The sequence below is a fragment of the Benincasa hispida genome, chromosome 11 (genome assembly GCF_027475165.1).
Source record: "Benincasa hispida cultivar pf3 chromosome 11, pf3_genome.v1.1, whole genome shotgun sequence".
Taxonomy (NCBI): Eukaryota; Viridiplantae; Streptophyta; class Magnoliopsida; order Cucurbitales; family Cucurbitaceae; genus Benincasa; species Benincasa hispida.
The window spans coordinates 54722661-54794749 of NC_143488.1; the positions used below are offsets into that span (position 1 = coordinate 54722661).

At 36.1% G+C, this 72089-nt stretch overlaps 4 protein-coding genes across 5 annotated transcripts; 2 read left to right on the top strand and 2 right to left on the bottom strand.

Annotated features, from left to right (window-relative positions):
- Window positions 1-10091: 10091 nt before the first annotated feature.
- On the bottom strand, window positions 10092-11691 carry PDE329 (calcium homeostasis regulator). Its single transcript, XM_039049153.2, has 3 exons — window positions 11162-11691; window positions 10655-10819; window positions 10092-10536 (listed from the first exon to the last, which is right to left on the bottom strand). Exons 1-3 carry the CDS (start codon window positions 11528-11530, stop codon window positions 10216-10218), a joined length of 855 nt encoding a protein of 284 aa, XP_038905081.1. The 5' UTR covers window positions 11531-11691; the 3' UTR covers window positions 10092-10215.
- A 12848-nt stretch (window positions 11692-24539) lies between these two features.
- Window positions 24540-33376, top strand: LOC120090956 (uncharacterized). Its single transcript, XM_039048684.2, has 19 exons — window positions 24540-24934; window positions 25065-25102; window positions 25350-25372; window positions 25861-25967; window positions 26075-26126; window positions 26347-26431; window positions 26628-26718; window positions 26932-26970; window positions 27088-27155; window positions 27231-27293; window positions 27406-27461; window positions 27543-27616; window positions 27899-27991; window positions 28081-28182; window positions 28307-28387; window positions 28481-28572; window positions 28687-28702; window positions 32637-32747; window positions 32833-33376. The coding sequence occupies exons 1-19, from the start codon at window positions 24812-24814 to the stop codon at window positions 32932-32934; spliced, it is 1416 nt and encodes a 471-aa protein (XP_038904612.1). The 5' UTR covers window positions 24540-24811; the 3' UTR covers window positions 32935-33376.
- A 271-nt stretch (window positions 33377-33647) lies between these two features.
- Window positions 33648-41061, top strand: LOC120090958 (serine/threonine-protein kinase 54). 2 transcript variants are annotated; one of them, XM_039048686.2, is made up of 8 exons: window positions 33648-33796; window positions 36695-36946; window positions 37079-37496; window positions 38469-38590; window positions 39051-39247; window positions 39387-39561; window positions 40208-40342; window positions 40501-41061. In XM_039048686.2, the coding sequence occupies exons 3-8, from the start codon at window positions 37193-37195 to the stop codon at window positions 40705-40707; spliced, it is 1140 nt and encodes a 379-aa protein (XP_038904614.1). In that variant the 5' UTR covers window positions 33648-33796; window positions 36695-36946; window positions 37079-37192; the 3' UTR covers window positions 40708-41061. The 2 variants fall into 2 exon arrangements, with proteins under 2 accessions (XP_038904614.1, XP_090162724.1); XM_090306598.1 differs by having other exon boundaries at window positions 36695-37496.
- A 961-nt stretch (window positions 41062-42022) lies between these two features.
- On the bottom strand, window positions 42023-46113 carry CYP38 (cyclophilin 38). The gene is made up of 7 exons (XM_039048685.2): window positions 45761-46113; window positions 44801-45094; window positions 44397-44596; window positions 43224-43459; window positions 42869-43011; window positions 42569-42640; window positions 42023-42492 (listed from the first exon to the last, which is right to left on the bottom strand). The coding sequence occupies exons 1-7, from the start codon at window positions 45929-45931 to the stop codon at window positions 42265-42267; spliced, it is 1344 nt and encodes a 447-aa protein (XP_038904613.1). The 5' UTR covers window positions 45932-46113; the 3' UTR covers window positions 42023-42264.
- Between the last annotated feature and the right edge of the window lie 25976 nt (window positions 46114-72089).

The following is a 72089-nucleotide window of genomic DNA, read 5'->3' on the forward strand; positions in this document are numbered from 1 at the left end:
AATGTATCAAATACATTATGACAATTATATCACATATAATTGAAATAATTTAATTATATCATATATAATTAAATCCTTCTATTAATTTGAACAACTCAAATTAACCTAAAAACTGATTCTCAACTAAATCCTTTTGAGCTACTAAAGGGACCTTATGGACCTGTAGTTTGAAGCTCCAATGGTACATGAATAATTAATTAAACTCTTTAATTACATTATTCTAATTAATTATTCACCATCTGTTAACTGTTAGGCACTCCACTAAAGACCGACAGTTGCACTCTTCGCACTACAGATATATTTTGGTGTCCATTGGATATAACTAATGAACAGTATGATGACCCTTCATAAATTACTCGTAAGTACAACTGGGCCAAATTAATATTTTGCCTCTGTAGTTACATCTAACTCCTTAAGTACTACTGATCCCTCAATGAATAATAGATCATAGTCCTACTATGACTAAACCCCTCTCGGGCCAAGAGAGGGTGCGGCGCCACATTGTTCAAGACCCGGAATCAGCCCTTAAGGGAGCAATTTATCTACTTATCCCTACTTTGGGGAAGGAGTGAATTCCATCTTGTGTAGTTGTGTTCCCAGCTCCACAATCAAACGAACACCCAAAATGGTAGGCTTGTTGAGTCTATTGGGATTGGTGTCCAAATTCTCCCAGAGTCTCGTTGTTTGTAATGATACACATTGTTTTATGAATAAACTAACTGTTATTTCATTCTAGCATTTACTCATATCCAATAAACAAAGCTCCATGGTTATCTTATGTAAACTTAAGCATGTATATCTGATATACAAGTGGATCTTACCTTAAGTGATAATCTAAATAGGTCTGTAGTAAGGATTAAGGTGGGATGCCTGATCCTGGTGACACTACAAATATGACCCGCTTTGTAGAGGTTTGCAAGTGTTGTAAACTACTACAGATGGTAGATCTTGACCTTTCACGTGGAGACGTGCAAGCAGGGGTGTCCTACACAAAGAGTTTGTATAAGATCGAACCACGAGATGACTAGACTCTATATATAACGCCATTGATACTAGAGACTTACATCTCACCTAAACGACCATAGGTGACACGACCTCAATCCTGAGTGTTTTGGGAACTCCTGCCTTTGAGGGTTGCCATTTGATTAGTATGGGTGAGAGTGGCCAGATTGTCAACTCAACATGCCTACCATTTTTAGGACTTGTCTGATCTGGGAGCTGGGAACTCAATACACAAGATGGAATTCACTCCTTTCCCGAAGCAGGGATAAGTAGAGAGATTACTCCCTTAAGGGCTGATTCTGAGGCTTGCACATAGTGGACACAGCTTCTCTTTGGAAGAGAGGACTCAGTCATAATAGGACTATGACTTATGTTCATTAGAGGGATCAGTGGTACTTAAGGAGTTAGATGTAACTACAGGGACATAACAGTTTTTGGCCGAGCTGTACTTACGAGCGATCTGTAAAGGATTGTCGCACTGTTGATTGGTTAAGATGTACACATAATATATCTCTAGTAAGGAGAGTTCAACTGTCGGTCTTTAGTGGAGTGCTTGGTAGTTAAAAGATGATGGATCCTGTGACTAAAGAGTTTAGTCAGTTATTCACGTACCGTTGGAGCTTCGAGCTACTGGTCCATAAGATCCCCTTGGTAGCTCAATGGATTCAGTCGAGGATCAGTTCTTGGTGTTGATTTGAAATGTTCAAATTGACAAGAGGTAATTGGATTATATATGATATGATCGGTATGATGTATGAGATACATCTCATGGACGATTAATGTAAATGAAATTTACATTAAGCACCATGGAATAGAAAAAGAGTTATGGTTTATATGTTTCATGAGATGAAATATTAAAACTATAAGTTATAAATATAGTATGATAAGTTAGTTATCGTTTATATTTATAATAATATTAATTGTTGGATAATTAACTCTTTTTCTCTAATAACCAATTGAGTGAGAGGTTATTGGTGGTTTCATGATAACCGTGAGATAAAAGGAAAGTGTTTTCCTAATTTTAGTAAGATTTTGTAATGTTGAATTTTGTGAATTAGAGATTTCCTCTCTTTGAAATATTCTTACAAAAGTTGTCAAGTAAATTGGATTTACTAAGTGATAGCTTGGATGAAGGTAAACGATCGTGTAGTGTTTGTAGGCAACAGACACTTAGCTAAGTGATGAGCTAAACGATCGCATAGCTTTTGCTAGACGATCGCTTAGCTTTTCCTAAACGAATGGGCATCGACCTATACGATAGGTTCAACCATCTCCCACTTGCTCAATTGTTTACACGATTGTGTTTCCTCCATTTTTTGCCTCAAACCAAGTCAATATAGAGCCCACCTTCTGAATTCCCACACCGAGAATATCAAGGTAGCCTTCTTGATGGTGTCATACTTAACTCAACACCGTCGAGGTTCTATGGAGGCGTTCATATGTGTTCGGGGTGTTCGTGACCTAGGCGATTGCTGAGTTCAAGTGTGTGATGTTCGTGCAGTGTAGTGGTCGTGTTGGATGAATGTTTGTGGTTGCTGTGTTGCTGTGATTGAGATTCGTGATCAAGGAGCTTGGTGATGAGTCTACAAAAGCGTGTAGCTTTTGTACTTGATCTTTTGTATTATCATGCTGTAAGTCATTTTTATGAATGGTGTTATATAAGAAGACTAAATATTTCGTGGTCCGGTCTTATACAAACTCCTTTGTATAGAATATCCCCGCTCGCATGTCTAATACATGAATGATCAGGATCAAATCATTTGTAGCACTTTAAAACAATTTTAACACCTACAAAACGGGTCGTACTCGTAGTGTCACCAGGATAAGGTACCCAATCTTATCCATCTATTACATACCATTTAGGTTATCACTTAAACGTGATCCTGAAGGAACTCTTATAAAAAAGTACCTCTTAGTGGAAGCAAGATCATTTCAAACTCATTGTGACAGAATTACCACATTCATAATCAAATAGACTAGTTATGCATTTAACAATAAATTACGGCATGCTTTGAACTTTAAACAACAAAGAGAACAAGATATGTATCAGTTGAAGAACCCTTCTTCGCCTAGAAAACTTGCTCTCGTCAAAAGAAGCAAATCTTGATGTCGCTGAGATCGTCCAAGCTATCGTCCACCAAATCTTGCTCTCTTCTACCTACAAACGAACTCCTCATGAGTAAGGCAACAGGGAAGACACCACCAATCGGAACCCTCGGTATTCTCGGAGTGAGAATCTAGGAGGTGTGGGCTCTGTTGGATTTGGTAGAGGGAAGGAGGAAGGAACGATCGTTTACCACGACCATGCAAGTGGGAGAAATCTGAGGTCTATCGTATAGACAGATGCTTGATGTTCATGTTACTTATGCTCATGTTACTTATGGTCATCCTAATGAAGTGAAGTCTCTATCATGAACGGCGTTATATAGCGAGACTATAACACTTCGTAGTCCGGTCTATACAAACTCCTTTGTATAGGACACCTTCGCTCGCCTGTCTGTACATGAATGATCAGGATCAGACCATCTGTATCAAATCATAACACTTGTAACTATTCTACAAAGTGGGCCGCATCCATAGTATTACCAGGATAAGGTATCCCTCATATATCCATATACTACAGACCAATTTGGTTATCACTTAAGGCATGATCCACCTGTATGTCTCCACATACATGTTAAGTTACAACGACAACCAGGGATCTTATTTTATTGGTTTTGTGGTAAAGCAATTAAAACATCCAATGTTCCGTAGATAATAGTAAAGAAAATATCATATATTATTATATCACAAACGTTTGTTCAATACAATGTTTACAAACGACCCAATGAGAGTTTAGACCATCATCCCCAACATATCCACCCATATGTCACCACATACATGTTTAAGTTACAATGATAATTTTGGATGCTGGTTTATTGGTTTATGGTTAATGGAACTAAAATATCACATATTTTATAGACAAAGTGAATAAAATATCATATATTTTATTAATCACATAAAGAGTTTGTTCATACAATGTTTACAAACTATAGGACCCTACGAGATTTAGGACATCAACCGCAACAGGGGCAACATTGCAATGTTGCCCTGTGTTTGGCTAAAGAAGAAACGCGCACGCGGAAAACAATCGAAGCATTGCAACACTGCCCTACACACCAATATTAAATCTTTTGGCAACAGGCAAGCGTTGGACTTAGGCAAGGGATGAGCATTGCGATCTGAAGTAGGGACATTTTAGTCTTTTTGTTTCTTTGAAGCCCAGATGCTCAAATCAACCCCAATTTGTTTCAAATTAACCATGTTTAGCTCCAAATCGCCAATTCTACCTCATGATTGCTCGGTATCTACAAAATAACATAATAAACACATAAAATCCAATAATAAACCCAGTTAAGCCAAAAAATATAGCTCTTTTTGGGAACTATCACAGTGTGTTATATCCTAAATAGAATACAAAAGTCTAAAAGCACAACTTCACCTTACAAAGTCTGCAAGAATAAGAAAACAAACTTGTCATAATTTAGAACATGGGGATGTCTGGCCTTTGTAAGGATTCTAGACTCTAAAAGAAGAAAGCTAACTAGTAGAGCCTATGAGTGTGTATTTATAGGTTATGCCATAAATAATAAAGCCTATAGGTTCTATGAACTAGTAAACCTAGTGATTATTGAGTCAAACGATGACTTCTTTGAGGATAAATTTCCCTTTAAATTTAAAAATAGTGGGGGCTCAGGGTACAGTAGTCTAACCCTAGTTAGAAATCCTACCTCCAAAGAGAAAGCTGACCCAAAACCTAGAAGAAGCAAGAGAACTAGAATCATCAAGGATTTTGGGGATGACTTCCAGACCTATAATGTACAAGAAGATTTAAAGACCTTAAAGCTGCCCTGTCCTCTGTAGATGCCAACTTATGACAAGAAGCCATAAATGATGAGATCGACTCTCTTGAGTCAAATAGGACTTGGCACTTAGTAGACCTACCCCCAGGTTGTACGGTAATAGGGCGCAAATGGGTCCTAAGGAAGAAGCTTATACCTGACAGAACAGTTGACAAGTTTAAAGCCAGGTTGGTGGCAAAATGCTTTAGACAAAGAGAAAACGTTGACTTCTTTGACATTTTATCCTCTGTCACTAAAATTATCTCAATTCGTGTTTAGTTTTCTCTTGCTATCCTTTATAACCTCGTAGTACATCAGATGAATGTAAAGACTGCTTTCCTAAATGATGAACTTGAAGAAGAGATTTTTATAGAACAACCCAAGGGCTTTATAGTCCATGGTTAAGAAAATAAGGTTTATAAGCTAGATAAATCTCTATATGCCTGAAACAAGCTCCTGAGCAATGACATGAAAAGTTTGATAACCTAATCCTATCTAAAGGTTTCAAGGTTAATGAATGTGACAAATGTATCTACTATAAGTTTGAAAATAATCTTTGAACTATCCTGTATCTGTATATAGATGCTTTGTCAATCTTTAGGTCGAACTTGCACGTCATAAATGATGTGAAATCTATATTGATTGCAAACTTCGACATGAAAGACGTAGGAGAAGCGATTGCAATCTTAGACATAAAAGTGATTAGGTCTAAAAAGGGAATTTCTTTGGATCAATCTCACTATGTAGAAAAGATTTTAAAGAAATATAATTACTTTGAATGTAAACCAACATGTACTCCTTATGACCCTAGTGTTAAGTTGCTTAAGAACACTAGTGTTAGTGTTAATCAATCTGAGCATACGAGCATCATAAGCGGTCTTAGATATGTTACTGATTGCATTGGGCCTGATATAGCTTATGTTGTAGGATTACTTTATAGGTTTACAAGCACCTAGTATAGAGCATTGGAATGCTATAGAAAGGGTTATGAGGTACTTGAAGAAAACCCAAAACCTAGGGTTACATTATCAAAATTTTCCCGCTATCTTGGAAGGATTCAGCGATACTAACTGGAACTCCCTCTCGGATGATTCGAAGGTTACAAATGACTATATATTTAATATAGTAAGCAGAGTTGTCTCTTGGGAGTCCAAGAAACATACTACTTTAGCCCAATCTACAATGAAGTCAGAAATGATAGCACTAGCAACAACTATTGAATAAGTTGGTTGGCTTAAAAGTCTGCTATCAAATATTCCCCTATGGAAAAAGTTAGTACCAGTCACATTGATCCATTGCAATAGTATTGTAGCAATCGCAAAAGTTCAAAACCGTTACTACAATGGAAAAAGATAAAAAAATACATTGTAAGCACAGTACCATTAGAAAATTCCTCACTACTGGTGCAGTTAGAGTGGATCATATACGGACTGATGAAAACTTGGCAAATCCTTTGATGAAAGGACTGGCCAGAGAGAAGGTTTTCAAAACCTCAGAAAGGATGGAACTCATGCCTATAGATAGATGAATCGCTGTAAGGAAAATCCAATTTGTAGACTAGAGATCCCAAGAAATAGGTTCAACGAGTAATAACTTATCACAAGTGATATATAGTGAATCATGCTAAAATGAATATAGGGTTCCCTTCCTATGACCTAGAGTTTGAGCATGATATCCTGAAGCGTAAGAAAGGCTGAACTTAGTTCTTAATGAGATGTATACTTTATGTCAAATGGGGTACTAGTTACATGAGTACTCTTGATAGACTCATCTATGTGAATGTAGAAGTGCGGGCCACTTCTTATGAAGTAGTTTTGGCAAACTCTGTTGAGCGTTCACTAAACCGAGATACATGTGCTAGGCCGTAGAGCACAGATTTTCGAACTACACCCTAATGATACTGTGTGTGAGATATTGTTAGAGATAGAGTTCAAAACCAAGGGTTAGTCTAGTATATTCTGAATCATCTACACTACGTAAAGGTTCAAGTCATAAGACACATTTGCTTATGCACAGTATTGTATAGACTGATATTGCTCGATAAAAAAATGCTTTTCTTATGTTTTAAATTTTCAAGTGGGGGATTGTTGGGTGATAATTTAAGTTTTTAAAAGAAAAGGAAAAGAAACTTTTTGATTATTTTTTAAAGAGAAGTCTCATCCTTATACTCCCATCTTGGACTTTGGGTTTGGGCCCCAAGGGGTACCCATATTTTAGAGGGAGTGAGGAGATAGACAAATGTGGGTTGCTGCCATCATCCATCCGATCTGTCAGGCAAGCATGTATGTGATTATTTTTCAATAAAAAGTGTATTTATTTTTTTTATTATTTAATTATTTATTTATAAAACTAATAACAGATTTAGTCTCATTCTGCGTGTGTCGCTCACGTCGACTTCCAACAGAAAGGCGTTAACCTTCTATCATTCCAAATAACTCATTTTTCTCTCGCAACTCCAATCCCTCTCGATTTCTTCCTCATTTTTCGTTATTGTTTACATTTTCCGAGCATATCGTATCAAAGGGTGTGAGTTTTTCGGTCGGGTGGGTCGAGTACTGTGCATCTCCGATCGAGACAGTTCTATACATTCTGGACTGATTTATCCTTGGGACGACTTGGAAATTCAGTAGAACTGCTTGCACACTTGGGCAGAACCACAAAACGTCTTAAAGAGAGTAAGATCTGCGACTCAGCCTGTAACAAATTTTTGTTTTGATAGGTTCCATATTTCTGATGACTGACATTCATGACTGTTCAGTGCTGTCAAATTTGACCATAGGAGGGTAGCCGGTTCCAACACCTTTCAGTTGCAACCTCCTCTACCACGACCAACTCGAGATCAATCCTGAACTTGAAAATTAGATTGGAGGACAATCTGAGGAGAATCTAGATGCAATGCTACCAAAATGTGATGTGCTTGTAGAAAAGACGAGGTATTGATTTTATTAATTTGGAGTGTAAAGCTAGATGATGAACCACAAAGAAAATCGTGAATAATACTTTAAATTGGAAGCTTTGACACTCGTGTTAAAAAATAACTTAAATTTTGATACTACTTCTCTGCGGGGGACTATTTAACAAAGAGAGGATTGCCAAGTGCAAGAAAGGAGTACTGATTGTTAACCATGGTCGAGGAGCAATTATGGATACTCAAGTGGTTGTTGACACTTGTAACAGTGGACACATTGGTGGTAATTGCAGCATATAATTCTTTATCAGTGCGGTAGCATATATCAATAAATCAATACATTGCAGTACCGTTGAGCTTGTTGTCCTCTTTAGAGGGCTTTGATTTCCCCTCTCTCTCCCGCTTAGTCAACTATTAGTAAATTCCCAAAATAAATTGGCTTTAAATTAAGTGTCTTTGTGAGTCTTTTTTCACTATGTATCTCATCATAATGTAATTCCATCTAAAATGGACATGTATCAGGATGGATGTTTTCTTCCTTCTTCTTTTCCTTTTTCTTTTTTCCTGCCAAAAAGAAGTTGAATTGATTGAACTAGTTGCTCAACTAAACATATTGAAACCAACAAAATTGAACAAAATCGAACTGAAGCTACGTTTACCGATCCGTAGTAAAAATTGTTGTAATTATAATAGGATTCCATTGAGAAATCAATTGTAATGAGTCACAATCGCAAACGTAACTAGATTGGTTTTGATCATGTTTACTTAGAATTATGAATTTGTTACATTTACTTTTCGTTACCGTTAAGGTTTAGGTCCAAATGGTAATGATAACGGTAACAAACGATAATGATAACAGTAAATGTGACAGATTCATAATTATCATGATGTGACAGTAACAATAATAGTAATCGTAATTGTAATGGTAGCAATATTGGCTAGTAGGATGAAGGATCAAATTGTTGACCTTTGAGATGATAATTAGTATTTTATCTACTAAATTAGGTTGGTTTGATCATTTGGGATGATAATTAGTATTTTATCTACTAAATTATGTTGGTTTGATCACTTGAGATGATATAATTAGTATTTTATTTACTAAATTATGTTTAGATGGATGAATTCAACCAAATGTGTTGTTTTTAGGTTTTGCTAGTATTCTTAGTTTTCAATTTGCACCCCTACTTGAAGCAAAAATTCAAACTATAAATATTGACTTAGGTTTGTATCATTTAACATCTTTATGTTATACTTGATTTGAATGATTCCCATTCTTTCTTTTCATACTTGTGATCTTCTTAATTAAGGAATCTTCGTATTTACATTTTTGATTCATTGTTTGTACCATATATTCTTGTAACTAATTCTTAAGAATTATTTTTCTCCCAAAAACTACAATTAGAACAAAACTATTTCTCATTAGTCCTTAGATTCACTGCATAAAATTTATCTCAAATACATAGATTAATTGAAGAATGTTTTAGATTTATGAACTCTTGTAGTTTTTGCTAGCTTAATACATTTGGACCCTTCATTAAATTCAGTGGACCCGTCTTCTTTTAACACATTAATTTGGCTTCTTATTGAGTTTGATATACTCTTTGTAGTCTGCAAGGAAATAGTATTGTTATTGTTTCTTTTGAGCCCATCTTAAAGTTATTTATGAATGAGCTAGAAGAAGGAATATTCCTCCACAAATCGTTGATTGGTTGAGTTATGTCACTTGGATTCGTTTCTCCTCCCATGGATTTTTTCATGCGTAAAGTGGTCCCAACTGAAGTGTTTCCCCTGATGTCATTAAATGACTGGTTGAGCAAGCATTCAGGGGAGCATCGAGGAAGCGAGTAAACATGCATCGAGCCATCGAGTAAGCAAGTAAGCTTGTAAACGAGTAAGCTTTTAGGTGAGCAATGAGCAGCGAGTAAGCAAGCAATCGAACGTCGAGTAAGATGCTAGTGAGGATGAGTATGAGTATGCAAACTTTGAAGCACTAGTTATTTAAGTGTTTTCTTCTTGTTGCTATCATGATGGACTTTGTAATACCTCTTATGAAAAGAATTCATTTGTTTCCTATTATGAATATCAGTAAAGAAGATTGAGAGACCTTTCACAGTAGATGTAAATCTCACCTTGAGGTTGAACTACTATAATTTATGTGTTGTTTGTTCTTTCTCCTCTTCTTCTTTTATTTTCATTCGAGTACTTCTGTTGTTACAACATTGAGCTGAAAGGTTAGTAAGTATAGTTCAGGTCAACATGAACAAATTATATTAATTGGACTTTAATCAAACACATTACTCTAATCTAAAATATTAATATCATAATTAACCGCCAATATTTTTCTAAATTAAGAGAATTGTGGAGCAGAAGATTCAAATCTTACAAACTTTAAGAGTTCAAAGTTACAAACAAACTAAACTATGGCTAAGTCTCAGTCTTCTCTTGGAGGAATTGAAGGTCCTTCATTTGAGCTAAAATAGCTTCTTTTGACAAAGGCTGTGGCTCAGGAACAATGGCAATGTCCTTGCCTTCAGCAATTCTAATTGCCTTCTCTTTCACAATCCTTTGAATCTCAGTTTCCCTAACAGATGCAAAAACAGCACTCAACATGATAACCAGAAGTTTCTCATCATCTTCCTCTATTGGATCTCTCCCAAAGGAACAAACATAAATGGCATCAAGTGCTTTCTCAACTCGAACCTCCATTGGTATGTTCGGAACAGCAACTTTTAGTTTCTCTCGTTTCTAAATAGGTGAACGTCAAATCCATAGAGTAACAATTGTATTAAGAACAAAAAACGAATGAACCGAAAAGTTAAGAGGCTAAAATGATATTTAAACCGAAAATATATAATCTACAAACCTCTCTAGCCTCATTCATCATAGCAAGGAAAGTCTCCTCTTCAAATTCAATATCATTTGAAATACGAAGCCTTGCTACTCCTTCCAAAATTTCCTCCGATTTAAGCAAACCAGCTCCAACAGCTGCCAGCCAACAACATAATAGAACATACAAAGGTTCTCCTGCCTACCACAACCAAATATTCTACTTTAAACAAAACATTATGATTTGCGTTTTTTCCTAAAATTATTGAGTTGTATCAATTTTTATCATAAACTTTCACTTTTATAAAAAAAAAAAAAAAAAAAAAAAAAATAATAGCATACATTGATGTTAGTTGAGCTAAACTCTTTTTAGGCAAATTAATTTACGTTTAAGCTCAACTTTATTTTAACGAAATTAATGAAGATTTCACACAATTTTCTATTGAAAATGAGTGGAAATTAACTGGGTAAAGATTACAGCACTTGTTTAAATTTAGTCATAAAATTGAAAATTTACCATCGATGCAATCAAGAGACGCATTACCTTGCCTTTTCTTTCTTGAAATTCATAAAAGGCTTTAGATTCCATAATCGTACATTTCTTCCCAACTCGTCTCCGGAACTCCGCAAAATCAATAATGTCGCTGCCGACGCCGCCTTCGTCACTCAGAATCCTCGCGATCAGTCCGACCACCGGCAGAGATCCGATCACCTTATTCGCAAATCCGGACAGAGAGTTCGGATTCTCCATGTAAGCTTTAACGGACAACACGCCGGCCGAATTCGACTGCCGGCGGCGGCCATAGATTTGCCGGAGAAAGAGCCGAGAAGGCGAAATGGGCTTAGAGAGGAAGAAGGATTTGAGATTGGAGTGGAGAGAAGATGAAGTACTGGAAGTTGAGGTCACGGACATGGCTGCGAGTTGGGATTCTCAACAATTATTCTCACCCTCTCGTTTATATATGTTATCCGATTTGGGATTTTATTTCTGGATTTTTTTTTTAAAAAAAAAATGAGTTTTTGTAAAAATCTGAATAGTGAATTTTTATTGGACCTGGATAGGCCATTTGGCTGGAAAATTAACAGATACAAAAATTTCTGTATTGTTAAAAAACGACGGAGAAGGGAAAAAAAATTCTTTTCAAATATTAAAAAAGAACAAATAAACTATAATATTTTATTCTTATTTATAAATATTTTGAATAGTTTTATCGTTTAAAATAATTTTCTAAAAAATAGGAGAATTAAAAATAAATATATTATTTATCGAGATAAATTTAAAATTGTTCCATACAACTATTTATAAGATTAAGTTGGACATTGAGTTGTGAAAATAAAAGATATAAAGCATTTAAATTATATATATGTTCAAACAATTTAGAAGTGTTTAAATAGACATTTAATGTTTGGAGCAATTAGTTTCGAAAGCTATGATAAAATAGATTTTGCAAATCAAAAAATTCAAAACTAATTTTATGTAAATTTTTTTAAAGAAAATTAAGGGGAAATTGTAAAAAAACCACACATAAAGTATGATGGTAATTACATTTACACTCCCATACTTTCAATTATAAAAATTGAGTCTCCAAACTTCTAGAAGTGTTAAGATTGGACTCTTGAGCATGAGCTTACAATATTTGTAGAAATTAGACCCACAAATGTAAAAATTGAACTCTTAAACTTATACAATTATACAATTACATATGTTTAAGGGTTCAATTTTAACACTAGTATAACTTAGAGGGTTCAATTTTTAAAATTGAAAGTTTAAGGATATAATTGCAATTATTACTATACTTTAGGTGTGATTTTTGCAATTTATCCAAAAAATTAATTTATCAAACACAGGTTAAATTAGAGATGATCATCTCATGTGGAGATTTCCTATTTAGACAAAGAACAATGGGAGGGAGGAGAGGAAATTTTTTTTTTCCCTCTAAGCCAAATGAGGACAGGGTTCCCCGTCCTCCGGCTCTTTTTTAATTTATTATAATAATAGTTATTATGTTATGATTATATTTAAATTTCAAAATTTATTTTTTAATAATCAAGATAATGGATATGCTTGAATTGAACATTTAAATTTATATAATTTTGATGGATTGATTATTTCATTTTGTTGGAAACTATGTGTAATTTCTTTTTCAATTCATATGGCCTAGTAGGATTAATCATATAAAAAATTAGTTATAAATTTAACTCTGTAATTAAAATTTAAGGTCCGTTAGGTTATTATTTTATTTTTTGTTTTTGGTTTTATTTTTAAAAATTAAGCCTATGGACACTACTTTCACCACCAAATTTCTTTTTTTATCATCTACTTTTCACTAATTTTTTTTGAAAAACTAAGCCAAATTTTGAGAACTAAAAAAATAGCTTTCAAAAAATTGTTTTTGGAATTTGGAATTTGGCTAGGAATTCAATCATTGTACTTAAGAAAGATGCAAATCATTGTAAGAAATGTGGATGATATATGCTTAATTTTCAAAACCAAAAACCAAATGGTTATCAAATGGGACCTAATTTATTTATTTAAAAGAACAAAACAAGAACAATTGAGATTTAAATTAATGATTTTCTATTGTTTTAAAAATTAAATTAAATTTGAGATTTTAATAATGGTTATTTTTAAATATAGGAAAATGAGCCAACTTATTTACAAATATAGCAAAATATCATTGATAGATGTTCATTAGTGTTCACCACTGTCTATCAGTGATAGACAATAATATTTTTCTATGTTTTAAAATATTTTCAGCAGATTTTTTAAAGAAATTTCCAATAGTTTTGTCATTTAAAATAATTACCCTTTAAATAATTTGATTTTTGTTGTTTGAGATTTAAAATATCCATTTGTGATTTGGATATTTTAGGGGTTGTTTGGTAGGTAATCTGAAAACAAAATTTTGAAAATAACGGATTCAAAGAAAACATAGTTGTATTTCATGTTTTCATATTTGGGTTTGGTAGTAGATTCGGAAATTAAATTCTAATTTAAACGATTTTTTCAAAATGTGTTTGAAAATATATTTAGTTATTGTGGCATTGAATATTTGATAAAGAATAATGTGCTCTACTTCCTAGAAGTTTTCCTAAATTAAGCCCAAGTATAAACTTAATAAAGGTATCTTGGTGAGAACCAAGGTCGAACACAGGGACTTTGTACTGAAAATAAATGTTGTACTAAAAGATTGAAATGGGCGTAGACATAGGTTGATCAATTGAATGCATGTAGTAAGTATATGTACAATTAAATTAATGAATTAATTGTTGGGGTTGATGCCCTAAAATCTTGTGTCCTGTAGTTTGTAAACATTTTTTTATAGGAACGCTTGTGATATATAATAAATGATATTTACTTCACTTCTTAACTTTGCACATTTAGATGTTTTATTTGCTTTACCACGAACCAATAAATCTAATATCTCTAATTGTCTTTATGTAAGCATGTATGTAGTGACATACAAGTGGATCATGTCTTAAGTGATAACCAAAATGGTCTGTAATATATGGATATGGGAGGGAAACCTTATTTTGGTAACACTACGGACGCGGCCCGCTTTATGGAATAGTTACAAGTGTTGTGACTTGTCACAGGTGGTCTGATCTTGATCATTCGTGTAGGAGATATGCGAGCAGGGACGTCCTATACAAAGAATTTGTATAAGACCTGATCACGAAGTGTTAACGTCTCGTCATATAACTCCGTTCATGACAGAGACTTCACTTCACTGGGATGACCATAGGTAACATGACCTCAATCCTGAGTGAGTTAGGAACTCCTGCCATTGAGGGTGGTCCTTTGATTTGCAGGGTGCGAGTGGCCAGAGCACCGACTCAAACCTACTACTTTGGGGATTCGTCTGATTTGAGAGCTGGGAACTCAACTTCACAAGATGGAGTTCACTCCTTCCCCGAAGCAGAGGTAAGTAGATAGATTGCTCCTTTAAAGGTTGATCCTGGGGCTTGAACTATGTGGCGCCACCCACCTTCTCATGGCCCGAGAGGTGTTCACACATAGTAGGACTATGTTGTATTGTTTATTAAAGGGACCAGTGGTAATTTAGGAGTAAGATGTAACTACAGGGATAAAATGGTAAATTGGCCCAACTGTACTTACGAGCATCTGTGAAGGGTCATCGTCTAGGGAGCATAGATACTTCTAATTTTGTAGAGAATTGGTATCAGGTACGGATACATCTAGATACGTGGCAGATACGTGATTTGAAGTATCTTATCTTTTTATTTTTATTTTTAATTTTAATTTTTAGATATGCGTACCTGCTTCTAGATACGTGAAGGGGATACATGGATCAATTTTTTGTTTCAAATTTAAGCCAAACCATTTAAAAAGCCCAACCTACCACCCATTTTATTTTAGTGCATATTTAGGAATGATTTTAAAATCATCAAAAATCACTTTTTTCATATTTAAAATCACTTGAAAACACAATTTTAATTACTCAAAATTAACTTAATTTTCAATTTTACACTTTTAAATGCAATTTTCATATTATCAAAATTAGTTTTGAAGAATTAAACATGTTTCACGATGATTTTGAAAATGACAAAAGTGATTTCAACCATTTTAAAATTACTTTCAAACATAAAAGTCCACTTAAATTAAGAAGTTCAAAACAAAATAAATTAAAAATGATAAAACATAGCAAATTAAAAAAAAAATCCAAAATGTAATTAAATCTTCATTTTTCCCTTTTCTCTCACTATTTAAATCATGGTTCACACCTCCTTCATTCTCAACTTCATTATTCAATCTTCATCTTCTACTTCTTTCCTACCGTCTACTTTAATCACTCAACAATCACTCGATGTTACTAGATTTTTTTTTATTAAGTTTTCACTCTTTTCTTGAATCTATTCTAATCTAACTTAAAATATGTATTATAGCAATTAATTAGACATTATATGTATATATAATACGTATCTTCAACGTATCCGTATATTAGTTTTTTAGAAATTAACGTATCGTCGTATCGTATCGTATCCGTATCATGTATCCATAGTTGTGTCTATGCTTCTTAGGTCATCGTACTGATGATTGGTTATATCCCATGGACATAGAAATATATCTATGGTAAGAAGAATTCAGTTGTCAGTCTTTAGTGGAATGTCTGGCAGTTAACGAATGGTGGATATCGTGGTTAAAGAGTTTGGTCAGTTACTCACGTACTCTTGGAGCTTTGAGCCATAGGTCCATAATGTCCCCTTGGTAGCTTGGATACAAGTTGAGAATCAGTTTTTGGGTCCATTTGAAATGTTCAAATTGATAAGAGTGAGTTCGATTATATATGATATAATTAAACTAGTTAATTATATATGAAATAATTGACTTTATGTATGAGATACATTAATTTAAAGGAAATTAGATATAAATATGATTTATATCTAGTGGAGAAAAAATACTATGGTTAATATATGATATTAAAACATAGGTTATGAATATAATGTGATTATATTTATTATTTATTAATTGGACAGTTATAGGATAATTGGTCGGCATCTTTTCTGTTTTCGTAACGGATGAGTAAGATGAAGAATGCTTTGAGACGCTTAAATAGCTGAAGGTGTGTTAAGCATTGGATGAGATAGCGTTTTATGTGTGTCATTGCTTGCTAAAATCAGAGTCTATACGATAGTGCAAAATGATCGCTTAACATTTACACCCGCGCGTGCCTTGTACTAAACAATCGCTTATCTTTTACTAAACGATCATTTAGCGCCCGAGCTTTACTAAACGATCGTATAGATGATCACTTAGTTTTTTTCTACATGATCGTTTACCTTTTCCTACACGATCGTATACTGCACCTAAACGATCAAACATTTTGTCTATATGATAGACGAAGTCTTTCTCCCACTTGCTTGATCGTTGTATACGATCTCTTTACCTTATCCCCTCTACCAAATCCGAACAAAGCCCATCATTTAGATTCTCACTCCGAGAATACTGAGGGTTTCGAGTGGTGGTGTCATCCTTGTTTCCTTCTGTTCGTGCGAAGATTGTTCGTGGTAGACGATTGGGTGTTGCTAAACGATAGCTTGGCGTTCCAGCAAAAGCGAGATTTGTTATGAAGAAAAGTCTTCAACTGGTATGATCTCTCGGTCTCTTATTTATTGATCATTTAAGCATGTCAATAATTCAGCATTGTGAATACATATCTATATGCTTGAATGAATATGTGGAAATTCTGTCATAATGAATTGGAAAGATCCGCTTTCGCTCATAGGGACTCCTGTATAAAAGTTCCTTCATTAATTACAAGAGATGGTAAGAGTGAATGAAGGTGAATAGTGAAAGTGATAGTGGGGATATGATGCATTGAATGTGAGTGTGTGAAGGTGATGCGTTGAGTTATGGGAATGGTGATGGAGTGACAGAAATACAACACAAATGAAGCAGTGTGCTTTGTTCCAGAGGTCCTCTATGGAATTTCTTGGACGAAGTGGCAACATTTGTCCACCCCTTCTATTTCTTGACTTTCATCAAAGATTGATAAGTTTGTAGTTCATTGAGGAGGGTGGTCAGGTTGTAGTAGCATGATCATAACAGTGTTACTATGGAATTAGAGGAAACTCTCTGGCAGAATCTCCAAAATAAAGCTAACCTGACTGGCCTTATCGATGACGGCCCTGTTCATTCCACCTATGTTAAAATGGACCATCATGTTGAAAACGTGTCCTCTAACAAATGTCTCCTCTTTCATATGAGCATTGAAGATGAACTTCAAAGCATCATGTTTGAACTGTGAGGATGGTTGTCCAAACATCACTTGCAGTGAATCCATAATCTCGCATGCAGTAACCATGGATTCATGATTATTTGCCAAAAATTTAGACAAGTAGGCAAGAATGTACACTTCGGCCTTCTCATTTGCCTTTACCCATATTTCGTATGCATCAAGAATATTTCGATCTGCATTTTGAGATGGGGCCTAAGGACACTCCCCAAGTAGAAGAACTCTTAGGTCATCAATGGTAGCACAGTATTGATCGTGTTTTTTTCAAATCATGTAGTTATCATCAGTTAACTTATTAGCACTTAAAAGGTTAATTGTAGCGCTAGCCATAATGAAGTTTGTTGAAAATAATACAAATTATTTATATTAGTTATACGTATTACCCATTAAAAACCAATCAAATTCAACAAAATTTTAATGTAACCTATCTGACATCTAATTTTGCAATGATGTTTCAGTGAGTTAAGATAAAAGTCACCGTAAGGTGGATAGACACCCCTTCACTGAATTGAGACATTCTCAACCAATCATTATACTAAAATAACTCTTATTCCTATAATGAGTAGTCATCATTGTTCGGTCAAGAAATCATTAACTTGCTTAATAATTTCTTGAAAGTATAACCTTTCATTTTAGATTCTAGAATTTCGCCCAATGAGCCAACCATAGGAAAAAACTAATCAGGACAAGAGCTAAAGCAATCCTATCCATTACTGGAGTTTGAGTAAAATTTCATGCAAATACTTTCTTTAAGGGGACACAAGCAAATGGTGCCACGAGGCCAAACATGAAATTGTACTACAAACTAATGAAGGATACCATGGGATATAGGGTTGGCAAAATTTCCCGTGGGGCCCTGCCCCGATCGGGGCAGGGAATCCTCGGTTTGACTAGGGATGGGGTCAAATCGGGGAATTTTTTTTGGGACTCCTTCTAGGGATGGGGCAGGGACGGGGATGGTATCCTCGCCCTGACCCCGACCCCGATTTTATATAGTTATATTTTTAATATTTTATAAATATATATTTATAATATATAAAATAACTTATTTATATATATGTTTATAAGGTATACTATAGACTTAAAGTGTTGTGAGCCCAATATTGAATATATAAATTTTAAATTTAAGCCCAAAAGTCAAGCCCAAACTTAAAAAATTAAAAGAAAAAAAAATGGGGAATCCCTACGGGGATCTAATATGGGATTCTCCATGGGGAATTAGTAGGGGAATCCCCGCGGGGACCCCATTTCCCCAATAAGGAATCCCCGCCCCCGTCCCTGTCTTCAAATGGTGGAGACGGTGGCAGGGATGGGGGAATTTTTCCCCACGAGGCCGAGGCCAGGGGACTTTCCCCCGCCTTGGCCCGACCCCGTTGCCAACCCTAATGGCATGTGTTGACACACGTCCCTCTCTCACTTACTATAAACACTTTCTTCATTCACATTGATATTGAAGAAACTCTTATTCAAGAGTACCTACGAGTGGAAGCGGATCTTTCAAATTCCTTGTGAAAGAATTACCACATATACATTCAAAACATACTAATATGCATTCATAATGCTAAAGAGATCAAGAGATCATACCAGATGAAGATTTCTTCTTCACAGCGAGTCTAAAACCTAACCGTCTACCTCGAACAATCACCACTCGAACAGAAGGAAACAGAGAAGACACCACCACTTAGAACCCTCAGTATTCTTGGAGTGAGAATCCAAAGTGTGGGCTTTGTTCGGATTTGGTAGAAGGAAAGAGGAAGAGAGACCGCACACAACGATCAAGCAGGTGGGAGATAAGGTCGTTTATCGTATAGACAAGATGCTTGATCGTTTAGGTGAAGTATACGATCGTGTAGGAAAAAGTAAGCGATTGTCTAAACGACTGCGTAGGAAAAACTAAGCAATCGTCTATACAATTGTTTAGTAAATATTGGGAGCTAAACGATCGCTTAGGAAAAGGTAGACAATTGTTTAGTTAATAGTGCACGAAAGTGTAATCGGTAAGCGATCGCTTAGCAATATCGTATATGTAAGCGATCGTGCAGACACTATTGTATAGACACTGATTTTCTAAACGATGACACTCACTTTAATACATGTCCGCGCCTCCATGCTCAATACATCATCAACTATTTATGCATCTCAATGTGATCTTTCAATACACTCATCCGTTATTTAAAACAGAAGAGACGTCGTCTCATTTCCTTTATAACCGTCGAATGAATGTGATCTCATCATATTCATAACATATAAATTAATATCATACATTAATTACAATATTTTCCTCTACTAGATATAAATCATATTTATATTCAATTTCCTCCAAATTAATATATCTCATACATAAAGTTAATTATATCATATTTAATTAACTCGTTCAATTATATCATATATAATCGAACTCCCTCTTGTCAATTTAAACATTTCAAACTGATCCAAAAACTGACTCTCAACTTGTATCCAAGCTACCAATGTGACCTTATGGACCTATGGCTCGAAGCTCCAATGGTACGTGAATAACTGACTAAACTCTTTAGTCACGATATCTACCATCCGTTAACTACCAGGCATTCTACTAAAAACCGACAGTTGAGCTTTTCTTGCTATAGATATATTTCTATGTCCATTGGATATAACCAATCATCAGTACGATGACCCTTCACAGATGCTTGTAATTATAACAGGCCAATTTACCATTTTTTCCCTGTAATTACATCTTCCTTCTTAAGTACCACTGATCTCTCTAATGAACAATACAACATACTCCTACTATGTGTAAACACCTCCCGGGCCATGAGAAGGTGTGTGGCGCCACATTGTTCAAGCCCCAGGATTAGCCCTTAAGAGAGCAATCTATCTACTTACCCTTACTTTAGGGAAGGAGTGAACTCTATCTTGTGAAGCTGATTTCCCAGCTCCCAACTCGCACTTATACAAATCAAAGAACCGCCCTCAATGGCAGGAGTTCCCAACTCACTCAGGATTGAGGTCATGTTACCTATGGTCATCCTAGTGAAGTGAAGTCTCAGTCATGAACGGAGTTATATGACAATACATTAACACTTCGAGGTCAAGTCTTATACAAACTCTTTGTATAGGACGCCCCTGCTCGCATGTCCACCACACGAATGATCAGGATCAGACCATCTGTGACAAGTCACAACATTTGCAACAATTCCACAAAACAGACCACGTCCGTAGTGTTATCAGGATAAGGTTTTCCTCCTATATCCATATACTACAGACTATTTTTGTTGTCACTTAAGACATGATCCACTTGTATGTCACTACATACATGCTTAAGTTACATAAAGACAACCAGAGATATTAAGTTTATTGGTTTGTGGTAAAATAAAAAACATTTAAATGTGCAAAGTCAAGTAGTGAAGTAAATATCATTTATATTATACATCACAAATGTTCGTACAAAGTTGTTTACAAACTACAGGACACAAAACTTTAGGGTACAAACACCAATAATTGACCTATGCAAACACCTTCCTTAGGGGGACACAAGCAAACAACGTCATGAAAACGGGCATAGATCTCACGGTGTGAACTTTTAGGGAGAATGTGAAAGAAAATTGACTTATTATATACATCATTTTCCTCCCACTAAGTGTTTTAAATCTAGGGTTCGTTACTTAGGTAAATCTGGCTAATAATTTATCTAAGTGTATTGTTAATTTGGCCCAATATAACTTTTATATTAGATAGTTTAACAGTATATAATTTTGTTCATTACACACTTTAATAAACTAAATCATTTATTGCATGCTTATAAAATACTTGTCTAATTCACCTTCTAGGTTGATTCCCATGTAGGGGTCTTCCGTTCCCGTTAGCTTAAATACCCCAACCTTAGATAGAATCTTCCTTAGACAAAGGTCTATAAACAATTATTTTATAAATTTAATATGTTATTATTTCTAATTTAATCCTATTAAAAAGAAAATAAAAGATTAACCTATTTCTAATCATATTAGAAATATTTTAACATAAGTCTATGGGAATTAATTTTAAACTATTTAAAATTAATTGAAACCTATGTTTGCATGCAACTCTTGATTATAAATTTTAATTCTAATCATCAAACTTGTAACACTTAAAAATTAATGAAATAAATAAAACCTATAATCATGTACCTAACGACATTAATTAAATATAACATTTATATTTACTAAGTAATGTCCTGCTCATTGTAATTTCATTTTCATACATAATATGATACTTCTATTATAAGATAATGGAAATAAAACACATCCATCATTCAACCATATAATATAACTTTTATACTATAGTATGATGCATGGATATGTTAATGATGTATGCAATCATATAATATAACACTAACATTCAATATGATGCATGTGTATGCTTATAATATCGTGCACCTTATAATATAACAATTATATTAAATATGATGTATGATAAATGTTTATCCTAGTGTTAGGTGGAATCTAATGTCACTCTTAAATCCCTAACCTAAGCAAATAAAATTTGTAATTCATCAAACTTACTTCTCATACTAACTAGTAGCATAAGCGATAAATCCGGGGTCGAACCTTAGGGAACCTAATGACTAATTATCTCAATTTAAGAATTCCTTGAATAAAGGAGAGAGGTTGTTGGTTTGTTAAGAAATTAAAAGAAAGAAACATGCAAGATTTGATTAATGTGAGACGGGCACAATTGAGCACAAGATTAAATTTGAAATTCTCTATGTAAAAGTTCTTGGGAAATGGGTTCATTAGGGTAAATTTATCATTGAATTAAAAAAGATTATGAAAATTACATAATTCTATAACCTATTAGGCTAAAGACCAAATAGCCCAATTAGCTAACAAAAATTACGATATTTATTAGTCCTAAATTATTCAAAATCACTTCTTTAACAACAATTTTCATGATTTATCCCAATTTGCATTAAGATCTAGGGTTTTCTTTGTTGTGACATTCTTTAAGTCGGAAAGCCTAGACTAAGGTAACTAATGAAAAGTTTATATTGTAATAAGTAAGGGAGTAATGTAATAAAAATAAACAATGATGGATGAATGGGGGCAAACAATGATTCAGCCTTTTGAATGTTATGCCTTAAGTGATGTAGTCGGATCATACTAGAGCAGCGAGTTACGCATGGATAAAAATTGACTCCTATTCGATCTTGTGCCAAATTCCTTTAGGAGATCTAAGCAACTAATGCCTAATGTTTCCATGGTTAGCTGGGTCTTAGATTAATTCAAGTTCAGTTTCTTTATCCTATGGTGCCCCTTATTTCTAAAGGGGGGTGACAATTCTATTTCTAGACTCGTAGTCCTATATCCTTTTGTGACATTCTTTTACACTCTAACCTTCTCAGAATTAAAGTTTCACTAGATTGCTAAATTAAATGATCAGTTTAACTTACCAATTTTATCTTTAAAATCAACAAAGAGAATGCATTAAACAAAGTGATATAAAGTACAATATTACTTAAGTCATCGTAGGGCTTCCATATTGTTGAACCCTTAGGAGGATTTAGCTCATGACTAATGATAAAATAATAAACTTTATCAAATAAAAAACCATAACTGCACGATAGTGTTTGATAGGTGAAGAAAATAAAGAAGATTACAAGCAATAAGTGAAAGAATAATGGTGGTAAATACAATTCTAATATGCCTTGGGATAAATCCTCAAATTCCTAGTCTTTCCCTAGGTTGGTTCTCCTTTCTCAAGGATGAACCTTCTCTCACCGCACGGTTTCATGGGATGAGATGACCTAGAGTGATTACACCTCAGAGGAACTATTGTTTTTAAGACCACTACTTGAGAAGTTGAGAAAACACCCAAAGGGGCTGACTAAAATGGCAGAATTATGGAAAAAAACGTGGTGGAGTCGTCGTTGAAGAGTTGTTCGAAATGAAGAGCCTCCACTCCTTCTATAGGCCCTAAATCGATTGAGGAGAGTTGAAATCCAAGCTCCGTGGGGTTTCGAGAAAATTGCAATCACCCCTAATTGGGTTGAATTATAGAAAATTAGGGTTTAGTGATGCAGCCCATGTGAAGTTTGGCAATGCGGCCACATTAAACAAAAATCTCCAATCTCGTTAAAATCACTTGTCAAAGTTCACAAAATCACCCCAAAATTAGTAAATAACAACTTTTAACCTTATTTTAACTAAATAAGACTAAATTTAGGGGAAAATACTAAGAGTCTATTTTTCTGAGTAAAAGTATAAAAAAAAAGCCTAAAAACGTGCCTTTTATGGCATGCATCAATACCTTTGATCTCAAAGTAAAAGGTAAATAACAATTACTGGTAAGATATGATGACTTTATTTAGAGGAATCTATGACATTCACTAACTTAATAATAAAAGCGACCCATTTGTTAGAGGATAGAAAAGAAAGAAAGTGACCTATGTGTTTTAGTCAATTATCTTAATAAATTATTGTTCAATCTAATTAATTGGACATGTTTTTTTTTTCATTGAGTTTGATTTAACTTTTTTAATGCAAATTGTAGGATGTGAGATTGAGTTTTCGACTTCAATTATTTTTGAGCTAAACTTACTTTGACATAATTGGAGGTAATCTAATTCATTTTTTGTTTTTTTTTCTTTCGACTTATCCGATTAATATTTTATTTAAATTAGGTTAGATTCTTTTATATCATACCAACATGTTGTCAAAGTAAGCTTAATACTACAAATTAGGAGATGCGACAAATATAAAATTAAACTTGAAAACAAAATAATATTCCTTATTCATATAAAATTTAAATAATTATCTAAAAGTATAGATTCCTAAAAGTTTAAATTTAAATATTCCCTTTTAAAGTCAAATACACCAAAATATAAGTTAAAAAATAACATTAAATTTAAATAGGAAAAATGCATTTTAGATCTTAGGATTTATATTAGATTTATGGATAAAAGTATATCACGTTGAAATTTAGGGACCTAAAGAAATCTAGAGACTACTTAAAAAAATATTAAATCCGTCAAAATAAAAATAACTCAACTGGCATAATATTTATTATCAACTTTAAAACCATTGGAAATTAAACAACATCCCTCAACGAAAAAGCGCCTGAAATGCGTGTAGCGTGTGGGTCTTTTAATTATTATTTTTTAAAAAATAAAAAAAAAAACAAAAAACAAAAAAATGCTCTCCCTTTGGCTTTGATTGTAAATTACACCATTTAATCGCCACGTCTTTTGGCGGCACTTTCTCTCCACTACTCCCTTTCTGGACTTCATTTCTCTGCTAACACCCAAAAATCAAATGTCTCCCTCTTCCTCTTCTTCTTCCTCTTCTTCGTAACGAACAAGAACGCCATTCATTTCATCTTCCATCTCTCTCTCTCCAATTTTCGTCGTATATATTTCTATCTCGCTTCGTTTTCTCAATCTCTTTCGTCGGTTGAAGTTCGAGGAATTCCTTTTTGCCGGCGGTATGGGTGCCTCTTTCAACGACGAACTGTTGCTCGCTCCGGTTCGCAACTTTAATTCCTCTCAGGATATCCGCTGCTCTAAACACGTCCATGACAACGTTCACGGCAACATTTATCTTGATCCGGTAGCGTATTTTTGGATTTCATACGTAATCTGGAAAAAAAAAAAAATTCTAGTGTTTTTGTTTTCTTGTGAAAATGTTGCGGTTCTCGGATTTTGAATTTGATTTGCGGAGCTTCGTTCTGTTTTTGCAGCTCTCTTTGAAATTTATTGATACCGAGCAGTTTCAGAGGTGAGTTCATGTTTTTTGTTGTTGTTGTTGTTGTGAGACGATGGAATGGAGATGTTTCTTTAGCTATGGAGGAGGATATCGAGTGGCTTGTGTGTATTATGATTCGTTATTTTATTCTTTAATTGAATGTGTGTATTCTTTTCTAAAGGAATATGAAAAAAACCGTTCAGACATGGCTTGTTTGATAGTTCTGAAGATAAACTCTATAAGCTGTAGTCTGATTATTTGACTTATTCTTGTATTGCAGGCTTCGTGAATTGAAGCAGCTTGGTGAGTACTCTTCCTCGTTTATTCATTTTCGTGAATGATGTTTCGTATTTGTTAATCCTGGAATTTGAGGTCGTTATATTCGCGAGCGTGAATGTGTATTTAAGAGGTTTGCATATGGTATTGTCGGCCAATTAAGTGTGGCTAGCTGTTTCAGATCAGAAATTTGAACACATTTGGCGTTTAGTCAAATATTGCTGATGAGAGCACGTGCTTCGCTCGTTTTCTGGTTTGGACTATATATTGACATGTCTACGATAATTATATCATGGAACTTTTATACTTGTTGATTGCTACCACTGAATCACCGAGAAACTTTGACTTCGTGTCTCTGTGACATGGTGAGGAATGAAGAGTTTGTTTTTAAGATTTTTCTTGACTGTTTCACCACAAGCTCCTGCTCAAGTATTTTAGGGATAAATTTTAGTGCTATTCAATGTATACTATTAATTTCATTTCATGTGCTTACAATCAAGTTTGTACACGTTCAGGTGTGACACATATGGTCTATCCGGGAGCTGTTCATTCTAGATTTGAACACTCGTTAGGAGTGTATTGGCTAGCTGGAGAAGCTGTTCAAAAGCTTAAAAATTACCAAGTATGAATCAATTATTTGATATTGTGTTACTTGTTCAGTAGTTTATTTATGGAGCAGTTTCAAAGGCGATCATCTCTTATTGATGCCTTATGCCTTTAATCTTATAGGGAGCAGAGCTTGATATTGATCGCAATGATATCCAAACGGTGAAACTTGCTGGTAGTTATTTGTCTTACCTTTTCAAATTTATTTAACTTCTCATCTGGAATATTTGTTGGTTTGTTTTCACTTCTTTGTTAGTTTCTACTTCTGAGTTATCTAACTTCTCATATGTGATATCTGTTGGTTTGTTTTCACTTATCTATTGATTTCTACTTCTAATTTATTTGTCATTTGTGATGTCTGTTGGTTTATTTATTACTTATTTGTTAATTTGTAGGCCTTCTGCATGATGTGGGCCATGGGCCTTTCAGTCACCTGTTTGAGCGTGAGTTCCTCCCCAAGGTTTTGAGTGACTATGACTGGTAATTGACATCTTCATAATGTATCGCCTTTGGTTATGAATCTGTTTTTTGTTGTTATTATTGTTGTTGTTATTTTTTTTGGGAAAAATACATTCCTTGAGTGGCATTTTATTTTATCTACATAGTTTTGTGGTAATTATATTTGCTTGTTATGTAATTGATTGTTTTTTTTTTTTTATTTATTATTTCATTATAGGTCTCATGAACTTATGTCAGTTAAGATGGTTGACCATATTGTTGATGAACACCACATAGATATTGATTCTGGAATGATAAAAAGAATCAAGGTATACTTATGTAGTTATGTTTTTACCAACTATTATATAGTTCTTTCTCTTATTCAGTGGATATCATTCTTACATCGGTTACTAAGATGCTTAAATTAAAAAAGAAAAGAAGAAGGAAAAAAAATTCCGGCCTACCTTTATGATGCTTAATATTTTGGAAACTCGGAAGTTTATGATTTAAAGTTTAATACTTGTACTTATGGACCTTGTCAGGAGATGATACTATCTAGCTCTGAGTTTACTCGGCCGAAGGTAGGAATTTTGTTTTTATATTCGGCGAATTCTTTTCTGGGATAAAGTTCAGATGAATTTGGGGTAATGAATATTATGGTCTGCACGTACATTTTATGTGTGATGTGTGATAAATAGGGTTCGAGGGAGAAGCGTTTCTTGTACGACATTGTTGCAAATGGACGAAATGGAATTGATGTGGACAAGTAATTGGTTGTTTGTTTTTCAAATTTAATTTCCAATTTTTGAGTCTTCCAGTTTAAACATTACATCTACTTTAGGTTTGATTATATCGTGCGTGATTGCCGGGCTTGTGGTTTAGGATGCAACTTTCTGTTTGAGAGGTATGGCTGTCTTATCTTTACATTTAATTTTTAAATTTTCGTTATTTTGGGATGGGGGTTGTGGAGTTTGCTGTTAGGTGGCTGTTATGTGTAGTCTGTGCTTGCCATGCAGGTTAATGGAGACTATGCGAGTTATAGATGATGAAATTTGCTATAAAGCTACGGACTGTCAGTATCATCAGCTTATATCTGTTTATTTCAATTATAGTCATACTTTAAAGTTTGAGCTTATGAGTTGTGATTTTCCAGATCTTACCATTCACAAATTGTTTACTACTCGGGCTGATTTGTATCGAACAGTTTATGTGCACCCGAAAGTTAAGGTAGGAATGTAAGAATATGCCCTTTCTTTTCCTTCCGCGAGTTCAATTGAGAATAATACTTCAATCAAATTAATTATTCGTCTTTATGCTAATTCCTCTCTCTGTTTCCAATATTTATCCTCTACTTCCTGCCTCTAATTTCTATTTTTGATAAACTTTTTTTTTGAAATACTATTTTTGATAAACTTGTAAGAACTAGTTTATATAGGATAAGAATTAACAGTAGAATTAAATTCTGAAAAACTAGTAATATATATATATATATTTCTTCTGCATATGCAGGCTATTGAGCTTATGGTAATTGATGCTCTGTTGAAGGCAAATGATTATCTTGAGCTTTCATCTTACATACATGATCCATCCCAGTATTGGAAGGTTTTGAATACTACTTATCAGAGTTCTCATGCGCACGATAGTTTTTCTGTGTTCATTGTTTACCGTGTCCCTTATTCTCTAAAATGCAGTTAGATGATTCTGTTGTTAAAACAATTGAGACAGCCTCCAACGAAGAACTAAAGGAATCTAGAGATCTGATTTTGCGAATCCGCAGAAGAAATCTCTACCAGGTTCCAATCATTTCTTTTTCACCATTTCTTCAGTGCTTCAATGTTGATAAATGCAAAACACTGTAGATTTGTGCAAATGTGTTCAAATTGAAGCTAACACTGTTGAATTTTGCCGCTTTTCCAGTTCTGTAATGAATATGCTGTCCCGAAAGACAAACTGGAATACTTCAAGGATGTAACAGCTAAAGATATTGTTTGTTCTCAGGTTTTTTCTCATACATGTTTTTAGTGTACACACGTTTGTTGGGTTAACAAAGTAGAGTCTGAATTATAGCTTGTTTATGATATCGTTGTTTAGAAAAATGGTGGAGTGCTGCTACAAGAGGAGGACGTTGCTGTCAGCAATGTTAGGATTGACTTGACGCGTGGTAGAAATAATCCTCTTGAAAGGTTGAGAAAGAATAATTTTTTTTTTCGGGGGGTTGGAATCATTCTCACGTGGTAATTGTGATACATTGGTTGTTGCTAATCTGTTCTCTCTTCTTGTGCATGTTTAATTTCCAGGATTCATTTCTTCAAGGTACACTACTCACTCATTAACCCTTTGAACCTTCTTACCTGTCAAATTAGATATTTTCAGAGCTTATTATTATAGGCTTTTTATGTGAATCCTTGTTACTCAATATTCAAATATTAATATTATAGGTGAGATAACATGATATCTATACCTTGGACCTTTAATATTGGTGTCAAACCAAATCTAAATTTTTTATTAAAATGAATCTCTTCCTCCATTGAGGGGAGGGAAACCTTTATTTATAGGAAAACAGAGTATAGGTTCTATTTACATAACATAATTACAAACAAAACTAACAAATTTAACACAACAATCAATTCATAACAAACAATTATTAAACTAACTATCCTTCAAAGATAAAGCTTCTAATTATACCATATTTCACTCCTCTAAAATCAGACTCATCCTTGAGGATGACAATTAGGATGCCAATTGGAAGTCATCAGGAGCAAAATAAGGTTTGAGATCACCAACGTTGAATATTGGATTAATATGTAGGTCACAAAGAAACTCAATGCGGTAACTTGGTTTGGCCGTCGGTCTGTGAATGAGAAGTAGGGCTTAAATGCATTATTCCATTAATCCCTCGGCCTTATTCGAATCTGGTGGTATTCACTCTTCATGTCCACTTTTGAGAATATTAAGGCTCCTCGAAGTTGGTCAAGCAAATCACTTATTCGAGGCATCGGGAAGCGATATTTCACTATGATTCAATTGATAGCTCTACTATTCATGTACATCCTCCAACTACCATTCTTTTTTGGTGTAAGTAGGGTTGGCACTGCACAAGGGCTCAAGCTTGGTTGAATATGCCCTTTTTTGAGTAACTCCTCAATGTGTTGATGAAGGATTTCATACTCCTTAGGACTCATCCTATAATGAGGTAAATTTAGTAGTATAGCTCCTGGAATTAGATCAATATGATGTTAGATGTCTCGTGATGGATGTAGTCCCTTAGGCTCCTCTCTAAGTTGAGGGAATTCCTCAAACAATCTTTGCACTTCTGGAGGAACTTCATTTTCTTGAGTTTCTTTGGACTTCTCGCCAAGAAGTCCTAGAATATCAGCCTCCCTTTCCTCCATCAAAATCTGACCATTGACTGTAGTAAACAAATGGCTGCTGTCTTTTTTCTTTGAATTTACTCTTCCTTATTCTTGAGTAACACCACTTGCTTGCCCATCCAATGGAATTTGTAAGTATTTTATATTGCCATGGTCTTCCCAGCAAAATGTGACATACATTCATTTCTAACACATCACATACTATTTGGTATTGGTCTTTATAACTACTGCCCCCATCCAATGGAATTTGTAAGTATTTTATATTGCCATGGTCTTCCTAGCAATATGTGACATACATTCATTTCTAACACATCGCATATTATTTGGTATTGGTCTTTATAACTGCTGCCAATTGACAAAGGAATGGTGCAAATTTCACTAGTGCCTCGCCACTTTTCTTCACCCAACCGATCTTGTAAGGGCTTGGATGAACTTCTACCTTGAGGTTCAAGGCTGTCACTAGTTTCTTGGAGACGAAGTTCTTACTATTTCCTGGTCTATAATTACGTTGCACACCTTCCCATTGATTGTACATCTTGTTTTGAAAAAACAATGTCGTTGAGGGTTGGGGTTTCCTTTAGGAGCAATTAGCACCCTTTGGAGAACACAAAATACCCTCTCACCATCATCAGGTTCAATGAATTCAGCTTCTTCAACTTCGTCACTATTTTTAGTTAGGATTTCTTCTTCATCTTCCATGTAAGCTACCCTCTTCCTTTGAGGGCACTCATTGGACAAATGGTCAGCTTGGCCACATTGAAAGCATTTGCCCAGTGAAGGCCGGTTGTAAGGGTTTGGGACTTCTTTTTGTTTGCTGCTTCGATGTTCTTCTCCATGGTTCCTTCAGGGTTTTCTTTTTCCTTTTCTTTAGGGTGGTGCTAATGCTGGTTGGTTCATGATTTTATTTGAAGAATTCACTCTCCTACTTGTGGATGCATCCCACAAGGTATTTCTTGAAGCTTTCTTGGAGTGAATTTTATTGAGTTCCTCCACCGTTTCAGCGAAAGAAATCACATCAGCTAATAAATGGAATTGTTGAAGCTTTATTTTATCTTTGATGTCCATTCTCAACCCTCCAATGAACCGTGCAATTAGGTGTTGCTCGTTCTCGACCATATTAGTTCTCGCTCCGTAGTGATGAAACTCTTCTACAAAATCTACTACTGTCCATGGGCCTTGTTTGCAATTTTGATATTGATCATACAATGTTTGCTCGTAATTAGGAGGAAGGAACCTTTCTTTCATCAGTCTCTTCATTTTTTCCCACGTTCTGATAGGCCTCTTGCCTTGTCTTTGCTGATTGACTTTCAATTGATCCCACCAAGCGGAAGCTCCCCCTTTCAACTTGAATGCTATTAGTTGTGCCTTCTTGTGATTCGGTGTGCCCATGTAATCGAAAAAATTCTCGATGTTCTTGATCTAATCAAGAAACGTTTCGATGCACGCTTACCATTATAAAAGGATAAGTCAATCTTCATTTTGTAATCATGCTGTTCACCTCTAGCTTCATATCTTCCGTCTCTCTCTTCTTGGAGCATAAAACTCTTCTCTTTGGTCACTCTCACGCGAAGAATCCCAATCTTGGAATTTTTGCTGCCTTTCTTGCCTATTCAAACGTCTTTTTAGATTTTCTTGGAGCTGACTATTCAATCTTGGAGGCTCTTCTTGATGAATTTCTTGCTGAAATTGAATATTTCTTGGCTGTCCAGCACCACATCTACCCCTTCTCTCCCACACTTGATTGAATGTCAGGGTATCTTCCTCATGTTAATTTGGTGCCGTCAAAGCATCCAACTTTCTCACAATCGTGGCCACCGTTTCTTGAAGATATTCAATGATTCGTAAATTCCCTCTAACGAATCTTCAACAGACAGCAAGCGTACTGTTGTCTTTCTTGGAGAGAGGGTGGGGGTTTCTTCCACCTCTTGGTCTTGTGCTTGAATGTCTCCTTCTCTTGGGTAAGCAGCCCCTTTTCCCATCATCAGTCTGGATTCTTGGAGTGCTTTGATACCACTTTTGAATCTGATTTTTTTGTATCAAAATGAATCTTTTCCCCCATTGTGGGAGAGAAACTTTATTTATAGGAAGACAAAGGATATGGTTTAGGGTTTACATAATAGAGTATAGGTTTTGTTTACGTAACAGAATTGCAAACAAAACTAGCAAATTTAAAACAACAATCAATTCACAACAAACAACTATTAAATTAACTATCCTTCAAAGATAAAGCTTCTAATTACACCAAATATAGTCGATGATGAACATTGATTGGGGAGGATTATTGTTCACTAGTAGCAAAATTTCTTGCTTCGAAATCTTTGTCATGCCATATTACATGCAACTGGACTTGTCCTTGTTCTTTTGTGTTTTAAACTCAAATTAATCTGTAAATGTTGCCCTTTTTAAGCGCGTGCCCCAATTATATTACTGAATTCAAGTAATTCTTACAAAGTTTTGCTGTTTGACTCTTTGTAACTTAAAAAAATTCAAACAACATTCATATATCCAATTCACATCTCAACTCCTGTCAACCTCAACATCATGAAAGCAACTTCGACACCCAATTAGTTATTCGTATTGGTTAGCGGAATGTGAACATAGCAGAGGGGAGAAACCAAAGAAAATTTGTAAAATAGAGAGGAGTTAGAAATAAGTATGTGCAGTAGCTATTTAGTTGAGGCATGAGATTTTCTTAATCCCACTATACAAATCATACATTATTTCGTGCGTAATATTGTTCAAGAAATTTTATTTAGTTGAAATTGCATCTTCACAGAAAAACATGTTTTCTCATAAGAAAAATCTATTTGCCATGGTCTTTTGTTTTGTCATCTATCTATTTGCAGTATTATGTTAGGTTCAGTTCTGTTTTTCAGGATTATGAAAGCAATGATAAATTCAAGATTTCGGATGATCGCATAAGCCATTTACTGCCAACATCATATGAAGATATGATTGTGAGGGTGTATTCCAAGAAACCTGAGCTGGTCTGTATACTTCGATGCAAGATTATTGCGATCATGTTTTTGCTTCTGTTTCCAAACTGCAATACTTTTCCATGTAATTTTACAGGTAGAAGCCATCTCAGAAGCATTTGAAAACTTTCAGTTGAAGACGTATGGGATTAAAACACAAGTACATGCAACTCCAGATAAGAAGAAACGGCGCATTTGATGTTCCTGTTGTTGATATTACTTATATTCTTTCACAGAATGGGACAATGTTTCAATATAACATCACACAGACGTACCATTATAGATTTATGATTTTGACTTCTCCTGGAAGCTAGATTCATGAGGAATTTTTGTACATGACATGCCTTACTGATTTCGAGCTGGTTTAGCTGGAGGATCCCGCCACAAAAAGATTTTTGGTCAGCAAGTTTTGTTAAACCTTTTGCGACAAATGCTGAAGATTTTGAGCCTGCGTAATTCCTAATGTTGCCCGGCAGCTTTTAGTTTGTGATGATTCGTTTTACCTTTGACAAGGTTTTATTTGCATATCTGTCTTTCTGAATTCAGTATTGTACATCTTATCATACTTTGACCTGTTTCTATTGTCAAATACAGTTCTATAACGTCATGTCAATACAGATCCATATTAGCATTCTACACAATGGTTCGGAATTGTGAGCCTTAAAGTTTGAACAGTTTTAGTACTTGGGCTTTGTGACACCACTTGAATTTGTTTTATATTCTAGATTCTCAGACTTTGTTTTAATATTTAATGGGAAAGTGTGAAAGAAGTAATAGAATAGAAAATGCATCTTAGATAATCGTGTAGCGCTGAGTTTGATCAGTTACTTTTGTTATTAGATTGTCAAATTGTATAGTTTCCCCATAGAAAAGCTATCGATATAAAATCTGACTTTGCTTCCATTTTGTACTGTTGTAATGTAATGTAAAGACTAAGGTATTTGGAGTTTGAAGAACTTGCAGGTTTGTGGAAAAGGGTGAATCTGAATCTGGATGCTTGGGAAATTCATGAGGCACCTAAAATCTCAACCATCCATCAAAGTCCAACCCACAGAAAACAGGTAAGCCCCGTGACTCTCCCCATCCCCTTTAATTTTCTTCTCTTTCAGTGCCCTCTTGAAGTCAAAAAAGGTTAGGCTTCACGGGTCTTTTTCCTTCCTTAGCTTCATTTAAACATGACTTAGGGCTGGGTGGAATGACTTTAATGCTTAAAATTTCTTAAAAATACTTTTTTAAGCACTTGAAAAATCATTCCAAACTGGGGCTTCTGGTAATTTTTGTGCAGTGATTGCTAATTTCTTTTTATTACTGTTCAGTGTCCAGACCCCTCAGTTGTGGTGACAGGATTTAGGTGGTTTGAAATTAAAAGATTATGATGTGAATATATCCTAATTGATTAGGTGAAAGGCAACTAAATACTTTTTTTTCTAAGTTTAGAGAAGGTTGAGTTACAAATTTAGTTGACGAGAACTTTACTGGTATTTACTTAGGCTTGTTTGGAAGGATTTTCAATAAGAACACATTTTTTTTCACTCGAAAACATATTTTTAAGTATTTGAAAAGTCATTCCAAATAAGTTTTAATCTATTTACCATTCAATATTGACATGACATGCTAATTGGATTATTAATTGATGTGATGATGAAGTACAAGGGAGGAGATCTATCGGATGAAATGAAGTAAAATAAATAAATAAAATTTTGACTGCATTTTAAATTGAACTTCTTTTTGGTCTGCCTACCCTTTCTATATGCCACATTGTATTTAATAATTGATTATTAGTCCAATTAGTGTAAATTGATGGTATTAACTGCAGTTATTTACTGAATCAAAATAGAAGATTAGATGGAAAAAAAAAAAATTCAAGGTTCAAAGATTGAATATCACTATTCCATTTGTTTATCCTTTTAAAGTAGCAAAAATGTTTTGGAATCAAGGTTAAATTACAAGATTGGTTTTTGAACTTCAAGGTTTGTTTTGTTTTTGTCCTTGGACTCAAAAGTTTTTAATAGGTTTCTAACAAATTCAAAATATCAATTAGGTATAAATTTAAATTTTGTCTAATGAAACTACTTTCAATTGTGTTAATAAATTTGTGGATTTATTAAAAAAAATATGAGAATTTAGAAACTACATTTATACCTTAATAATTTTGAAAGTTTAAGAATTAAATAAATACAAAACTACAAGTTTTTGTATTTGGAATAAATGATAGAAAGATACTTAGAACTTCTGTACGGTGGAGAGGAAGTGGGAACTGGGAAGTTGAATAGAGAGTATATTGAAGGGTGCAGATTCTAAGTTTGTGTGTGTATATATTAATTGAAGAGCATCATATTGCTCCCCACTGGAACAGCATCTTTCTTATTCATTGTTTTAAATTTCGATTTCAATGTCCTGTTATTCTTTGAATGAAAATTCATAGGTCACTCAAGTCATTACAATAACATTCTTTTGTTCCTTTTCTCAAAAAGGTACTAGACAAAATACTAATTTTCGTTTGAAGATATGTTATAACATTTCTCCTTTTCATTATTATTGGAGGCTTAGAGCCAGTGGGACTGTGTCTCACCACAAACATTGGAAGCTATAGATTCTTAAATCATTAATAGGAAATTGATAGTATAATATGCATTGATTGTTTGGCCACCTAACTAAAGTTTTATAAATGGAATTTAAAGGGGACACCAGAAACTGACAGAAGATTTATTCTTACATAAATCAACAATTGTACTAAAAAAAAAAAATCAACAATGTAATTATATTAATATATTGGTTATCTTTTCGTTATTAGAATATATGTTAAAAAGCCCTTTTTATCTTTTTACTTTGGTTTAGTCTATATGTTTTAAAATGTCTAGTTTAAATTTAGTCAATGTAATTCCAGTACATATTAAAATTAGTTCTTATTTATTGTTTGATGTTAATTTCTATCAAATTCGTTAAAATAATTATTTATTGTTTGATGTTAATTTCTATCAAATTCGTTAAAATAATAATAATATTTTTTTTATTCAAAAACATGTTTTCAAAATTTATAACTAACGGGAATTGTTTTGTAATCCTTCTCTTTAGATATAGTTGTAGGTTAAAATTCCTATACCCAACTCTTTATACTAACTTTTACCAAAAAAATAGGAAGGAGATTGTGTGCATGTGTGTTTTTCTTTTTGGAAAATTTAATAATAGAGTAACATAGGAACTAACTTTTGGGATTTATTAAACTAAATTTGGATATTTAAAAGTATGTGAATTAAAATAAAACAACCAAAAATTATATTTTAACTTGTAATAAAAGGGTCTAGCTATTTTGTTTGTATCACTTTAATACTATAAAGGTTATTTGTGATATTAATTAGTTTAATAGACACTCTAATCGAAAGTATAGGAATAGAAACTAAAGTCATAACTTTAACTCTCTTAAAAGATATTATAATCTAAACTTGACTTTTCTCTAAAAAATTATTATAATATAAACTTTCAAAAGTTACAATATTATTCTTATTTTGAAAGGATATTTTTGGGTGAAATGACAAAATTTAATGGACTGTTTTTAAATATAAAAAATAAATCAAAATATTTATAAAATTATAGTAAAATTTTAGAACTATCAATGATAGACGTTGATATTTATCATTAATAGTTCTAAAATTTTATTATATCTTGTAAATATTTTCAACAGTTTTATCATTTGAAATAATTTTTTAAATTTAAAAGTGCATTTATAATTTAATCTATAATTTCTAACCAACGTAACAAAGACTGATAAGAGATCAAAACGAATATGAATTAAAAAAATGAAGATTTTTACGGTTCATTCTCGTACACAAACCCAAAATTAAAACAAGTCAAACACATCCTTAATTATTATTATTTTTTTCTCCTTCCCTCGTAAATCTACACAACCAAATTAAAAAAAATCATCAATTCCATAACTTCCATTTTAACTGTTTTTGCAGGTGCAGGTGCGCTTCTAGAAAACAGAGCTAAAAAGAAAAGAAAAAGGGAACCATAGAAGAAGACAGAAAAAAGCTATAATATTTGACTGTTTCCCCAGAAGAAGAAGAAGAAGAGGAGGAGGAGAAAGAATCGAGTGTGTATATAAGCGTTTCTGAAGGCAAAGAGAGACATAGATGTGGGATTGAAAAAACACACGTCTTCTTCAGGCAAAATCCATGTGCCCACATGGATGATGGAGAGAGGAAAACAGAGTAGAAACCAATCACACTCCTCTCTCTCTACTTGTACTTTTCTTGTGCACACTATTATTAATTTTCTCTTTCTTTTTTCCTTCTCCCTCCCCCCCTCTCTCTCTCACTCTCTCTCTCTCTCATCGAACCCAGTAATAATCCACAGACACAACGAACAAACCCATCATTCCAGTAACCCAAAACAGGAACCATAGCCTCTCTGTCTTTGAATTCTGTCATTGATTTTGTCGAAATTGGTGAGAAAATATGAAAGGAAAGACTGAAAGTGGAGGTGGGTATGTGAGAGCAGATCAGATAGATCTGAAGAGCTTAGACGAGCAGTTACAGAGACATTTGAGCAAAGCATGGACTATGGAGAAGAACAAGAAGAGGGAAGATGAGGAAGACGTCGGCGTCGGCGGCGGTGGAGGAGGCGTCGGCGGAGGGAGACCGGGAATCACTAGACAGGAGTGGGAGATTGACCCTTCTAAACTCATCATCAAATCCGTCATAGCTCGTGGCACTTTTGGAACTGTTCATCGTGGGATTTATGATGGTCAAGATGTTGCTGGTACGAGCTTTTTCCCTCTAATTTGTTGTTGAAGTAATGGAATGCCCCCATTTCTCCAAATGGCTAGTTGTTAATTCTGAGAAAGTCTGTTTATTATTAGTGCATGGTTAAAGAACACTCAATCGGTTCTGTTTTCTTTGGGTTTTTTGTTATTGCATTGATCATGGAGGGTTCTTAATTCTGTGGAACACCCAGATTTTGAATTTGGGTGTTCCTTCTTAATGGCGGAACATTAGATAAGCTCATTAGTATTTTTTTTTTTTTCAATTTCTGTGGAAGTTTGTTCATAAATGAAATGGGGTTTTGAGTTTTTACTGAGTTGTACTTTAATAGCTGATAATTTGATGACTTCTGAGAAAAGATTTGCCTTAAACCTGTTTGAGATTATGACTAAATGAGAATAAACTCTTTTCTGCTACATTAATTTTTTTGCCCAACTAGAGAGAGAGAGAGAGAGTAGATGGAAAATGATATTGTTTGGAATTGAATAGAAGTAGCAGAGTTCTGTTTTAGCTTTCTTTCTTTCTTTCTTTGATTCTTTCATTTTTCTTTTTCCTTTTTTAGAGCTATGGCCACTTTGTAGATATTATCCTCAACAAAACCGTGATTCACGAGATTGGCTTGAGCAGACAGTTACTTGCATTAACTGTCGCACTGTTCTTTTTTTGGAACTTTTGTGTGTCTCCATTAATTGTTGATATGCACCCCTTTTAAAGACACAGTTGTACATGAAATTGAAAATTGAAGAAACCAAAAGGAATCAAGTTAACTAAAAATGGGGATTTTTCTTTTTGTTACACACTGGCTAGTCATCTAAATCTATTAGTTGCCAAAATAAATAGTTTAAGCTTTGTTTTTACTGGGACATTTTGCCTTGTGCTTAATGAACTTCTGGTGTATTTGTTTAAAATGCATTAAAGTCTATTTGACTACCTTTCTCTAAGAGATTAAATGTTAATTAATTTTCCCCAGTTAAACTTCTTGACTGGGGAGAAGAGGGTCATAGGTCAGAGGCAGAAATCGCATCGCTTAGAGCGGCTTTTACACAAGAAGTTGCTGTTTGGCACAAGCTTGACCATCCCAACGTTACAAAGGTAAAATTTTATGGTGTGCTTTCCTGACTCGTCTTTCAACATGACCTACTCCAAAGTTTATTTATAATTTTATATGCTTGAAGTTTACATTACCTATTTTTTTTTTTTGGTTACTAATGAATATACTAATCTAGCTTAAGAAGCTCGTAATTATGAATGCTTCCCTTGTAAACTTAATATTAATGTGTATGAGAGCATATATCTAGCATTAAGTTCTTAAGCAAGGTGCCTAAAATTTGCAATGAGATAAGCTACCGGCTTAATTGCTGATATGAAGCAATTATACTATTGGTGTTTGACATTCAAATGTATCATATTGAGGGCCCTGTTTTTTTTTTTTTTTTTTTTTTTTTTTTTTTTTTTTTTGTTTTGTAGTTTTATGGTTTTCCATGTATCATATTCAAATATAGCATTGTATTGGTGTTTTTTTGTACTTATGGTTTTCCATTAACTTCTGCAGTTTATAGGAGCAACAATAGGCTCCTCAGATCTACACATACAAACAGAAAATGGCCAAATTGGTATGCCCAGCAATATTTGTTGTGTTGTTGTTGAGTATTGTCCTGGAGGTGCTCTGAAATCCTACCTCATAAAGAACAGGAGGAAAAAGCTGGCTTTCAAAGTAGTCGTCCAGCTAGCATTAGACCTTGCAAGAGGGTTAATTCAAACACTGAATCTCTAGTATTTTTTTTCCATTTCCCCACAGAATTCTGAATTCTAGAACTTCTTGGAAATTTGCAATCTTTTTGTACATTAGACTGGTACTTTTAAACTCAAGGGGAGCTACAATTTGTAGGTTGAGCTATCTTCATTCACAGAAGATTGTTCATAGAGATGTCAAAACAGAAAATATGCTTCTGGACAAAACGAGAACGGTAAAAATTGCAGACTTTGGTGTTGCTCGTGTTGAAGCCTCAAATCCCAATGATATGACTGGCGAGACTGGAACACTTGGATATATGGCTCCAGAGGTATATGCTTGAATAGCCTTGAATTAAGTCATGCAATGAACTCCAATTTTTCTTCTTCCCTTGCATGTATTAGCTTTATTGAATTTTGTTGCTCTCCTCAGCCTCCCGTACTCAATGTCTTAAATCTTGGGAGATTTATAAGCAAGGCTTATGATGGGGTTATCATATCTTATTCATACTCTAAAATATATGCTATTGGTGAAAATTAAAGACTAACTTTAACTAGCAGCAACCAGTTCTGCGATGACTGCTTACTTCTTACAGTAGGTGCTGAAGTTTGATTTCAATGTAAAAATCAAGACACTCACCATTGTAAGATTTGAGATGGTTAAGTCACCTTCTGATGTGCATGAAATTCACCGGGCAATGGCCATAGCCCTGAAACTCATTACACCTCATACAAGCTCCTATTATTTCAATATTTTCCTGTTTCTTGAAAGTTAGATGAAAAACCTACTGGAAGATAACAAGGAATTAAATATGAGCATTGATTGATTTTCAATTTTGGCATGGTTGGTAAAACTTTAGTCTTCCTTCATTATGGCTGCGGTTCAGTTTGTTTACTTACTTGGCTATTATTAAGCCATCAGCCTTTTGCTTCTGTGAGACTTCAGATCTGACTTCGGGATGACTTCAAACTTGATAGGTTCTCAATGGCAATCCATATAATAGGAAATGTGATGTCTACAGCTTTGGCATCTGTTTATGGGAAATATACTGCTGCGATATGCCCTATCCCGACCTTAGCTTCTCAGAAGTGACATCAGCTGTTGTCCGACAGGTAGGTTGAAGGGATACATCACATTTCTTTAGTGATCTGATATTGTGAATGAACTTTGTCCAGTTCATAGTCATACCAATAATATCTAATTCTTGAATAGACAATGCACCTAACTTTAATACAAGCAAAAGATTAAAGCTCAATTTCTCTAACTGCAGAATCTGAGGCCAGAGATTCCTCGATGTTGCCCGAGCTCGCTTGCAAATGTAATGAAGCGATGCTGGGATGCTAACCCTGACAAACGTCCAGAGATGGATGAGGTTGTAACCATGTTGGAAGCAATTGACACATCGAAGGGTGGAGGTATGATCCCCCTCGATCAGTCGCAAGGCTGTATTTGCTTCCGCAGGTATCGGGGGCCTTGAACGTGTTTTGCTTCTTCATTGAGCAAAAATGATGGCAGCAGCGACAATGCAATATCGAAGATATTCAAATTGTAATTTGTCCAAATGAAAAGGAATTGGAACTTGAGAGTCAAGGGAATAAGTAGAGTGAAGGTTATATAGGCTTAAGAGGAGCTAAGCAATATCTGTGTTTGTAGTGTGGATTTTGTAAAGCTTTTCTTTCTTTCTTTGTAGCAATCCCTTCCCTCTCTTTGAGTAAATTTCTTTGTAGCTTTAATGTTCTTCTGTTAACTTGGATTGAACATTTACAAAGCTTCATGAATAATATTTGGGCAATGCTGTGGCTTTCCTTCAAAGGGGAAGTCTTGGAATCAATTCATACTCTCTTTTGTTTAACATTTGCATAGTTATTTAATGCCTACAAAAGGAAAACTCACAATTTCATTCATGGTCTTATATCAAATCAAATATGATGATATTATCTCTTTGAAATTTGACAAAATCATCTAAATGGCTATCAAAATGAATTAAAAAGTTCAATTGGTTGGTTGATATATCTCAATCAAATTGATTGAATGGACAAAAATTGACCAAAATAATCAAAACAAATTTGCTAATTTTTAAAATTAAATTTCATAACAATAATTTTGCATACCTAACATGTTTGGGTTAAATCAACCATATCTACTGTTTAAGAAAAACATATCTAATTACAATATTATAGACTAGTTAACAATGATCTAATCCCAATCATGGAGTTACAACTTTTTGGATGTAACTTAAAAAGGAGTTTATTTTAATTGGTTCATAAATTTTGAATGTAGGTCCTTGAACTTTAATTTTTCTTTTGATTGGTCTTTAGCCTATTTAAGAATTCACATACCTAACTTTAGATTTTATTAGGTACAAAATTCAATCTTAAGTCCAACGGATTCATTAATTTAAAAAAATGTCAAATTTGTTTACTGACTGATTCAACACAAAATTAAAATCACAAAATTAAAAATTGAGACCTATTACACACTTTCAAAGTTTAAAGACTTTTAAACATAAATTGAAAGTTTAGGAACCTAATGGACAATTTATGAAATTTAAAGACTTATTAGACACTATTAAAGCCTATTTTGATACTATTTTAAATCATCGATCAACCCAAAAATTTAAGATGAAAAGTGAAGGTGAATTTAATATTGTCATCTAATCAACATAAATACAAACTTGAAAGACCAATAACTAAATGTTATTTAAATAAAATGATAAAATTATAGAATTTCACATAATGTAGAAAAAAACAGTCATGGAAAAGTTAAAGCCACTTGCACAAAGAGAAGCAAGATTGATACATAAATGAAATGGACTGATTTTGGGATAAAAAGTAACTTAAAAAGCTAAGATTGTGGGCCTTAAGACAATGAAAACACTTAAATGGGTTAAACATCAAATAATCCATAAACTCAAAAAAGAAAGAAGAGAGAAGAAATGAAGACAGACTAAGAACCACATAAGGCTTAATTCCTCATCAATGAATTGATTCACAAGGCAATTCAATATTGCTATTACTAGATTTAGAAAACTTCCTCAACCAGCAATCTTATAGCTTGGATTCACCAAGTTATCCAGGCCAGAGACTACTTGCATCGACTCTATAACGTCACCGACCTTGAGATCAGCCAAAATGTCCTCATTTTCAGTGATGTAACCGAACACGGCATATCGACCATCTAATATATTAGCATTACTAGGAGTAAGTTCACTTTCCTTCAGCAGCCAAAACACCTGACTAGATGCTGAATTGTTATCAAATTCCTGCATGAAAAGTAATGAACATGAAATTGGCAGCCCATGTCAAGGAGCAAGTGTGAGAGAAAGAGAGCATTATTACCTCTCTAGCCATGGCCATTGTTCCAAATGCATTGAAGGGGAGTTTTGTTTGAGCCTTGTACAGACCAAGCTCCTGTGTGGAACACATGATAGAACTGATATGTAAAACTGGAGTACAGAATCAAACTTCACTACAATGAAGTTATCGTTTGGGCCTTGTGCAGACCGAGTATGGGTTTCAGTGCAAATTGTGTGAAAGATATTTGGCGATAGTCGATACCTAATAAATATAGGCTAATTGTTCACATGCATGAATATATTAGTCAGTGTGCAAGTTTGTTGATAGAAAAAGAGGCCTCACTTCCAAAGTTTCTCCATAGAAGGGTGCTTTCTCCCCTTCAACCATGATTTCTAATGGTATGGTCCGGGTTTTCTCGGTACTAGGATCGATGAAACCCTCTGCAGGACCTTCTGGATCACCAGTCTGAACGACAAAGCCATCCGCTGCAAGAACGAGAAAATAATCTTAACCTTGTTGAGAGAGACATTTTATGATATCAAGATATTAAGATGGCAGCTGCAACAATCAAAACTCTGCCGAGTTGAACATGTTCAGTAGAATATAGAATCAATTTTTGTAGAAACTCATTGAGTATTACAACAAAGAAATCTCATCAGAATAATCATATTCAAGCAAAATTAGCATTCATATATACCTCTTTGGATTTCCATGCCATCGTAGAAGTGCCTTTCGACCAAGTCAACGAAATTCCCAGCACTTACTGGAGCGTTATAGCCATCTAAGACTATATGGAAAACACACTCATCTATGTTTGGATTGTCCTTCACTTTGACCTTCATATCTACAGCTGCTCTCCCTTTCAGTAGGGGCATATTTTTGTATTCCTCGGGCACTTCGTATGGAAAGCCATCAACCATATCCTCTTCAACACTGCAGAAACCGAATGCCCCAGGAAGATCTCAGCTGCAGTCAATGACAAGGGTATGTATGAGATCATAATTTAACGACGACTATCTTTCATTAGTCCTTCTAACCTAATTTCCACACATAAAACTGGTGTGTTTCTCTCAATTGTTAGACTTCAGAAAAAGGATAGGATAAACATACATATGGATTTTTCTAGAGGAGATGGAGATACAGAAGGGACCAAGAGACTTTCTCAAAAAACACTCCGAAATGAGATGGAACCTGCCAACTTGAGCATAACTTAATTGGTTTAGGCATATATCCTCGACCAAGAGGTAAAAGGTCTGAATGCTCCTAACCCCACATGTCATTAAACTCAAAGAGAAAGAGTTGAGATGGATAACCAGAGATGGATATTGTTGAGAAACAAGAAATAGTTCTCAAAAGGTTTACTAACACATCTCTCCCTCATTTCTTTAACCTAACTAGTTGGACGGGCTTTTTTGTAATCTTTTAAGCCTCGGATTTAGATTGGACTCCAAATTGGCATTCCTTTTTTTTTTTCTTAGGTCAAATGCAATAATTTCTCATGTAGCGTGGAGCTACAAAATTAAGTTGAAGAGTAACAGTTGATTATATGAAGAAAACATTAGCTACTTTGAAGGTTAAACTCACTATTTTTCCTTTCATTTAAGTCAAATCTATAAGTTTACACTAGTTTCAGCGATCAGTTTTGTGCAACATTCGTTCATGACACCAATACAACCTCGGACTGCGTTGCAGTGTCCAACATATTTCCGAACCTCCCATTATAAAAAAACAAAAAAACACAATATCCTACTTCATGTAATCCGGTATTGTTTTCTTTCAATCAAAATTGGTCATTCATTTCATATGTTCTCTAGAAAAATGATAAGATGCGATCATATATTTTCCATGTCCTAATCACCATAACACTCACCTGCCAACATAATTAAGAAGCTCCTTTTGTTTTGGTGCTACTGCATCTCTATCTCTGTCTTCCACAATCTTTTGGAGCTCATCTAATCCAACTTCCAGTTTACCGAGAACTTCGACTCCGCGTTCCTTCTTTGATTCTGCCAACCCAGATATAATCAAATTCTTCCCCTGCTTGAGCGTCCGAGATGCCTGCCTCACATTCTGTAGAGCAAGAAAGAACATATCTAAGCTAAATGATAACATTTTTGTTTGTAAGACCGAAAACCAGAAACAAAATCATGGTCCAATGAACTAAAGAAAACTACTTATCACCTTAAAGTTCCTTCATAAAAAAAAAAAAATATTTTTTTAAAAAAAACTACTAGAAGAGAGTTGGGAGGAGAAAATCAAAATCATATAACTTACCCTCTCCACAGAATCAAGTGCCTTGACTCCAGAAATTTTAAGACTTTCAGAAATGTCTTCTAGTGGTTTTTGAACTTCCCTAATGGCTTTATTATCAATAGGCAAAGCATATCTCAACAAAGCTCCAGGATCCTTTATTGGTGGACCGGATATCAATACTGACAGCTCCGGAATCACTGGACCAGCAACTGCATATGCATCTGCAGATGAGCCTAAAGTAGAAACCCCTGTGATTAAACTAAACGCCAAAGCTGAGGAAATTGCAAACTCCTTCAAGCAAAATGGCCTGGCTTTCTGATAAACAAAACATAAACTCATTCAACCCATTTGTCGTTTCTTAATTCACAAGCAAAATTCCAAATTTAGTCATCGAACTTAATGATTATAGGTGTCTATTTAGTTTCTAAACTTTAAAATGTTTAAATTATGTAATCCTATGCAGAGTGTAGTTCTCATCATTATGGCCGTTCACTAAACGATGATGTGACCTGCTTTTCAGAAAAATGCAGGCTAATTTGGCACCGTATGAGGACTAAATCGATTGAGAAGTAGACCAGTCAGATAAAATAAAGTGGTACCTCCATGCCTTGACCATTACCACTTTATTTCATCCAACTAGTCAGGAGCAAGGGCTTTATAGAATCAAAATTTAAAGTTTGAGAATGTACTTGAAATTTTCAAAAGTTTGGAGACTAAAATACACAATCATCAAAGTTGAGCAACTAAATTCATAATTCAACCAAATTCATATGACTTGAAGCTGAATTCTTCCCAAAGAACTTCTTCAATTTTGTAACAAAATATCATAAAAACACAAATCCCTATCAGGCAAAAACATCAATACGAATGTAAGCTTTCCATGTCATAATCACATAGGGCTCCACAGGCTTCAACATTGGAACGAGCAAAATTTGATGCCATTAAAAATTTCAACATTGCAATTGAAGTTCCAAATCTTACCTTCACATTCTGAAGCCCACATTTGATTCGATTGTATGAGGAGCATCTGGGGCCAAATGGGTTGGACCAAGCGCCATTCCAGAGCTTGGAGGAGCGAAATTGGGAGGTGGGTATTGAGGAGTTGGAGGTAGTAAGAGAGGAACAGAACTTGCAGGAGACAATGGCCGCCATTAGAGTTAGCTTAAACAGTGAGAATCGAAATTCCAACACCCAAATAACATGAAGGAGAGTATGAAATGGAAGGGATAGAGAAAGGATAGGGGAAGAAGAAGATGGAGATAAGATTTTTGATCGTGTTTGGTATATCGTTCACAAATTGAGTGGGGTCTTCTCTTCGCTCTCTTCATATGGATAAGATTCAGCACAAGTACTCAATTTCTCTTAAATATTCGGTAAGTTTAAAGATTTGATTTTAATTCTTCCAACTTTGAGGTTTTAAATGTAAAAAGAGCACAACTATAGTAATTCGCAAAGTAGACCTTTTTATTATTTCTTTATTTTTATTTTTTTATATCATATGTGAGATGGTAGATGAAGTTAAGGAGTACAAAATTTTATGTTGACTGAGTTATGTTTATTTTGATTCCCTATACAACTTTTAATATGTTTATACGCATGGTTTAGCGTATTTTATTGGTTATAATTGTAATCATATTAGTGGTCTCCACTCCCAAGTTAGCTTTGGTGGTTTAACCTTTATTGGTTCTTAAATTCACATTTGAAATTCAATTTGGAAGTATGACATCTCCTTAAAAACTTGGTAGGTGTAGCATTTGTTAAATGATCGCATAGCTAATGCTATGCAATCATGTAGAGTTTGCTACACGATTGTGTTGCGTTGGCTGCATGATCGCATAGGCCCTCGATGGGTAAACGATCGCGCGTTATATGATACTTGATGCAAAGCTTGCGTGCTAAACGATCGTGTAGACTATCATGTTCATCGCATAGTCAGTAGCTACACGATCACATAGTATACGATACTCGACGCTCACTACACGATCGTGTAGACTATCATGCTCATTGCATAGTCAGTAGCTACACGATCGCATGGTATGCGATACTTGATGCACGCTGCACGATCGCGTAGACTTTCATGCTCATCGCATAGTCAAAAACTACGTGATCACACATACACGATCATTTATACTCGACGATCAGGAGTTTGCTACACAATCAAGTTGCAAGGGTTCTTGGTGGAGTGGTTCAAGACCCAATTCACTTGTTCCGAATCGGTGGACTCAAATTTTGTAATAGTTTAGCCATTTATTTCCGGTTTTTTGAGATTATTTATCTCGGTCCATCAATTTTAGTTACATATACATGTGATGTATGTTTTTATTATATGTTATAATGTATATCATATAGTTTTAAAACCCATCATAGGTTATGCATTTATTTTCATGCATCATTTTATATTATAAGCGTTATAATATATTAGTATGCATGATTTAAATTACATAAAGCATGCTAATGCATCATATAGTATAAGAGTTATAATATATGTGTGCATACATTATAGCATATCCATGCATCATTTATATTATAAATGTTATAATATAAGGTTGAATGCTTGTATGGAGTGTATGCTATAGCTTAGTTCATTACTTAGTTATATAAAAGTTATATATTAGTAATGAATGAACATTGCATGAAGCATGACACCACCTTAGGTTAATTTATAATTGTTATAAATAACTTATGTATGTCTAGCTTGCAATGTTGGTTGGTTTTAATTGTTTCATTTCTTATAAGTGTTATAATAAATGAAATTAGAATTAAAATCGATAATAAAGAGTTGTATGCAAACCTGAGGCTTTAATAATTTTTTAAAAGTGTTTTAAAATTTGATCGAGATAGACCTAAGATCACGTTTCTAATAAGATTAGAAACCTAAGTTTAATCTTTTAAATCGATTTAATAGGATTAAATTGATTCCTAATAAAAGATTAAATATGTAACAAATGTATCTATAAGGGACATTTTGTCTAGGGCTGGTTCTGGCTAGGCTGAAGTACTTAAGTCGATAGAAACACCACACCCTTACCTGGGAACCTACCTGAAAAGGTGAATTAGATAGATTTGTTACATGCATGTAAATTTGATGAAAGTCTGTTAAATAGTTTAATAAGACTTGAATCAAAGTTGTTTAATCATCAAAAGTAAGTATTATTTTTAGCAAATTAAACAAATCACTTAGATAAAATTAGTAGCCAGATTTTCTAAGTTAATGAACCTTGGGTAGAACACCCAGTGGGAGAAAAATGAGGTATATGATACTTCATTTTAACCTCTACATGTTTCTCCCTAAAAGTTCACATCGTGAGATCTATCCTTGCCTCGAGGCACCATGAGTATCCCCCTACGGGTAGCATTTGGGTAGGTCAATACCAAGGTGAATGGAGAGAGTTTTCATAGTAAGTGGGAGTGGGACGTGTGACAACATATCCCCCGGTCTCTCTTATTAGGCTGGATAAAGTTTCGTGCATCACCTCGTGGCATCATGAGTGTCCCCCTAAAGGATGATAGTTTTGCATAACTCTTTATTTGATCTATAGAAATGGATAGAGTTGGTTTAGTCTCTTGTTCTAATCGGCTTTTCCCTAAGGTTGGCTCATTAGGGCGGGACTCTAGAACCTAAAATGAGGGGTTACACTTACACAGAATTGGGATGTTAACAAATTCTAGATCGAATAATGGTGACTATTAGATCTAGTTACAAGGAGTTGGTTTTGTCTAATGGTTGAGAATGTCTCATTTCATTGAAGGGATACTTGATCACCCTACATTGACTTTTGTCCTGCCTCACTGAAGCATAATTGCAAAATAGATGTAACTTATGGTACACTAGACTATTTTGCTAAAACATGATTGGTTTTCTAAAAGTGGTTTAATGCAAGTAAACTCAATTAAGTTTGTTCTGTTTCAACAATTTTTTTATGGCTACTGCGACTCTAAGTTTACTTGCTGCGGACAAACTAACTGGCAAAAACTACGCTAGTTAGAAAAATACAATAAACACAATTTTGATCATCGATGATCTCCGTTTCATCCTGATGGAGGATTGTCATACCAACTTCTTCTGGTCCTCAAAATGTTTGAGAAGCATATGAGTTATAGACAAGGACGAACGAGAAGGCTCGAGCATATATCTTGGCCAACCTTAACGAAGTCTTGGCCAAGAAGCATGAGCTCATGGTCATTGCACGTGAGATCATAGAGTCCCTACGGGGAATGTTTGGACAACTGTCCACACAACTCAGGCATGACACTCTTAAGAACATCTTCAACTCACGTATACAAGAGGAGTCATCTATTCGGGAACATGTTTTCAATATGACGATCCACTTTAACGTAGCCGAGATGAATAGGTCAAGCATTGATGAGGCCAGCCAAGTTAGCATAATTCTGGAATCTTTACCAGATAGCTTCTTACATTTTCGTAGCAATGCTGTTTTGAATAGGATTGACTATAACCTTACTAGTCTACTCAACGAGTTGCAACAATCCTTATTGAAAAGCAAGGAAAAGAAGGGTGAAGCAAATGTTGCTTCATCTTCTAAAGAGTTCCACAGAGGTTCGACCTTTGGAACTAAGCCTGCACCTTCTTTTTCCGACACTAAAAAGTGGAAGAAGAAGAAGGGTGATAAGGGGAAGACTCCTGCTATCCTACAAGCTGCTGCTCCAAGGGGTAGACAATTAGTGAGGGTTGACAAGGAAAAATGTTTTCATTGCAACCAGAACGGACATTGAAAGAGGAACTGCCCCAAATATTTGGTAGAGAAGAAGAAGGCTAAACAAGGTAAATGTGATTTGCTTGTTTTGGAGACTTGTTTAGTGGAGAATGATGATTCTGCCTGGATTATTAACTTTGGGGCCACTAACCATGTTTTTTCTTCATTTCAGGGAATTAGTTCCTGCGGAAACTTGATGCTGGTGAGATGACGATGCGGGTTGAAACTGGGCACATCGTCTCAACTGTGGCAGTGGGAGGTCTCCGGTTAACTTTACAGAACAAATTTCTCATTTTGAATGAGTGTTTGTTGTTCCTGATTTCAAAAGGAACTTAGTGTCTGTAAAGTGTCTTTTGGAATGTAATTATCAGCTGAATTTTTCTTATAATAAAGTGTTTATTACTAAGAATGGTGTTGATATATGTTCTGCTCAACTGGAAAATAATTTGTATGTGTTAAGGCCGTTAGCAACAAATGCCCTCCATATAAACGACTTAGAATTTCTCCTAAGGAAAATGCCTAACTTTGGCACCTAAGATTAGGACACGTTAATCTCAATAGAATCGAAAGGTTGGTGAAGAACGGACTTCTAAGCGAGTTAGAAGAAAATTCTTTACCTGTGTGTGAATCATGTCTTGAAGGTAAAATGACAAAAAGACCTTTTACTGGAAAAGATCCTAGGGCCAAAAAACCTCTAGAGCTAGTGCATTCAGACCTTTGTGGTTCATTGAATGTAAGAGCTAAGGGAGGTTAAGAATATTTCATCACTTTCATTGATGATTATTCTAGGTATGGGTTCGTTTATTTAATGCAACATAAGTCTGAGTCTTTTGAAAATTTTAAAGAATTCAAGGCTGAAATTGAAAATGCACTAAATAGAATGATTAAAACACTTCGATCTGATCGAGGTGGAGAGTTTTTGGATCTGACTTTCCAAAACTATTTGATTATGGAATAGTATCCCAACTCTCAGCACCTGGTACATCTCAGCAGAATAGTGTATCATAAAGGAGAAATCGAACCTTGTTGGACATGGTTCAGTCTATGATGAGTTATGCTTCCTTACTTGACTCATTTTGGGGTTATGCAGTGGAGACTGAAGCTTATATCCTAAACTACGTTCCCTCTAAGAGTGTTGCTAAAATACCCTTTGAGTTATGGAATGATTGTAAAGCTAGTTTATGTCATTTCAGAATCTGGGGTTGCCCAACACATGTGCTTGAGGCTAATCCTAAGAAACTGGAACCACGTTCAAGGTTATGTCTATTTGTAGGCTACTCCAAGGGAACGAGAGGTGGTTATTTCTATGATCCTAAAGAAAATAGAGTATTTGTATCGACAAATGCTACTTTTCTTGAGGGGGACCACATAAGGGAGCATAGACCTAGAAGCAAAATCGTGTTGAATGAGCTTTCCAAAAAAACTATTGAATCTTCAACAAGAGGTTTTGAAGAGCCTGGTACCTCAATAAGAGTTGTTGAAGTAGATTCATCTAGTAGGTCAAATCCACCTCAAGTGTTGAGGGAACCTCAACGTAGTAGGAGGGTTGTGAACCCACCTATTCGTTATATAGGTTTAACTAAAATCCTAGCTATGGTAGTTGATAGTGAGGTTGAGGATCCATTGTCTTATAAGAAGGAAATAGAGGATGTTGACAGAGATAAATGGATCAAAGCCATGGATCTCAAAATGGAGTCTATGTATTTCAATTCAGTATGGAATCTTGTAGATCAACCTGATGGGGTTAAATCTATAGGTTGTGGATGGATCTACAAGAAGAAACGGGGTGGTGATGGGAAAGTGCAATGTCACACCCCCTCCCAGACGATTCTCTTAGCAAAGAAAGAGACATGACTGCAGCAGTTATCAACCCTTTTGTTGACACTTACTGCATACTAACTCTTTTTAAACAATCTGATAACAACATACAATCTCAAACACAACGACTGCCACTATGCTCAAACAAACATTAACCATCAAACACAAAACATTTACAGTGTTTACAACACAATTCTCATAAGTCCCAACTCCCAAACTTAATCCTTACATGAAAAAACTACAACATGTGTACAAATATTCCACCTAGCTGACAGGTTACTAGAACTCTTGACTTTAAGTGGCAAAGCAAATACAGAGCTATCTTCGGAGGATTTGAGCGCTACCTAGGGAAAGAAAACATTTGAAAAATGGAGTGAGCTACTAGCTTAGTGAGTGACTTAAGAAAGAAAATAGGTTCTCATGCATAAGTCTTAATAAAGAGATCATACTGAAACATAAGTCTTTACAGTAACTTTGTACTGAAATATAAACTTTCCAAGCATTAAACATGTAAAGTTGTTTTCATCATAAAACGTTAAACTGATCCTTAGTTGAGAGTAACCCTGGTACTCCTTAAAGGTTGATATGCATCTAGCAATGGTGTTAATCCTGTGGACACAACAACATATATTTAGCTACTAGCAATGGTCTCCCTTTTAAGACTAACTCTTAATTAAACTTGCGTTTAGCCTTCCTTTAGAAGACCTTCACTCAAACGCATACCCCGTTAGGTCAAGTACTTAGAAATTTCCTTGAGATTTTGGCTCTTGCTATGCGAGTGACACACCTCACCAATGCATTCCCACTATGCAACCAACATTTTCTCTAAGTGTTCCTTCAGCCGCACATGGTCATTCACAAGGGCCTCTATGTGTCCAAGACTTCAACGCAAGCCTCCTCAGCCTAAGCAGCAGGTTAAACACATAGGAGTGCTTAACCCTAAATCTACTCGAGCACCTACTGTGAGCTGCCAACTTACTTAACCCAAGTAGCTGCCTGCTTGTTCATAGAATTTCAGATTCAAATTATTTCATTAATAACTCAAATTGTAAAGCTCATCTCAAGACATTTACTTCTACAAACGTTTTTAGAGTTGTCTTAGGAAGTTACCTTAAAATTTCAGTTTCAAAATCTTTGTGGTTCGTCCTAGAGCCTCAATTCTTTATTGACGGCCTGGATTCACCCGTGAACTGAACCTCTTGTTTCTTTCTTTCTTTTCTGACCTGATTCTGGTGAGATCTTCTTCCGGCAGTACCACCTCTGAAACTAGACTCTCAGGGCTTTCCGAAGAGACCAAGAACTCTCAATTTGCACGGAGCAATTATCCAAAATGAGCATTTGAAATTCATCATTCCTTTTATATTACCTCCCACCGTTTATCATAAATTCATAGCATGACACCTCTAGTTCAAGTAGACTTAATGTTGGGGTTGATGCTCTAAAGTCTCGTGTCTTGTAGTTTGTAAACAGTATGTACGAACACTTGTATTGTTAATATATGATATTTACTTTACATCTTACATTTTGCTCGGTTAATTGTTTTATTTGCTTTACCACAAACCAATAAACATAAATCCCTGGTAAACTGTATGTGACTCAAGCATGTATGTGATGACATACAAGTGGATCATGTCTTGAGTGATAACTAAAATGGTCTGTAGTATATGGATAAAGGAGGGAAACCTTATCCTGGTAATGCTACGGATGCGACCCGCTTTGAGGAATGGTCACAAATGTTGTGACTTATCACAGATGATCTGATCCTAATCATTCGTGTTGGGGACATGTGAGTGGGGGTGTCCTATACAAAGAGTTTGTATAAGACCTGACCACGAAGTGTTAACGTCTCGTTATATAACACCGTTCATGACAGAGACGACTTCACTTCACTAGGATGACCATAAGTAACATGACCTCAATCCTGAGTGAGTTGGGAACTCCTGCCATTGAGGGCGGTCCTTTGATTTGTATGGGTGCGAGTGGCCAGGTCGCCGATTCAAACTTACCATTTTGGGGATTTCTTTGATTTGGGAGCTGGGAACTCAGCTACACAAGATGGAATTCACTCCTTCCGCGAGGCAGGGGTAAGTAGATAGATGGCTCCCTTAAGAGCTGATTCCGGGGCTTGAACAATGTGGCGCCACACACCTTCTCTTGGTTCGAGAGGTGTTCACACATAGTTGGACTATGTTGTATTGTTCATTAGAGGAATCGGTGGTAGTTAAGGAGTGAGATGTAACTACAGGAGCAAAATGGTAAATTAGCTCAGCTGTACTTACGAGCATCTGTGAAGGGTCATCGTACTCATGAATGGTTATATCTGAGGGACACAAAAATATATCTGTGGTAAGAAGAGTTCAGCTGTTAGTCTTTAGTGGAATGCCTGATAGTTAACGGATGGTGGATCTCGTGGCTAAAGAGTTTAGTCAGCTATTCACATACCGTTGGAGCTTCGAGCCACAGGTACATTAGGTCCCCTGGGTAGCTTGGTTAAAGTTGAGAACCAGTATTTGGGTTAATTTGAAATGTTCAAATTGACAAGAGAAAGTTCGATTATATACGATATAATTGGACTGGTTAATTATATATGATATAATTGGTTAAATGTATAAGATACATTATAATGGAGGAAATTAGATATAAATATGATTTATATCAAGTAGAGGTGAAAATACTATAGTAGATATGTGATATCAAACTATAGGATATAAATATAATATTATTATATTAATTAATTAATTAAATTGGTTAATTATAAGATAATTATGCCAAAAGATCGCGTATGGACGTGGGTTAGTGGGTAGCGTTGGTTATTGTAACCGGTGAATTAAAATAAAAATAGTTTTCATTTTTGGTTATCCATCAATCGCCAAAATATTTCGTGAAGCGTGCATTAGTGAAAGAAAACGATCGCTCGAGAGTCTATACGATAGTCGCTTCTCTGCCTAAACGATCGTCCACCTCACGCTAAACGATTGCACACTCTCGCTTACACGATCGGGTAGCTTCTCTAAACGATCATATAGTGTGTCGATTTAACTAAACGATCGTATATCTTTTCCTAAACGAGCGTATATATTTTCCTAAATGATCGTTCAGCAAATCCTACACAATCGTGTAGCTCCTTTAGACGATAAGCATTTTTGCTATGCGATAGCAACCTTCACCCTTCCACTTGCTTATCGACTACATGACTCGTTTTTTCTCCGTTCTCTACCAAATTCATCAAAGCCTACCCTTTGGGTTTTCACTCCGAGAATACCCGGGGCTCATTAGTTGTAGTGTCGGCCCCGTTGTGGCATTCGTGTTCGCATTGATCGTGCTGCTGCAGTTGACATTTTCGTCGGGTGTTGGTAGATCTGTTGGAGGGTTCCGCTGTATTGGAGATCTGAAGTTTGAAGATAGTCTTCAACTGGTATGGAACTCTTTCCCTTATGTTTTTGTTGTTCATAGCATGCCGTTAATTAAGTTTTGATTGCATAACTGTATGTGTTGAATGTATAATGTTATATTTTGGTCACGGTGAGATCGGAGCGATCCGAACATGCTCAAGGAACTCTCGGTATGAGATCCTTCAATTGGTATCAGAGCCAGGTTCTGATACTCTGATTTCATCTGTTGCAACGAAATGACTTTTACATTCAAGGTGGGTGCATTTCTACGCTGTTTAATTGTTAAATCTGTTGTGGATGTGCCAGATTAATGGATGTTTTCGGGATGTTTAGCCTCGGTTTGATTTAGATCCTTTTACATTTGCGGTTATTTGTAAAGGTACCTGTGTTTTAGGGCATTAATAATCGTTATTGAGTATGTATTCAAAGTTTGTTTGAAGTTTTGAGTCATTAGTTCTGGGCAAGCGTTGCGACTTTTCGAGGAAGGAGGCGATCTAGGATTGATCGTATCGTGCAGAAGAAGTTCTACGCGATCGTGATGCATTATTTTATGATGTGGAATTATGGATGAAATGCGATGATGTAAATTTCTTTGAGCACTCAAGTTTTCTCAGTGGAATCCAAGTGTAAACCCCACTGAGTTTCCTGGTGAGTCTAGGGTCGAACTCAGGGACTTGGGAAAACAGGTTACGGTGGTAATTTTTAGGAAAACTTTGCGATAACCGTTAACTCAAATAGAAGTTGGTGTTGTTTGTTGCGGTAATGAAATAAATAAATGCGACGGAGTTCGAAAAGAGTTGATAAAACGAAAGATACGATGAGTATGGTTCATGCTTTGCGATCATGCAACACACATACAATAGTAAACCATCTCTCGATGCGAAGCTAGAGCTTCTAATGCTAGAACGCATGCGATATATGCGATAAGTCTATAGGACCTACACATAAGCCTCTATTCTTATTTATGCGATGAAAAAATGACATACACACAAATAAGGCAACCACATAATATTATACCTATATCTAGGATGCAGGCGATGCAGGTTGGCAAACAGAGCTTATCTCTAAGTCCCTATCTCTTGTTTATGCAGTTCTAATCTTGCTCTCTCGAGTCTAGATTCTAACCTAGCTCTCTCAAGTCTTAGGTTCTTTCTTTAGACTCTCTCTTGAGTAGCTCTAAAGGGATGTTTGGCACAGCATAACACAAGATAATCGCAAGCAATGAACATCCTAGGTCATGTTAGCTTAGTTCTTCTCAACTCATTCGACAAGTTTAGCTATTCATGCGTGCTAAGAGACTGAACAGATGTAGAATAAGAACTTCCATTGTGTAAATATAAAGATGAAGTACAAAATAACAATGCAAGAATAAAATAAAGAGCCTGGTAGCAATCTCTTGCTTCCCAGGCTTTTACACCGTCTTTTCTACTCGTGTTCAAAAGATAATCTCGCTCTCGCGAGGGTCGACCCGCTCTCTGCTTCTACGCCTCCGGGTTCTCTCTCGAGTTGCCCTGAGCGATCTTCCGACATCTCTACTCTTTCTTTGCTCCGCCTTAAAAATAAAAGAAAACTATGGACAAGGCTCAAGCTCTTAAATCGGTAAATAGGTGAACTGGTTAACCCCTTTTCTGAAGAACGCCTTTGGTATTTATAGAGTTTCGAGGTAAAGGTGGCTCCTCTCTTATGATTGCACAGATGGGATGGCTTTAATTCCCTGATTGATGTGCTGAATATTTGTCATAAAAAAACTGAATGTACTTGTTATCGTTAGCGGCTGTCAACTTAATTCAGATTCGACCGTCATCAGCTTTCTGTCCCATCGTGATTAATTATGCCTTTTACCAAGATGCGCCCACCAAGTTGCACCGGCTCTATGCGGCAATCCTTTTTTAGCAGATGTTTACGAACACAAATCACCGCAAAGCCTTGCGGTAATGTTGCGCTCGTCTGTTGATTTCTTGTGATTGCTCTTTTTGCCTTGCGTTAACGCATATTCTGTATAAAAATACAAAAATCAACTGTTTCTATGTGATGAATGCATGCGACCACAATGTTATAAACTTAATGCTTTTGGACGCAATCTAACATATTTTATCAATGTAAACCCTCATTGTTTAATAACTTAGCAATGTAATAACGTGCATTTCTGCGCATTATCAGATCGCTGTCCATTGCATCATAAAGATGAAGGAGTACGCGATCGTTGATGAATGCATCGGTTAAACGATGGGGAATGCAATCAAGAGTTGGTCACATTGGGTTGACGATCAAGTATGCGATCGCTGAGTATCGCGTCGTGTAGATGATGAGATATTCGCGGATCGCTTAATCCGCGGGTGTGCTAGATGATCGTTTAGGTCAGAAAGCTTCATTGTTTAGTAACTGACTAAACGATCGTTTAGTATCGCAAGGTAAATCGTTTACATGGTTGCACGCATCGTGTAGATGATGAGACACTCGCGTATCGTTTAAAAGCGCGTGCGCTAGACGATCGTTTAGGTCAGCAAGCTTCATCGCTTAGTAACTTACTAAACGATCGCTTAGTAACTCAAGGTAAATCGTTTACCTATCGTCGCGCTACACGATCGTATAGACGTTCAGGCTTCGTAGCCTAGTCGTCGTCTATGTGATCATTTACTTATGTTCCTATCATCTAGTGCGCGTTGAACGATCGTCTACTTGTAGAGTTTGCTACATGATGAAGACCTCCTGGCGGTTCAAGACCCGGTTCGCCTGTGAACCAGTTTGCTCAATGAAAAATGTAATAGATAGGGTTTTTTCATTCCAGTTCTTGTAAAGGCTCATCCCGGTCCATTAATCCTTTATTTATTATATGCAATGTATGTTTTTTATATGTCATATGGTATGCACCTATAGTAAATCCCACCTTAGGTTATGCAATGGTCATGCATCATCTCTTTATTGTAATTGTTATAATTTAGAGAAGCATGATTTTAATTATGTAAGAGCATGCTCATGCATCATATAATATAATAGTTATATTTATGCATACATAAAAAGATTGACATGCATCATCTTTATATTATAATTGTTGTAGTATAAGGGTGAATGATAACATGTTTGCTTGGTTATTACGCGTTATATAAAAGTTATATATATAGTAATGACTGGATATTGCATGAAGCATGACACATAGGTTATTTTATAAATGTTATAAACGCCTCATTGTGCGCAATGGTTTTAGTTGTTTCTTTTTAAAAGTTAAAGAGAAATTAGAACTAAAACAAATAAGAAAGAGATGCATGCTCATTTAGGTTTAATTCATGTTTTTGAAATGTTTAAAACTTGGATCACATAGACCTAAGATCACGGTTCTAATATGATTAGCAACCCTAAGGCTTTAATCTTTTAATCAGTTTAATAGGATTAAATTGGCTAATAAAAGGTTAAAGTGTAGCAAATCTATCTATAAGGGACCTTTTGTCTAAGGCAGGTTTTGTCTAGGCTGGGGTATTTAAGTTGAAGGAAATGTAACACCCCTACCTAGGAACCTACCTGGAAAGGTGAATTAGATAGATTTAATGCATGCATGAAAGTTAAGGACAGTCCATTAAAGTGTTTAAATGTGACTACTTGAACTTGTTCATATTTCATAGACAAATTTTGTTTATGAGCAGAGTTTAAAAAGACGACTTAGACTAAAATCAGTAGCCGGATTGTTTAGGTTAATGAACCCCTAGGTAGAACATTCAGTGGGAGGTACTTGGGCATAAGATGTTTCACTTAAATCTTTCATGTTTCTCCTAAATAGTCCACACTGTGAGATCTATCCTCGGCCTCGTGACACCTTTGGCGTATCCCCCCAACGGATGGTTGTTTGGGTAGGTCAATATCAAGGTGGATGGAGAGAGTGTTCATTGTAAGTGGGAGCGGAAAGTGCGACAGCATATCCCCCGGTCTTTCTCGTTAGGTTGAATAAAGTTACTGTGCATCGCCTTAAGGCACCCTGGGAATGTCCCCCTAAAGGATGGCAGTTTTGCGCGTTTCTTTATTTGATCTTCTGTAAGAGGATAAGGTAACTTAGTCTCTTGTCCTAATCTGTCTTTTCCCTACGGTAAGTGCATTAGGGCAGGACTCTGGCACCGAAAGCAAGGGATTACACATGTGGAATAGTTAAAAGTTAACGATTCTGGACCAAAAAATGGTGGCTGTTAGGTTCAGTTCCAAGAGGTTGTTCTGCCTAATGGTTGAGAATGTCTTATCCCAGTGAAGGGGCAACTGATCAACCCACCGGTGGCGATTGTCCTGCCTCACTGGGGCATCATTGCAAAATAGAAGTCTATAACTTAGGGTACTTGCAACGGTTTTGCAAAACTGATTGGTTTAAAAGTGGTTTAGTAAAATCTAATAAAGTTTTTTTTTTCATATTTTCAGCAACATTTTCAAATGGCAACAACCACGTTATCGTTGTTAAGCGTCGAAAAACTTACTGGCGATAATTTCGCAACATGGAAACACATGATCACGATGATCCTAATCATCAAGGATCTCATGTTCTTTCTCACGGAGGCTTGTCCTTCTATTCTAGCTTCAATTGCCGCTCGAAATGTTCGGGAGGCATACGAGCGATGGACAAGGGCGAATGAGAAGGCCTGAGCCTACATCTTGGCAAGTCTTTCTGAAGTCTTGGCCAAGAAACATGAGTCTATGGTCTCAGCGTGTGAGATCATGGAGTCCCTGCGGGGGATGTTTGAACAACCGTTTGAATAGCTTATGTATGTGGCTTTTAAATATATATTCAACTCCAAAATGCAAGAAGGCACCTCTGTTCGTGAACATGTGCTAAACATGATGTGCACTTTAATGTGGCAGAGTTGAATGGGTCTACCATCGATGAAGGTAGCCAGGTTAGCATAATCCTGCATTCTTTGTCGGAGAGCTTCATGCATTTTGTTGGCAATGTGATTCTTAACAAAGTGAAATACAACCTTACAACTCTCCTCAACGAGTTGCAGACATACCAATCTTTACTGAAAAGTAAGGAGAGGCAGAAGGGTGAGGCAAATGTTGCTTCATCCTCTAGGACGTTCCATAGAGGTTTAACCTCAGGAATGAAGTTTGCACCTTCTTCTTCTAACTCTACAAAGGAGAAGAAGAAGAAGGATGGTGAGGGTAAAGGGAAGGCACCTGCTAACCCACCACCTGTCGCCCCAAGGAGGCGTCCACAAGTTGCTAAAGGAAAGTATTTCCATTGCAACCAAGATAGACACTGAAAGAGGAACTATCCTCGATATTTGAAAGAGAAGAAAGCAGCCAAGGCTAAGGCCAAGGTCGATAAAGATAAATGTGATTTACTTGTGCTTGAAACTTGTTTAGTGGAGAATGATGATTCTGCCTGGATAATTGATTCAGGCGCCACTAACCATGTTTGTTCTTCTTTTCAGGGGATTAGATCTTGGCGACACCTGGAGGTTGGTGAGATGACAATACGAGTAGGCACCAGGCACTCGTCTCAGCTGTGGCAGTAGGAGGACTCCAGTTAGCTTTACAGATTAGGTTTCTTATTTTAAATGATGTATATATTGTTCCTGAACTAAAAAGGAACCTTATTTCTATAAAGTGTTTATTGCAATGTAAATATACTGTCTCTTTTGATGTGAATAAAGCGTTTATTCATAAAGATGGTGTTTTTATTTGCACATCAAATATGGAATCGGATTTATATGTGCCAAGGCCATTAGCCATTAATTCCCTCCGTAATATTGAAATATTCAGAACTATCGTAACTTAATCAAAACGTCGACGAATTTCTCCAAAAGAAAATGCCCAACTTTGGCATTTACATTTAGGACACATCAATCTCAATAGGATTGAGAGATTGGTGAAGAATGGACTTCTAAATGAGTTAGAAGAAACTTTGCCAGTGTGTGAATCTTGCCTTTAGGGTAAGATGACTAAACGACCTTTTACTGGAAAAGGTTATAGAGCCAAGGAGCTTCTTGAGTTAGTACATTCTGACCTTTGTGGTCCTATGAATATGCGAGCCCGAGGTGGCTATGAGTATTTTATCAGTTTTACTGATGATTACTCAAGGTACGAGTATGTTTATCTTATGCAACGGAAGTCTGAATCCTTTGAAAAGTTCAAAAGTTCAAGGTTAAAGTTGAAAACGCATTAGATAGATGGATTAAAACACTTCGATCGGATCGAGGTGGAGAGTTTTTGGACTCGGTATTCCAAGACTATTTGATAGAACATGAAATCGTTTCCCAACTCTCAGTGCCGGGTACACCTCAGCAGAATGGTGTAGAAAGAGGAGAAATAGAACCTTTTTAGAATGGTTCGCTCGAGATGAGTTACGCTTCCTTACCAGACTCGTTTTGGGGTTTTGCAGTGGCGGTATACATACTCAACTGTGTTCCCTCCAAGAGTGTTGTCAGAACACCTCTGGAGTTGTGGAACGGGCGTAAAGCTAGTTTACGTCACTTCCGCATTTGGGATTGCTCTGCACATGTGCTTGAGGCTAATTCCAAGAAGTTGGAACCACGGTCGAGGTTATGCCTCTTTGTAGGCTACCTCAAAGGTACACGAGGGGGTTATTTTTATGATCCGACGGAAAATAGGGTGTTTATTTCAATAAATGCTACTTTCCTGGAAGAGGATCATATAAGAGAGCACAGTCCACAAAGCAAAGTTGAGTTGCGTGAGCTTTCCAATGAAACTATTGAAACTTCAACAAGAGTTGTTGAAGAGCCTACTACATTTACAAGAGTTGTTGATGAGAGTTCATCTAGTAGGTCGGTTCCACCTCAAGAGTTGAGGAAACCTCGACGTAGTGGGAGGGTTGTGAACCCACCCGTTTGCTATCTGAGTTTCACGGAAATCCTTGCTATGGTAGCAGATGGTGATGTTAAGAAGGCAATGGAGGATGTTGATCGGGATGAATGGGTCAAGACCATGGATCTCGAGATGGAGTCGATGTACTTCAACTCAGTATGGGATCTTGTAGATCAGTCTGATGGGGTTCGCCCTATAGGTTGTAAATGGATCTACAAGCGCAAACGGGGTGCTAATGTTAAGGTACAAACCTTTAAGGCTCGACTTGTGGCAAAGGATTATACCCAGGTAGAGGGAGTCGACTATGAGATGACTTTCTCGTCTATTGCCCTGTTAAAGTCGATCCGCATCTTCCTGTCCATTGCAGCTTATTATAATTATGAGATCTGAAAAATGGATGTCAAGATGGCCTTTCTGAATGGCAATCTTGAGGAGACCATTTATATAGTGCAGCCCGAGGGATTCATAGCCCAAGGTCAAGAGCAAAAGGTTTACAAATTAAATTGGTCCATTTATGGATTGAAACGGGCGTCTCGATCTTGGAACATATGGTTTGTTACTGCGATCAAGTCGTATGGCTCTGACCAAAACGTTGATGAACCTTGTGTCTACAAGAAGATCATCAATGCTTCAGTAGCGTTCTTAGTGTTGTATGTAGATGATATCCTATTATTGGGAATGATGTAGGTCTACTGGCTGCAGTTAAAAACTGGCTAGTGACCCAATTCCAAATGAAAGATTTAGAAGAGGCTCAGTTTATTCTAGGCATACAGATCTTTCGGGATCGTAAGAACAAAGTGCTAGCACTATCTCAGGCATCGTACATTGACAAGATGTTGCTCAAGTACTTGATGCAGGACTCCAAGCGGGGCCTATTGTTGTTCAGGCATGGAGTCACTTTGTCTAAGGACATGTGTCCTAAGACGCCTCAAGAGGCTGAATAGATGAGACGGGTCACATATGCGTCTGCCATTGAAAGTTTGATGTACTAGATGCTTTGTACTCGTCTAGACATCTGCTACGCTGTGGGCATAGTCAGAGGTATCAGTCTAACCCCGGCCAGGGTCACTGGACTGCAGTGAAGAACATCCTCAAGTATCTTCGGAGAACGAGGGACTACATGCTCGTGTATGGTTTGAGGGATTTGATCCTTACAAGATACACGAATTCTGACTTTCAGACTGATAAGGACTCTCGCAAGTCTACATCAGGGTCAGTCTTTACTCTTAACGGAGAAGCTATAGTGTGGCTAAGCACTAAGCAGGGGTGCATCGCTGACTCCACTATAGAGGCGGAGTACGTAGCGGCTCGCAAAGTTGCTAAGGAGTCCGTTTCGCTTAGGAAGTTCTTGATAGACCTGGAAGTTGTTCTAGATATGTCTAGGCCCATTACCCTCTATTGTGATAATAGTGGGGTAGTGACAAACTCTAAGAAGCCAAGTTGTCACAGGTGCGGCAAACACAGAGAGCGGAAGTATCATCTAATTCGCGAGATAGTGCATCGAAGGGACGTGATCGTCACATAGATCGCTTCGGAGCACAATGGTGCTGACCCATTTACGAAGGCTCTCACGGCTACAGTGTTTGAGGGTCACCTATGGAGCATGGGTCTACAGGATTGCCCGCGGCTGGAATAGGCAAGTAGGAGATTTTCTTGTACTGGGCTTTTATGCCCTAGTTTATTGTTTTGTACTAGTTTATTGTACACCCCACTCTGCTTTAGGACAAGTGGGAGATTGTTGGGTTAATGTAGTTTGTAAACAGTATGTACGAACACTTGTGTTGTTAATATATGATATTTACTTTACATCTTACATTTTGCTTGGTTAATTGTTTTATTTACTTTACCACAAACCAATTGGTTATCTGTATGTGACTCAAGCATGTATGTGATGACATACAAGTGGATCATGTCTTGAGTGATAACCAAAATGGTTTGTAGTATATGGATAAAGGGGGGGAAACCTTATCCTGGTAACGCTACGGATGCGACCCACTTTGTGGAATGGTCACAAGTGTTGTGACTTATCACAGATGATCTGATCCTGATCATTCGTGTTGGGGACATGCGAGTGGGGGCGTCCTATACAACGAGTTTGTATAAGACCTGACCACGAAGTGTTAACGTCTCGTTATATAACACCGTTCATGACAGAGACTTCACTTCACTAGGATGACCATAGGTAACATGACCTCAATCCTGAGAGAGTTGGGAACTCCTGCCATTAAGGGTGGTCCTTTGGGTTTTCACTCAGAAAATACCTGGGGCTCATTAGTGGTGGTCTCGTCCTTGTTGTGGTGTTCGTGTTCGCGTTGATTGTGCTATTGCAGTCGACGTTCCCGCTGGGCGTTGGTAGATCTGTTGGAGGGTTCCGCTGCATTGGGGTTCTGAAGTTTGAAGATAGTCTTCAATTGGTATGGAACTCTTTCCCTTATGTTTTTGTTGTTCATAGCATGTCGTTAATTAAGTTTTGATTATAAAACTGTATGTGTTGAATGTATAATGTTATATTTCGGTCATTGTGAGATCGGAGCGATCCGAACATGCTCAAGGAACTCTCGGTATGAGATCCTCTACTTAATTCCAGAGATTAGGAAAACTGGTGACTTTAATCGGTAGTTGAACTGATTACTTCACCTACTATCAACGGATGCTTTCAACTAGGTTCAACGCACACCATAGTTCTCACACAAAACTATTCCAACGCATGTGCTTTGTTCCTTAGCCTCCTCTTGGCTTCAATCATCACAACTCCAGCCCTTTCAGCTTTGCAAAGCCTTACCAACGCAAGCTCTACTCATCGCATGCCAAGCTTGACCAATGCACAACTAGCCTTACTCGAGCGCATAGCTCCAACGTACACTAATTAGCCAGCGCCTTGTGCTCAACGGCTAGACTGTTTTGCACGCACGCAAAGCCTCAATCGTCTAGTTTTGCGCCCATCGCATAGCTTTCGTTGTCACTCATCATCTAGCACTCACGCCCATCGTCTAGCACTTACGCTTATCGTCTAGTGCATTGTGCAACTGTAACGCGAATTTTTGTATGATGTAAGTTCATGCCATATACTTGATAACATAGATTTTATGCGATGATATGTGATACTACTTCTAGATATGCGTTATTAATGAATGTTTTTGTAGTATGTTGTGCGTTGTCACAAGTTTCCTTGTGTTGAAACCAAGTATAATTTCACCGCAAGTTTCTCGGTGTGATCAGAGGTCGAACACAGGGACTGTTTGAGGTTATTGCGTTATGTTTGTGCTATATGCGACCAGGGGTTTTTCAATTTATTAAAGAGTTTTGTGTACAAGTAATTAAACTTGCGATAAAGTAAAGTAAAGTGGTAAAGATGCGGTAATAAAATAAATTGCGATAAAGTAAATCTAAGCTAAGATGATACAAGATACAGGTTTCATGATACAAGATACTGAGGTCAAGACTGGCTGTGAAGATTATACAAAGATCATGTAATGCGGTGACAAGTCTTATGTGCGAAGCAGAAAGAGAAAAGATAATTAATACAAATAGCGCAAGTTCCTTAATTGCGTTAAAGATATAAGTACTGTTCCGCTTTTCCCTTGGCGTACACCTTTTGGTGATCGGCCACGTTCCCACATTTCTGTGGTGAAACAGGGACGAATGTAATGAATGCAAGGTTGCTTCCATCTCTGGAAGTACTACTCGCTTTAGTTAATGTATTCTTCTAACCTTCTCTCGACAGATCAGAATGACATCTTCACTTCTGCTCTCACAGGTGAAGATGCCGTCTAGCATGCCTTAGCTAAACGCATTTATCTCTTTATCACAGATTAAGTTACTCGTTTAATTCATATTAATTACCAAGAGATTAAGAAAACTTCATGGAGAAAACGATTAATGAAGGAACGAAAATAGACAGAGAAGTGGAAATGGAAATGATCGAGACATTCAATAAAACTATTTAGCGTCTGATACATGATTTTTGAATGAAGAGATTAAGAGAATGAAATACAATTGATGAAATAGAGTTAGAAACAAACACAAATAAGCGCCAACGTCTTGGCGCCGATCTGGATGGAGATTTGCTTGCCGGTGTGGATGGATCGTGCGGAAGGATGAGCTTTGCCTCTCAGGCTTGCTCAACTGGTAGCAGGGATCTAAACATAGAGCTTCACGATGGGGATTTGGCAGTATCGCACTGAGACTCACCTCTCGGCCTTGTGTCTTTTCTTCCTGGATTTCTTCCGATCAGTACTCAGCTCAGCCTTTCTCTCAATAATCTAGCATCAATTAGCCCTCGTATCCAGTATATCTTCTCTGAATTCTATGGGGGTATTTATAGGTGAAAAGCTTTGACTCTTGGCTTGTGGACCCCACTTCTTGTTATGGAAATTCCAAAGATGGAAGAATAAATATTCCTTCTGTTATGCAATCAGACCATCAAATCTGCATAATGGTTAATTGTACATGTGTCACAATCCTTCGCATTTGCGTTGCTCAGCTGCATCTTTCGATCGGTTGCTTGCATTCGGTGTTATTTTTATTAACGCATGCGGTTAAAATTCAGCTCGGGATCGACTGTCGCATTGAACCGTCATTGCATTAATCGTCTCTCCATTGTTGATTGACGGGTGCAATGTGACAGAGATGTGTTGTTCAGTTTCTCGTTGAGCCTTGATCGCAAGCGGTGACTTGATTTCCTGCGAAATAGAGTAGAAATATCCTCTTCTACCATATTAATGATGTTAGTGGATGTAATTGCGTTAATTTATATTTATTGTATTTCTGAGCTATTTTTCATACAATCGACACACATTCCTTCTCTTTTAGCCGTAATATCTGAATAAGGCAGCATAAATAACTTGTATTTCTACAAGTTATCAGCAACCCTGCAAACAACTATGCGATCATCCGCGCACAACGCTTCAACGCCCAGTGCCCATGCTTGCACACACCCAATCCTGTCGCATGCATACTAACCTCTCAAGTCTTGGTTGTCGCATGCCTTGTCCATGAAGGAACTTTTATACAAAAGTACTTATGAGCAGAAGCGAATCTTTCCAATTCATTGTGACAAAATTTCTACATATACATTCATACACACAGATATACATTAACAACGCTAAATTACTGGCATGCTTAAAGGATAAATAAACAAGAGACCGAGAGAACATACCAGTTGAAGACTTTCTTCTCAACAAACCTGCTCTCTCCACGAACGACATCTCGCTCTCGCTAGACCAGCAAGCAATCGTCCAGCAACACCCTGATCGTCTACATGAACGGCTTCGCATGAACAACAGGAAACGAGAAAGACACCACCATTCGGAGCCCTCAATATTCTCAGAGTGAGAATCCAAAAGGTGGACTTTGTTCGGATTTGGTAGAGGTGAGGAGGAAAGGCTATCGTGTACAAAAGATCAAGTAAGTGGGAGAAGTAAAAGACTATCGTATAGTTGGGTGCTTGATCGTTTAGGCGAGGTACACGATCGTGCAAGAAAAGATAGGCGATCGTTTATTAAGCTCAGGTGCTACGATCGTTTAGTATGCGGTAAACGATCATTTAGGAAAGTGTGCGCGAGTGAATGCGGTCGTTTAGTAAGTTGGCACTATCGTATAGGTTTCGAAAATATTAAGCGATCGTTTGCTAAACACTCCGTGACAAGTCTTGAGGAACAAGACAATACCTTTAAACAATTTAATGGACTGTTATTAACTTGCATGCATGCATTAAATCTATCTAATTCACCTTTCTAAGTAGGTTCCCAAGTAGGGGTGTTACGTTTCCGTCAACTTAAATACTCCAACCTAGACATAACTCGCCTTAGACAAAAGGTCCCTTATAGATAGATTTGCTACACTTTAACCTTTTATTAGTCAATCTAATCCTATTAAACTGATTAAAAGATTAAAGCCTAAGGTTGCTAATCATATTAGAACCGTGATCTTAGGTCTATGTTATCTAAGTTTTAAACATTTTAAAACCATGAATTAAACCCAAGTGAGCATGCATGTCTTTCTTATTGCTTTTAGTTCTAATTTCTCTTTAACCTTTAAAAATAAACGACTAAAACACATTGCCACACAACAAGGTATTTATAACGCTTATAAAGTAACCTATGTTTCATGCTTCATGCAATGTTCGATCATTATTATACATAACTTTTATATACAAGCAACAACCAAGTAAACATGCTTTCCATATACCCTTATACTATAACAATTATAATATAAAGATGATTTATATCAATGCCTTTTATGCATGCATGCATATAACTCTTATATTATATGATGTATGAGCATGCTCTTACGTAATTTAAATCATGCTTCTCTAAATCATAACATTTATAATAAAGAGATGATGCATGACCAGTGCATAACCTAAGGTGAGATTTTTCTATATGTACATACCAAATGACATAAAAAATAAACCATACATCACATGTATCAAACCACAGATTAATGGACCGGGATGAACCAGCTCAAAACCGGAATGAAAAATTCTAGCTATTACATTTTTCCATCGAGCAAACCGATTTATAGACAAACCGGGTCTTGAACCGTTGGGCGAAGCTCCATCGTTTAGTAAACGCCTTTAGGTAAACGATCGTGTAGCGCACACTAGATGATAGCGCGAATTCTAAAGGACCACTTAGACAACAACGAGGCTGTGAAGCCTAATCATCTAGACGATCGCTTAACACGCGAAAGGTAAACAATTTACCACACTATTTACTTCGCGATCATATAGTCAGTAACTAAGCGATGAGACTTGCTGAGCTATACGATCGTCTAGTGCACGGGCGTTAAACGAAACCTGAATATCCGATACTTAATGATCGTCTACCCCATCGTCTACACGACCCGACCAACGTTTGGTCGTCTTCTTCCTCGAAGAATAGCAACCCTTGCTCTGAACTTCTTCATGAACAACTCAAAACTCAAACTAACTTCGAAATTACAGACTCGATAGCAATTAATTATGCCCAAAAACGCAAGGGCCTTACAATTAACTGGAAATGTAAAAGAATTTAACAAACTGAGGTTTCATCCCAGAAAACTCCATTAATCAACACATCCATAAACGATTTAACAATTAAAACAAAGAGTAGACATGTTTTACCCACCTAGAATATAAATGCAATTCTTAGTAGCAATGAATTTGGAATATCAGAAACCTGTCTCTAATACAATTTGAAGGAACTCTTATACAAGAGCACCTATGAGCGAAAGTAGATCTTTCCAATTCATTGTGACAGGATTTTCACATATACATTCACATATACAAATATGTATTAACAACGCTAAATTACTGGCATGCTTAAAAGATAAATAAACAAGAGACCAAGAGAACATACCGGTTGAAGACTTTCTTCTCAGCAAATCTCGCTCTCTCTACGAATGACCTCTCGCTCGTGCTAGACTAGCAAGCAATCATCCAGCAACACCCCGATTGTCTACATGAACGGCTTCGCACGAACAACAGGAAACGGGGATGACACCACCACTCGGAGCCCTCAGTATTCTTGGAGCGAGAATCCAAAGGGTAGGCTTTATTCGGATTTGGTAGAGGTGGGGAGGAAAGGCTATCGTGTACAAAAGATCAAACAAGTGGGAGAAGTAAAAGACTATCGTATAGTCATGTGCTTGATCGTTTAGGCCAGGTACATGATCGTGTAGGAAAAGATAGGCGATCGTCTATACGATTGTTTAGTTAAGCACAGGCGCTAAGCGATCGTTTAGGAAAGTACGGGCGGGTGAATGCGGTCGTTTAGTAAGTTGGCACTATTATATAGGCTCCGAAATACTAAGCGATCGTTTGCTAAACACTGCGTGAGCAATTATGCGTGTATCTTGCAAAATGAAAACCATTTTCATTTTATTCTTCAGTTACGAAAACTGAATTGAACTTCCCACTATCTTATGGTTGCGGAGAAAACGTCAGACACTTATCTGATAACTGTCCAATTAATAAAATAATAAATATAATCATATTATATTCATAACCTATAGTTTGATATCATATATCAACCATAGTGTTTTCTTCTCTACTTGATATAAATCATATTTATATCCAATTTCCTCCAAGTTAATGTATCTCATACATTTAGTCAATCATATCATAAATAATTAACCAGTTCAATTATATCATATATAATCGAACTCTCTCTTGTCAATTTGAACATTTCAAATTGACCCAAAAACTGATTCTCAACTTGTACCCAAGCTACCAAGGGGACCTTATGGACCTATGGCTCGAAGCTTCAATAGTACGTGAATAGCTGGCTAAACTCTTTAGCCAAGAGATCTACCATCCGTTAACTACCAGACATTCCATTAAAGACCGATAGTTGAACTCTTCTTACCATGGATATATTTCTGTGTCCACCTGATATAACCAATCATGAGTACGATAACCCTTCACAGATGCTAGTAAGTATAGTTGGGCTAATTTACCATTTTGCCCCTGTAGTTACATCTCACTTCTTAAGTACCACTGATCCCTTTAATGAACAATACAACATAGTCCAACTATGTGTGAACACCTCTCGGGCCATGAGAAGGTGTGTTGTGCCATATCGTTCAAGCCCTAGGATCAGCCCTTAAGGGAGCTATCTATCTACTTACCCCTACTTCGGGGAAGGAGTGAATTCCATCTTGTGTAGCTGAGTTCCTAGCTCCCAAATCAGACTAATCCCTAAAGTGGTAGGTTTGAGTCAGCAACCTGGCTCACACCCATGCAAATCATAGTACCGCCCTCAATGGCATGAGTTCCCAACTCAATCACGATTGAGGTCATGTTTTACTTATGGTCATCCTAGTGAAGTGAAGTCTCTGTCATGAATGATGTTATATAACGAGACATTAACACTTCGTGGTTAAGTCTTATATAAACTCTTTGTATAGGACGCCCCTGCTCACATGTCTCCTACACGAATGATTAGGATTAGACTATCTGTGACAAGTCACGACACTTGTAACTATTCCACAAAGCAAGCCGCATTCGTAGTGTTACCAGGATAAGGTTTCTCTCCTATATCCATCTACTACAGACCATTTCGGTTATCACTTAAGACATGATCCACTTGTATGTCACCATATACATGCTTAAGTTACATAATGACAACTAGGGATTTTATGTTTATTGGTTTGTGGCAAAACAAATAAAACATTCAAATGTGCAAAGTCAAGAAGTGAAGTAAATATCATATATTATACATCACAAGCGTTCGTACAAATTGTTTACAAACTACAGGACACAATACTTTAGGGCATCATCCCCAATAGCCAATGCATAGGGTTGCTTGCTCTTAACACGGCTCCTCTTGGCGTGCACAACCAACACATGGCTTTTCTTCACTCGGCCACACTTGGCTTCCTTAAGAGCCAACTAACCTCAACAAATAAGTAAGGCCAACGCATGGCTCACCTCCAACGCCTAACACCTAAGCCAACACATGAGCTACATACTAACAACACTTAGCCAATTTCTAGCTTCACCCAAGAGTCATGCTTCCAAACTTAAACATTTCTTCTAACTTTTCACCATTTTCCCTACAATTAAACATTAATTCTCACATTAACCTACTCACCATACTGGTCTCAGTAGTGAACATACACAAGTAGGGAAATTAGGTTCAGGGTTTACATTTTACCTCCCCCTTAAGAAAATTTCGTCATCGAAATTCTGCTACAAGTCCGTCAATTAAACAACTGCGGATACTTATTTTTCATTTGCTCCTTAGCTTCCCATGTAGATTCCTCAATGCTATGATTCCTCCATAATACCTTTACTAAAGGCAATGGGAACTTATTTTTAATTGTCACCTGATTCAATTGTCTATAGTCTATACATAATCTGAGAGTACCGTCTTTCTTCTTGACAAACAAGACCGGTGTTCCCTAAGGCGACACACTGGGCCTGGGAAATAAGTGCTGTGCCTGGAACTAAATCAATAGTAAACTCAACTTCCCTATCAGGTGGTAAACCTGGTAACTCTTCAGGGAAAACATCTAAGAATTCCTGTACCACAGGTACATGTTCAGGTTTTAGCTTCCTATTTTATGAAACAGCCACATAGGCTAAATAAGCTTCATATCCCTTACTCAGTTGCTTCCTAGCCTTCACTGCCGATATTAAACTTCCTAGAAGTATTCTTTTACCTCCTACAAGTGTTATCTCTTGTTCACCTGGCTTTCTAAATACTATCTCTTTCTTAAAACAATCCACAGTGACATAATGTTTACTCAGGAAATCCATGCCTAAGATAACATCAAATTCTAACAACTCTAGTGGAATCAGGTCAAACTATAAGTTGTGATTCCTAATAACTATTTCACAATTCCTATAATACTCATGTACAATTAGAGTATCTCCTACAGGTGTAGAAATAAACAAATACCCATTCATACGCTCAAGCACTCTATCTATATGCAATACAAACATGCTAGATATGAATAAGTGCATAGCACAAGGATCAAATAACACATAAGCGGACCAGTTACATAAAGTTATCATACCAGTTACGACATCTAGAGACTCTTCCGCTTCGTAGTGGGTCACAGATTATACTCTACCCTGTTTCCATTGGGATCGTCCTGCTA

Bases quoted from the DNA above. Each gene is read 5' to 3' on its own strand.
- LOC120090956 (XM_039048684.2), top strand. From the start codon at position 24,812: ATGGGTGCCTCTTTCAACGACGAACTGTTGCTCGCTCCGGTTCGCAAC. The intron at 25,103-25,349 runs GTGAGTTCATGT...CTTGTATTGCAG, and splicing joins GATACCGAGCAGTTTCAGAG to GCTTCGTGAATTGAAGCAGC. The intron at 27,156-27,230 runs GTAATTGGTTGT...CATCTACTTTAG, and splicing joins AATGGAATTGATGTGGACAA to GTTTGATTATATCGTGCGTG.
- LOC120090958 (XM_090306598.1), top strand. From the start codon at position 37,193: ATGAAAGGAAAGACTGAAAGTGGAGGTGGGTATGTGAGAGCAGATCAG. The intron at 39,248-39,386 runs GTTAATTCAAAC...TACAATTTGTAG, and splicing joins GCATTAGACCTTGCAAGAGG to GTTGAGCTATCTTCATTCAC. The intron at 40,343-40,500 runs GTAGGTTGAAGG...CTCTAACTGCAG, and splicing joins CATCAGCTGTTGTCCGACAG to AATCTGAGGCCAGAGATTCC.
- PDE329 (XM_039049153.2), bottom strand. From the start codon at position 11,530: ATGTCCGTGACCTCAACTTCCAGTACTTCATCTTCTCTCCACTCCAAT. The intron at 10,820-11,161 runs GTAATGCGTCTC...TGGTTGTGGTAG, and splicing joins TTCAAGAAAGAAAAGGCAAG to GCAGGAGAACCTTTGTATGT. The intron at 10,537-10,654 runs GTTTGTAGATTA...TCACCTATTTAG, and splicing joins TGATGAATGAGGCTAGAGAG to AAACGAGAGAAACTAAAAGT.
- CYP38 (XM_039048685.2), bottom strand. From the start codon at position 45,931: ATGGCGGCCATTGTCTCCTGCAAGTTCTGTTCCTCTCTTACTACCTCC. The intron at 42,641-42,868 runs GTGAGGCCTCTT...TGTTCCACACAG, and splicing joins TCTATGGAGAAACTTTGGAA to GAGCTTGGTCTGTACAAGGC. The intron at 42,493-42,568 runs GTAATAATGCTC...CTTTTCATGCAG, and splicing joins CAATGGCCATGGCTAGAGAG to GAATTTGATAACAATTCAGC.